The following is a 72,089-nucleotide window of genomic DNA, read 5'->3' on the forward strand; positions in this document are numbered from 1 at the left end:
GGTCAAAGTTATTTTGTGCTTCGCGGACGCGAGGCTTTGACCGCGTTCGCGAAGAAGGAATTACCTTGGCAGATATAAGATTTCAAAATCGAGGGTTTAGCCATTTTTATCAAAACTTAAGCTTGGGAGCTCAGATTTGAGCGATATTTTGAGGGATTTTCAGAGATATCAATTGGGTAACGATTTTTAACTCCTCTTTGCTTGTAACCCATTAATCTAAATATGAATTCATCCTTTAATTTCGAAATTTGTACGAAAATTGGAGGAAAGTTCTTAGACCAATAATTTGAGTTTTAATTGGATATTTGACATTGGATTGGGATAATTTTTATATGGTTAGACTCGTGAGGGTGTGAGAATTTTGGAAATATAAATTTTACTCGATTCCGAGATGTGGGCCCGAGGGGCATTTTGGTCATTTTACCTAATTTCGCGTATTAGCTTAGAATTTAATTGTTGAATCGGTTACTTGAAGTGTTATTTACATTATGAAATTTAATTGAAAAGATTTGGGCCATTTGGAGTCGAGTACTCGTGGCAAGAACGTAATCTCAGGTTGATTTTGAGCCGGTTCGATGTAAGTGACTTGTCTAACCTTGTGTGGGAGACCTTCCCCTTAGGATTGGTATATTTGGTAATTGAAATGCCTTGTACGTGAGGTGACAAGTGCGTACTTGTGCTAATTGTTGGAAACCCGATTTTCTTTAAGTAATTACTAGTATGTTTCCTTTCCTGTTTCGATTACTTGCACTATTAAGCCTGTTGTTAGCTTAGCTGAATTTGTGCAGCATGCTAGGCTAGAATCACTTGTTGCCTTGATATGAAATTTTGCTATTTCTGTATATTTTCCTATTGCTGCTGTGTATTCATTTTAGGACTACGGATGTGGGATTCCGGTAGCTCTCCCTTGTCTTTTATTTTGGGACTAAGGGTGTGGAATTCCGGTAGATCCCCCTGCACAGTTATATGGAACTACATAAATACACCTGGTAGATTCCCCCAGTATTGGGTATTTACATTTGGGACTACAGAACGGGATTCCGGTAGATCCCCGTGCACTATGAGTTGGACTACGGGACGGGATCCCGGGAGATCCATTGGATATGTACATATAGTACTACAGGACGGTATGCTGGGAGATCCCCGATTGTTATTATTGGTGTTGACCTGTATTCATTTCCATGTTTACCTTGCTTCTGCATAGTTGTTGTTGTCCTATACATCCTGTGTTATTTTACTACTATACTTATTTATACTATTCTGTTCTATACTGTTGATCTTTATATTTTATTTAATCTTAGTAGGGCCCTGACCTTCCTCGTCACTACCCAACCGAGATTAGGCTTGGCACTTACTAAGTACTGCTGTGGTATACTCATGCCCTTTTACGCATGTTTTTCATGTGCAGATCTAGGTACTGTGACTCAGTCTTATCACCTTTGAGGCGAGGTGACTGCTCCAGCATCTTCGAGGTATATCTGTCATATCCGTAGATCGAGGAGTCCCTTTCTATTCTAGCTTTTAAATATTTGCCCTTATGTATTTCTTTCCCTTGTTAGATATTCTGGAGTTAGAAGTATGTATTGGTTTGAGAGTTAAATATTGTGTATGCCGAGCGGCACTTTTAAACACTGTTTTAGCATTCTTCATTCTATTTTAATTTGTTTTTATTCCTTGGTTTATCTTCCGCAATTTAGGCTTACCTAGTCGTAGAGGACTAGGTGTCGTCACGATGGTTCACGCAGGGCGAACCTGGGTTGTGACAAGTTGGTATCAGAGCTCTAGGTTCATAGGATTCATAGATCACAAGCCGATTTATTAGAGTGTCACTGATCGGTACAAAGACGTCTGTACTTATCTACGAGAGACTATGTAACTGTTAGGAAAATTTCACTTCATTTGATTTCCTTGTCGGGCGATATTTTTGACATCACAATTCTAAAATTCTGTCTTCTATTCTCTCATAGATGGTGAGGATATGCCCTACACGAGATGATCAGGCACCTGTGCCCCTTACTGCAGCCGTCAGAGGCCGGGGCCGGGGTAGAGGCCGAGGACATGCACGTGGTGCAGCCAGAGTACCTACGCGAGCTGCCGTCGAGGTATCACCAGCAGTTCTAGCCGGAGTCCAGGCACCTGACACGCCTACTGCTACTACTACTCCAACTCTTTAGGATACTCTAGCTTAGTCATGAGCATGTACACCACTATGGCTCAGGAAGGGTTGCTTCCCCTTGCTGCAGCTACATCTCAGGTCGGGGGAGGAGTACAAACTCCCGCCGCCCGCAATCCTGAGCAGTGAGTGCATGTTGAGCAGGTCTTTGAGATTATTCCTGTACTGCTTGCAGTGCCAGTTCAGCCCGAGGAGAGGGCAACGGCTTCCGAGGAGGAGCAGCTGAGGCTTGAGATGTTCAAGAGGTACAAGCCTCCTGTATTCAGTGGTTTAGCATCGGAGGATGCTCTGGGATTTTTAGATGAGAGTCACCATATTCTATGTACCATGGGTATATCAGGATCGAGCATAGTTTCCTTCACTACCTTCCAGCTTCGAGAAGCCGCCTATGAGTGGTGGCGCACCTATGAGTTAGACAGTCTGGATTAGGCTGCTTCACTGACTTGGACTCAGTTTTCAGATCTGTTCCTGAGAGAGTATGTTCCTCAGAGCCTCAGGGACGCATGGTGCGCCAAGTTTGAGCATTTGCACCAGGGTGCTATGACTATCTTACAGTATGTTGTCTGTTACACCAGTTTGGCTAGGCATGCACCAGCCTTGGTTTCTACTGTTCGCGAGAGGATTCGCCGGTTTATTGAGGGCCTTATTCCCAGCATCAGGTCTAGCATGGCTCGTGAGTTGGAGATAGATATTTCTTATCTGCAGGTGATGGGCATTGCTAGGAGGATTGAGGTATGCATGCTAGGGAGAGAGAGGAGAGGGAGGCCAAGAGGTCTCGAGAGTCGGGCCATTTCTCTGGTGCCCGTGCCCCAGCAGCAGGTCGTCATGGCAGGGGTTGTATGAGTCGCCCTGTTCATTCAGCTTTTCCAGCAGCCAGTGGTATTCCAGCTCCTTCTAGACCTCAGGAGCCTTATTATGCACATCCGGTATCTAGCGCTCCTCCTGCGTGGGGTGCTTTCAGAGGTTAGTCCAGCAGACCTAGCTCCATCCAGTCACAGCCACCACGTCCTCCCAGAGCTTGTTTTGAGTGTGGTGACACCCGTCATATTTTGAGGGATTACCCCAGACTTGGGAGGGGTGAACCTCCACAGACTTCTCAGCCACAACGTTCCCCACAGAGTTCTCAGGCTATGGTTACAGCTCCAGTTGTTATCCCACCTAATCGGCCAGCTAGAGGTGGAGGTCGGGGAGGTAGAGGTCGCCCTAAAGGGGGAGGACAGACCCGATACGATGCCCTTCCTACCCGTACCAAAGGTGCTGCCTCTAATTCTGTCATCACAGGTATTATACTGGTTTGTCACAGAGATGCATCGGTTCTATTTGATCCAGGCTCCACTTATTCTTATGTGTCTTTTTATTTTGCTCCGCATTTGGGTGTATCTCGCGATTCTTTGAGTTCCCATGTTTATGTTTCTACTCCTGTAGGAGATTCTCTTATTGTGGGCCGCGTTTATCGGTCGTGTTTGGTTGCTCTTAGTGGTTTTCAGACCAAAGCCGATTTATTATTGCTCATCATGATAGATTTTGATATTATCTTTGGCATGGATTGGTTGTCTCCCCATTATGCTATTCTTGATTGTCACGCCAAAACTGTGACGCTAGCTATGCCAGGTGTACCGCATGTTGAGTGGAGGGGTACTTTAGATCCCACTCCCAGTAGAGTTATTTTTTTCCTTAAGGATCATCATATGGTTTAGAAGGGGTGTGATGCGTATTTAGCTTATGTGAGAGATGTCAGTATTGATGCCCCTTTAGTTGATTTAGTTCCAGTAGTACGGGATTTTCCTGATGTATTTCCGGCTAATCTTCCAGGCATGCCGCCTGATAGAGATATTGATTTTGGCATTGATCTGTTGCTGGGCACTCAACTCATTTCTATTCCTCCGTATCATATGGCTCCTCCTGAGTTGAAGGGGCTGAAGGATCAGTTACAGGAATTGCATGACGTCACGACCCCAGTTCGCCCTCAGTGAAACGTCGTGACGGCACCTAGTCCTCTACGACTAGGTAAGACTAAATTACGGAAGATAAACCAAGTGCGGAACAAAAACAAATTAAGACAGAATGAAGAATGCTAAAACAACGTTTAAAAGTGCCGCTCGGCATACACAATATTTAACTCTCAAACCAATACATACTTCCAAGACCCGAAAACCCATGAATCACAAGCTAAGGATCTCTACACAGTCTAACTCCAGAATATCTAACAAGGGAAAGAAATACAAAAGGGCAAATGTTTAAAAGTTAGAATAGAAAGGGACTCCTCGGTCTGCGAACGCGGCAGATATACCTCGAAGTCGCTGGAGCAGTCGCCTCGCCTCAAAGGTGATAGGACTGAGTCGCAGTACCTGGATTTGCTCATGAAAAACATGCGCAGAAAGGGCATGAGTACACCACAATGATACTCAGTAAGTGCCAAGCCTAACCTCGGTCGGGTAGTGACGAGGAAGGTCAGGGCCCTACTGCGATTAAATAAAATATAAAGATCAACAGAATAGAACAGAACAATATAAATAAGTACAGCAGTAAAATAACACAGGATGTACAAGACATCAACAACTATGCAGAAGCAAGGTAAACACGAAAAGGAGTACAGCTCAACACTAATAATAACAATCGGGGATCTCCCATGATACCGTCCTATAGTCCCATATGTACATATCCAATGGATCTCCTAGGATCCCGTCCCGTAGTCCAACTCATAGTGCGAGAAGATCTACCAAAATCCCGTTCTGTAGTCCTAAATGTAAATACCCAGTACTGGGGGAATCTACCAGGTGCATTCCCGTAGTTCCATATAACTGTGCAGGGAGATCTACCGGAATCCCACATCCGTAGTCCTAAATTAAACAGACAAGAGGTAGCTACCAGAATTCCACATCCGTAGTCCCAAAATGAATACACAACAGCAACAGGAAAATATACAAAAATAGCAAAATTTCATATCAATACAACAAGTGATTCTAGCCTAGCATACTGCACAGAATTCAGGTAAGGCAGTTTGAGCAAGTAAAGCAGTTAAGTCACTTAGACATGCTTTCCTAAGCTAACAACAGTCTTAATAGTGCTAGTAATAGAAACATCAAAGGAAACATACTAGTTATTACTTAAAAAAATCGGATTTCCAACAATTAGTACAAGTACGCGCTCGTCACCTCACGTACAAGGCATTTCAATCACGTTCTTGCCACGAGTACTCGACTCCAAATGGCCTAAATCTATTCAATTAAATTTCATAATATAAATAACACTTCAAGTAACTGATTCTACAATTAAATTCTAAGCTAATACGCGAAATTAGGTAAAATGACCGAAATGCCCTTCGGGCCCACGTCTCGAAATTAGGTAAAATTTACATTTCTAGAATTCTCACAGCCTCACGAGTCTAACCATATAAAAATTATCCTAATCCAATGTCAAATCCCAAATCAAAACTAAAATTCTTGATCTAAGAACTTTCTCCCAATTTTCATACAAACTCCGAAATTAAAGGATGAATTCATGTTTAGATTAATGGGTTACAAGCAAAGAGGAGTTAAGAATCGTTACCCAATCAATATCTCTGAAAATCCCTCAAAATTTCGCTCAAATATGAGCTCCCAAGCTTAAGTTTTGATAAAAATAGCTAAACCCTCGATTTTGAAATCTTATATCTGCCCAGGTAATTCCTTCTTCGCGAACGCGGTCGAAGCCTCGCGTTCGCGAAGCAGAAAATAACTTTGACCATTTTTCCTCTTACGCGATCGTGATCAACCCCTCACAAACGCGATTCTTTACTCAAACATGCCTTTTTGATCGCGTTCCACCTATCGCGAACGCGATGAATTAAATTCACTGAAGCTCAGCCGCTCATTTTCTTCTATGCGAACGAGACACCACCCACACGAACGCGATGCACAAATACTTACCCCTTCACGAACGTGGAGCCTTCCTCGCGAACACGAACACTTAAATTCCACCTTCCTCAACTGACTCTTCGCGAACGCGAGGGTCCACTCGCGAACGCGAAGAGTAAAATATCTGCAACAGCTAAAACAAAAATCTGCAATTTCTCTAAGTTCCAAAATGATCCGTTGAGCATTCGAAACACACCCGAGGCCCCCGGGACCTCAACCAACCCTTCCAAACAATCCTAAAACATCATTCAAACTTGTTACAACCTTCGCAATGCTCAAAACAACATCAAAACACTTATTTTTCATCAGATTCAAGCCTAAGAATTCCAAAAATTCTAAAAATACGCTTTCGATCGAAAAGTCTATCAAACCTCGTCCGAATGACCTGAAATTTTGCGCACACGTCACATGCAACACTACGGAGCTACTCCAACTTTCAAAATTTCATTCTGACCCTCGGATCAAAATCTCACTATCGGAACGGAAACTTCAAAAATTCAATTTTCGGTATTTCAAGCCTAAATTTGCTACGAACCTCCAAAACACAATCCGAACACGCCCCTAAGTCCAGAATCACGCAACGGAGCTAACGAAACCATCGGTTTTCCATTCTGAGGCCATCTTCATATTGTTCCAACTACGGTCAACTTTCCAACACTTAAGCTCTCATTTAGGGACTAAGTGTCCCAAAACTCACTGAAACTCAAAATCGAACATCCCGACAAATCAAAATAGCAAAAATAAACTTGGGGAAAGTAATTAATGGGGGATCGGGGCGTAAATTCTTAAAACGACCGGTCTGGTCGTCACATAAGTAAAACTCTAACTTTAAATGGAGAATATTTCAAGATCCTCCATCTACTTTGAAATTTAAAAGGTTAAATTACATCATGTGGATAGAATTCAGATGGATGGTGTTATTAAAGCTTTTGGACTAGAACACACTTTAGATGAACCCCTAATAGGTTGGTGGTGGTTGGAATGTGAGTAAGAGAAAAGGTAAAGCAGGGAACATCACTTTTGCTAGCTAAATTTTTGATGAGATTTCTTGTAAATGTGAAGGTCTTGTTTCCTTTCACATGTTATACTAGTTTAAAATAAGCATTGGATGGAGTATAGGAACTGCTTTGGCATCTTTAGCATGCATATATGTTTCACTACCTTATTGTACTTCTATTTGGCAGGAACGAAGCAGAATGTATAAACGAGAATTTTCAAAATATTCAATGCACAGTTTCAGCTACCGAAAAATATTTAGTGGGAATTGAATCTCGGGTTGGTGGAGTGGAGGAGTTGCTAAAAGTTGGATCAGGTGGTGTTAGTTTTGTTGGAATATGGGCATGGGAGGCGTGGGGAAGACAACTGTTGCAAGAAAAATATTTGACAGGATTTCTCATCAATTTCAAAGGTCTTGTTTTCTTGAAAAAGTTAGAGACGAGTCAAAGATGCGCGGGCTGAAGCACTTGCAGAAAGTGCTCCTTTCAAGAATCTTAAATGAAAAATCTATTGAAATAACATGTGTTTGTGAAGGAGCGAGCTTGATAAAAAAGAAACTTTGTCTCAGGAAAGTTCTGATTGTTTTTGATGATGAGAACCAATTGGAGAATTTAATTGGAATGCCTGACTTGTTTGGTGATGGCAGTAGAATCATTTTAACAACTAGAGACAGTGAATTATTTCGTAAGCACAACCAATTATATCCTGTCCCTGAATTGCCTAAGCGTGAGGCTCTTGAACTTTTTAGTTTGCATGCCTTTCAGAAGCCGATTCTGGATAAAGAGTTTCTCAAACTCTCCAAGTGTGTGGTAGATTATGCTAAAGGTTTACTCTTAGCTCTTAAGGTCTTGGGATCTTTTCTCTACAAACGAAGCATAAATGAGTGGAGAAGTACATTCGTTAGACTCAAAAGTACTGGAAATAAAGATGTTGTGGAGCAGCTCAGCTTGAATCTAGATGGATTAACCCTTGAAGACAAGAATATATTTCTTGATATTGCATGCTTCTTAGAGGAAAAGGGGAAGATTATGTGAAAGATATCTTAAAAAGTTTTGGTATGAATACAAAAATAGGAATAGATATCCTTTCCAAAAGATCACTTTTATATATTTCAGAAGGAATGGTGGAGATGCATGATTTGATAGAACAAATGGGTCAACAAGTGGCACGTGATGGTGAGCGGGACAAGCCTTGGAATCACACTAGACTATGGCTTGAAAAAGATATAAAAACTATTTTTTCTGCAAATCAGGTATGTGTTCCTCTAATGGTTGAAAATGTTGGAGATTTTCCATTTTCTCTTTGGATGGGTTTCATAAAAAAGTAGATATCCAATTATGGGATATTTTCTTACTTAATTCATTGCAATGTTCTGGCAACAAGTATTCCCCTGTAATTTTGCAGTACACTTATGGCAGCATGTATGTTTCGTATAGTCATCAAGGCGAACAAGTTAATCACATACTCAGTTTTCATAGATTACCAGGGGGCTTTAGGAAATATTTATGGGAATAGCTTGCTCAATATTCGTTTACTAGAGTTCTAGTTTTAAATATGACTACCTGTTAGATTCATATGCTCTTATTATTTTTTATATTGTTGGGAATAACCCCCCTACAAAGTAATATTCACGGTAATAAAAGCGGAATAATAAGGTAGCACCGAGATACGGTAATTAACAAGAATAAGAGAGTAACAACGACACCAAGATTTTACGTAGTAAACCCTTTTGAATAAGGGAAAATCACGGCCCTAAGAAGAGCAACTGATATCACTATAGCAAGAAATTTTACACTTTGTAGGTCCGAGTAAAATACTTAAAAGACACTCAAAAGAAATAACCCTCTTTTGATATTCTCACCTCACTACAATATCACTCACTCCCTATTTTTCTCACGGACTATTTTCTTATACTCTGTTTGTGAAACCTCACTCTTTCTTTCTAACTCTCAGATATATTTTTCCTCTGAGATTGGTGTGTCAAAAATGAGAGGCGAAGCTCTCCTTTTATAGGCAAAACCTCGCCTACTACGCTTGACATTTTTCTTCTGCATGCCTGCCATATTTGACAAATGCAGAAGGGAAACATGGGTTGTTAATCAAGGAAAAAAAATTTCTTCCTTGATTTATGGGATGGACCCCACAAACCTCCCCCTCCAGTCCCATTCACCTGAAGGAGGTAACACCGGAGGTTCAAGTTTGAGTGTATGCCGATAAGTTCTTTGCATAGCTCAAACTTGTCTCTTGGTACCACTTTGGTCAGCATATCTGAAGGATTCTCACTTGTATGGATCTTCTTTACCTGCATAGACCAATCCTCTATCATTTCTCGAATCCAATGATATCTCACGTCGATATGCTTCGTCTTTGCATGATACATGGAGTTCTTGCTCAAGTCTATTGCACTTTGACTGTCACAATAAATGACATACTCTTTTTGATGCAATTTCAGCTCTTGAAGAAACCACTTAAGCCATATCATCTCCTTGCCAGTTTCTCTAGGGGCAATATACTCTATTTCAGTTATTGAAAGTGCAACACACTTCTGTAACTTAGACTGCCATGATATATCTCCCCCTGAAAATGTAAACAAATATCCAGTAGTGAATTTTCTATTATCAATGTCACCTGCCATATCAGCATCTGTATAGCCCTTCAAGATTGGATCAGATCCTCCAAAGCACAAACAATCTCCCGTAGTACCTCTCAAGTACCTGAGTATCCACTTGACTGCTTCCCAATGTTCCTTTACAGGATTTTCAAGAAACCTGTTGATAACACCAACTGCGTGAGCATATCAGATCTAGTACATACCATTGCATACATCAAGCTTCCGATTGCTGAAGAATAAGGAACTCTAGCCATGTTCCCTTTCTCCTCCTCTTTTGTAGGACACATCTTTTTACTCAACTTTAGATGACTAGCAAGAGGTGTGCTGACTGACTTAGAATTTTTCATGTTGAAACGTTCTAGTACATGTTCAATGTACTTCTCCTGAGATAGCCACAACTTTCTACTTGTTCTCTTAGGAACTATCTTCATCCCTAGAGTTTGTTGTGCTGGGCCCAAGTCCTTCATATCAAATGACTTGGACAAATCTCTCTTTAACTTTGCGATCAGCCCCTTGTCTTTTCCTACAATTAACATGTCATCCACATACAACAACAATATAAAAAAGTTATTCTCAGAAAATCTCTTGAAGTATACACATGGATTAGAATAAGTCTTTAGGTATGTTTGACTTTTCATGAATGAGTCAAATTTCATGTACCACTGCCTTAGTGTCTGCTTCAATCCATAAAGACTTTTATTCAATTTGCACACCATGTGTTTCTTTCCAGCTACTTCAAATCCTTCTGGCTGCTCCATATAAATCTCCTCTTCAAAATCTCCATGAAGAAATGCAATTTTCACATCCAACTGCTCCACTTCAAGATCTAGGCTAGCTGCTAAGCTCAAAATTGTTCGAATAGAAGTCATTTTGACAACAGGTGAGAAAATTTCGTCAAAATCAATAACTTTCTTCTGTTCGAAGCCTTTAACCACCAATCGAGCTTTGTATCTGACCAGCTTGTCATTTCTATCTTTCTTGAGTTTAAAGACCCATTTACATTTGAGTGGTCTTTTACCCTTTGAAAGTTCAATCAACTTGTACGTGCCATTTTTCTGTAGAGATTCCATTTCTTCTTGCATGACTTTTATCCACTGGTTCTTTTCTGGATGGGACAACACCTCCTTAAGACTTTCTAGCTCCCCCTCACCACTAATGAGGACATACTCTGTGGAAGGGTACCTGCATGACTCTACCCTTGGCCTCTCTGATCTCCTCAGAGGTTGAGGTTGTTCTTCTTCCTGAGTGGGGTGCTCCACTTCCTCGACACTTTCATCAAGTTGCTCCCCCTGCTCAATAACCTCACCAGGTTTCTCCCCCTGCTCGACAACCTCGTTGGTCGTACTTTCTGCACTTGTAGGATTGTTAGAAGTAGAAGGAATAGTAACAAGGTTAGAAATTATACCATTTTTCGCCTTTTCTGACATATCAGCAGCAGTTCCAACTTCACTTTCTCGGAAGACTACATCTTTGCGTTTGATGACCTTCTTTTTTACAAGATCCCACAATCTGTACCCGAACTCTTCATCTCCATATTCGATAAATATGCAGGGAACAGATTTATCATCCAGCTTTGTTCTCTGCTTTTTTGGTACATGTGCAAAAGCTCTGCAACCGAACACCTTCAGATGCGTGTAGGACACCTCCTTGTTGGTCCAAACTCTCTCTGGGATGTCAAATGCCAACGGAACTAATAGACTCCTATTGATCAGGTAACAGGCTGTCTGAACTGCATTACCCCAGAATGACTTAGATAGTTTAGCCATTCTGAGCATGCTTCTCACTTTCTCCACAATGGTGCAGTTCATCCTCTTGGCTACGCCATTGTGTCGTGGGGTTCCAGGAACTGTCTTTTCATGTCTTATCCCATGACTGGAACAGTACTCTTCAAATTCCCTTGAAGTGTACTCACCTTAATTGTCACTTCGGAGACGCTTTAGCTTTCGACTCGTCTCCCTTTCTACTAGAGCATGAAACTTCTGGAAAACTTGAAACACCTGATCTTTGGTTTATAAAATATAAACCCATAATTTTCGTGAAGCATCATCAATAAAAGTAACAAAATATTTGTTACCGCCCATTGATTAAATTTCCATTGGGCCACAAATATCAGAATATACTAAATCAAGTATATTCAACTTTTTTTCAGACGATGTCTGAAATGAGACTCTATGCTGCTTACCAAATAAACAGTAGTCACAAGGTTTTACCGTTGTACCTTTGGCATAAAAAATGAGTGATTTCTTAGCAAGAATCTGCAATCCTTTCTCGCTTATATGACCTATTCTTTTGTGCTACAAATCTGCAGAAATCTCATCTTGTGCAGCGTTCAATTCACCTTGGCATATTTCTGCATTTGTCCCGTACAACGTGCCACGAGCAACTCCCTTTGCAATCACCAATGATCCCTTAGTGAGTCTCCACTTTTGATTTGCAAAATAGTTCTCGTATCTATCTCGGTCTAAAGCAATTCCCGAGATCAAGTTCATCCGCAAATCAGGTACATGACGCACATCCTTTAGAACCAATGTGCATCCGACACAAATATCACCAATCCCCGTAATCTTTGAGTAACTTGTGTTACCCATTCTCACTGTGCTAAAATCACCTGCTACATATATGTAAAAAAAATCTCTTACCGGTGTGGCATGGTAAGATGTCGCTGTGTCAACCACCCAATCTGACTCTGGACCTGACAGGTGCATGTATTCCTCTTCCTCATTTATAAAGAGGACAACATTATCATTGTTTTGCACCATGGCGGCTGTGTTGTCGTCATTCTTCTTGCCACTGGTTTCATCTTTGCCCTTCCTTGGATTTGGGAAATCTCTTTTGAAGTGACCTGGTTGATCACAGTTGCAGCAATTTTTGGCTCTTGATTGGATCGGTTCTTTGACTTCCCACGAGCTCCGGATCTACCATAGTTGCTCGAACTCTTTTGATAACTCCTGCCTCTACCTTCTGTGATGAGAGCATGTCCTTGATTTTCAGGCTTTTTTCTCATCTTCTCATTGAGTAGAAGAGCCGATGTGACATCTTTCAACTCAATAGTAGTCTTACCGTGTAGGATGGTTGTTGCCAAATTATCGTACGAAGATGGCAACGAGTTAAATAGCAAGATGGATTTATCTTCTTCCTCGATTTTCACTCTGAGGTTGGCAAGCTGTGGGATTAGTCCGTTAAACACATTTAAATGTGACAAAAAATTCGTACCTTCACCCATGTGTAGGGCGTATAACTGCTTCTTCAGGTACAATTTATTTGTTATCGTTTTGGACATGTATAGGCTTTCCAACCATGTCCAAATTCCACGTGCAGTGTCTTCATCAATGATGTTATTTACCACATCATCTGATAAGTGCAACCTAATTGCACTAGCAGCTCTTTCATCCAAGTCAGCCCAATCCTCAGCTTTCATGATATCAGGCTTTTTGGCATCAACATCTAGTACCATATGTAATCCTTGTTGGATGAGCAGATCCCACATCCTTCTTTGCCATGTTGAGAAACCGTTATCTCGGTTGAATTTTACTACCTCGTACTTTACTCCGAGCATTTTTATTTTTCACCGAGTATAGTACTATCGACAGTGAATAGTATTTCAGTGAACGAACAAAACCTGTGCTCTAATACCAGTTGTTGGGAATAAACCCCCTACAAAATAATATTCACGGTAATAAAAGCGGAATAATAACGTAGTGCCGAGATACGGTAATTAACAAGAATAAAAGAGTAACAACGACACCAAGATTTTTACGTGGAAAACCCTTTTGAATAAGAGAAAACCACGGCCCTGAGAAGAGCAACTGATATCACTATAGCAAGAAATTTTACACTTTGTAGGTCCGAGTAAAATACTTAAAAGACACTCAAAAGAAATAACCCTCTTTTGATATTCCCACCTCACTACAATATCACTCACTCTCTATTTTTCTCACAAACTATTTTCTTATACTCTGTTTGTGAAACCTCACTCTTTCTTTCTAACTTTCAGATATATTTTTCCTCTGAGATTGGTGTGTCAAAAATGAGAGCCGAAGCTCTCCTTTTATAGGGAGAACCTCGCCTACTACGACATTTTTCTTCTGCACGCCTGCCATATCGACAAATACAGAAGGAAGAAAAATTGCTTTCTTGATTTATGGGATGGACCCCACATATATTGCTTATTTTTATACTAAAAAATTATTTTATTTTATGTTAACTTTCTAAATAACTTGTTTACTTTAATTTTGTTGTTATTTCTTGTTTCCTTTTGAAAATAATTTGACTGGTGGCGCTTGGTACTATTTGAGAAGGACATTTATCTAGTTAAAGAATTTCTAGCAAAGTTTTCTCCTTACAGAAGAATTTTATGGGAAAATACGAGTTTGAACATGATATCTGAATTCTAGAGTTAGAAAGTATTTTATTTTAATAATTATGATGCCATTATGGAAACCTATTGTTTGGCAAGTAACAATCTTAGTTTTGCTTTCACTGTAGTTTAAGTAAAGACATCATAAAACAGTTCCTAAATGCTACACTCTATGGAAAGAACTTTTTGTATGGGAATATAATGCCACTTTTATTAATTCATAATAAGAAAATTTGATTAAACTCCTAATTGGAAGGCAAATATAAATCTTATACTGGTAATATAGTTATGTTTCTAACCCCACTATGCTCTACTAAGTCTAATATCCCCCCCCCCCCCCTCCCCCAAAAAAAAAAAATTAAAAAAGAACAAAAAAGAAGTAAGATATAGATTAAGATTTGTATGTTAAAGGAGAATAGGATCTACGCTCGGATGTGAATTTTGGTTTAGTCAAGTTACTTTGTTTTCCTTCAGAGGGCAGAGTCAATTAAAGGCATATTGGTACCAACTGGCTCAGACCGACATATATATAAGTGGAGCAAAGGTTTCAGAAACATGCCTTGTCTTAGGTTACTCATGGTAAAAGGGGAGGAGGTCCGACATCATGACCCTGTTCCTGATTCTATTTAGTATCTCCCCAGTAGCTTGAAATGGCTTGATTGAGATACTACACTTGTAAATCTCTTCCATCAAATTTTGAACCAGGAAACCTTGTTGCGCTCAAAATGACTTTTAGTTCTCTTGTTGAAATTTTCGAGGAGCCAAAGGTATTTATTAATCTGTTTTATGAAAGAGTTTAAAGTATTGAATAAAAAATTATTTTTTAAATAAAAGTCAGTTAATGCTAACGGTCCTTTTCTTTCGCTTTTCATAAACAGGAATTTGACAAGTTGGGAATCCTTAATTTAAGTTTTTCTGAGAGTTTGCTCAGAACACCCAATTTCTCGGACACCCCACATCTGCAGAGAATTGTCCTTAAAGGTTGTGTAAGTTTGATAGAGGTTCATCCATCCATAGGGAATCTCAAAAAGCTTAGTATTTTTCTGGACATGGAAAACTGCAAAAATCTTGAGTCGTTACCAAGCAGTATTCAGATGGAATCACTTGAAAGCTTTAACCTCTCTGGTTGTGAGAAATTAGGAAGATTTCCAGAAATTAAGGGGAAAATGAACTTGCTGTCAGAGCTCTTTTTGGGCCATACCGCAATATGGAAACTGCCCTCATCAATAGGACGGCTAACGCCTAACTGGGATCAGTTTGCTTGATTTGCGTTCGTGCAAGAACCTTGTAACACTCCCAACAAGCGTTTCTGAGATGAGAAAGCTGAGAATTTTGAATCTTAAAGGCTGCTCGAAGCTTGAAATCTTTCCAGAAAACCTAGGTGATCTACAACAGTTGGAGGAATTCTATACTGGCAACACTGCCATTCGGCAATTACCAGATTCTGTTTGGAACTTCAGCAAACTTAAAGTCCTGTCATTAAGAAGGGGACATAAGTGCCAATTCACCGGGAGTTTGATACTCCCATCTTCATTTGGTGATTTGCAGAAATTGAAAAGCTTAGATCTCAGCGGGTGCCATTTAGCTGATGACGAAGTTAGTGCTCTTATACCCTTGCCCTCTTTTTACTGGAATTAAACCTGAGTAGAAACCCGTTTACTTCTTTACCTAACGGCATCAGTCAGCGTCGTCGACTTCAATATCTCAACATAACACGCTGTCAGAAGCTTAAGGAACTTCCTAAACTTCCTTCAAGTATAAAGGAATTATATGCAGATGATTTTCTGGCCAGACAAAGTACTTTAAAGCTACTGATGTATCTAAGATTGAATTTGGTATCATTCACCAGTTACAGATTTGATCAGCCATCTTGTACAGAGAAGAGAGGTGGCTGCTCAGTTTTGGATGAGATCTGTTTGTTTCTCTCGAACAATATGGATGATGTGGTCATCCCTTCTCTAATTAACTCTAATCACCGAGTAAGTTACTCTATTGTCTTTCCTGGTCTTGCAATTTCTGTCGGGAATAAATCCCGTAAAAATAATATTCACGGTATTAGTAATAAATGCAGACCACTAAGTTATGGTTAAATCAACAAGAATAAAAATGCAACAAAAATGACACCAAGATTTTACGTGGAACTCCTTCTAAATAAGAGAAAAACCACGGCCAAGAAGAGCAACTGATATCACTATAGCGAGGATTTTACACTGTGTAGTAACGAGTACAAATACTCCTAAAACCTCTACACCCTCAAAAGAAAAAAAAAATACTCTTTTGCTTTTTCCACCCTACTACAATATCTCTCACACTCTATTTTTTTCTTCATGGACTATTTTCCTATAGTCTATGGAATACCTTGCTCTCTCTCTTTTCTCTCTTTATTGGTGTGTGGAAATGAGAGTTAAAGCTCTTCATTTATAGCCAAAACCTCACTCTCTAAAGCCTACAATATTTGACAAATTGCACACCCCTTTTCACAATTTCAATAAGTTTGGCTACCAAACCAAACCAAGTCAATAAAATTTGATACCAAATCATTTGAATGAGATGGACACCATATCAATCTTCCCATCCAGTCTTATTCATCTAGAGGAGGTAGCACTATCTTCTAGTCTGAGTGTATGCCGACAAGTTCTTTGCATAGCTCGAACTTGTCTCTTGGTACCACCTTGGTCAACATATCAGAAGGATTTTCACTTGTGTGAATCTTTTTGACCTGAAGTGATTCGATCTCCACTTGCTCACGAATCCAATAATATCTGACATCGATGTGTTTTGTTCTCGCATGGTACATGGAGTTTTTGCTTAGGTCTATTGCACTCTGACTGTTGCAATAGACAACATACTCCATCTGTCGCAATCCGAGTTCTTGAAAAAATCTCTTGAGCCATATCATCTCTTTGCCTGCTTTAGTAGCCGCAATATACTCCGTTTCAGTTGTAGACAGTGCGACACACTTCTGCAACTTCGATTGCTATGATGTAGCTCCCCCTGAAAAAGTAAACAAATATCCTGTAGTGGATTTTCTATTATCAAGGTCACCTGCGATATCAGAATCTATATAGCCCTTTAAAATTGGATTTGATCCTCCAAAACATAAGCATTCATGTGAGCTTCCTCTTAGATACTTGAGTATCCACGTTACAGCTTCCCAATGCTCTTTTCCTGGATTTTCGAGAAATCTGCTAACAACACCGGCTGCATGAGCAATATCTGGTCGAGTGTATACCATTACATACATCAAACTTTCGACGACAGAGGAATAAGGAATCTTGGTCATTCTCTCTTTTTCCTCCGTTGTTGTAGGACACATCTTCTTACTCAACTTCAGATGACCAGGAAGGGGTGTGTGAACTAACTTAGCATTTTTCATATTGAAGCGCTCCGGTACACGTTCTATGTACTTCTCCTGTGACAAGTAAATCTTCCTTTCATTTCTCCAACGAGTAATTCTCATGCCCAAAATCTGCTTAGCATGACCGAAGTCTTTCATTGCAAAAGATTTATTCAACTGTTTTTTCAACTCGTCAATCTTGGAAGCATTTCTGCCCACAATCAACATATCATCCACATATAGCAAGAGGATGATAAAGTCATCATCAGAAAATCTTTGTACAAACACACAGTGATCTAAAGAAGTTTTCTTGTAGCCTTGCTCCTTCATAACAAACTCAAACTTCTTATACCACTGTCTGGGAGCTTGCTTCAATCTGTATAGACTCTTCTTAAGTTTGCATACAAGATTTTCATTACCTTTTACCTTGAAGCCCTCAGGTTGTTCCATATAGATCTCCTCTTCTAAGTCACCGTGAAGAAAAGCAGTCTTCACATCCATCTGCTTAATCTCCAAATCAAGACTAGCAGTCAAACCAAGAATTGTCCGAATGGAGGACATTTTCACGACAGGAGAAAATATTTCGTCAAAGTCAATACCTTTCCTTTGACCAAATCCCTTGACAACTAATCTAGCTTTGTATCTAGGTTTCAAACTATGTTCTTCAGCTTTAACTTTGAACACCCACTTGTTCTTCAAAGCTCTCATGCCCTTAGGCAATTTCACCAACTCATAAGTATAGTTCTCATGCAGAGATTTCATCTCATCTTGCATGGCTTCAATTCATTGATCCTTGTACTCATCTTCTATGGTCTCCGCATAACATTCAGGTTCTCCCCCATCAGTGAGTAATACATACTCATTGGATGAATAATGGAAGGAAGGGGTACGAGGTCTAGAAGACCTCCTGAGTGGAATATCTAACTCGCCCACAGCTTTGTGAGTATAAGCATCTACCTCATCAACATTAGCATTGTTATCACCATCACCATCAATATGTTGATCTGGAATATGGTTCTGGGCATCACCATCATCATTGAGCCCACCAACGTCATCCACATTTGTATGAGGAACTTGATCAAGATTAACTAAACCTTCAAAACTTGGAGATTTTAGCTTCTCCGCTTTGTTAATATCTTCAATGGTTTGATCCTCCACGAAGATAACATCACGGCTTCTCACGACCTTCTTCTCAATTGGATCATATAGCCTGTAACCAAACTCATCAAGGCCATAACCAATGAAGATGCACTGCCTTGTCTTAGCAGTTAATTTTGACCTCTCATTTTTAGGCACATGTACAAAAGCTTTGCAACCAAACACTTTCAAGTGGTCATAGGAGACATCCTTTCCATACAAAACTTTGTTTGGAACATCACTTTTCAAAGCAACCGCAGGGGATAGATTAATAATATGTGCGACGATCAACAAAGCCTCACCCCAAAAGGAATTCAGTAACTTTGCTTCAGAAAGCAAACATCTGACTCTTTCCATCAAGGTACTATTCATCCTTTCTGCTAAACCATTAAGCTGAGGAGTCTTAGGAGGAGTCTTCTGGTGTCTGATACCCTGTTGTTTGCAGTATTCATCAAACGGTCCACAATATTCACCACCGTTATCAGTACGAATACACTTCAGCTTCTTTCCAATTTCTCTTTCAACTGAAGCCTGAAACTGCTTAAAGACACCCAACACTTGGTTTTTAGTCTTCAAGATGTAGACCCAAAGTTTCCTTGAACAATCATCAATAAAGGTAGCAAAATAAAGTGCACCACCCAAAGTCCTTGTCTTCATTGGAACACATAAATCTGAATGCACTAACTCAAGCAACTCTGACATTCTTGAAGGAGGATGAGACTGGAAAGAAACTCTTTTTTGTTTTTCAGCCAAGCAATGCTCACATTTTTCTAATTTTTCACTTTCAAAATTTGACAACAATTTCTTCTTAGCCAGAACATTTAGTCCTTTCTCGCTAATGTGGCTAATCCTCTTATGCCATAACGTTGAAGAGCTATTGCTCTCAACGGCATTCACCATATCAATACAGGTAGAGTCCGTATTCCAGTATAGACCACGATGCTTTTCCCCACGAGCCATAATCATGGGACCCTTAATGAGCTTCCACTTTCAGCACCGTTAGTACTAACATATCACTCATCATCCAAAACACGAACAGAGGTAAAATGCAAACAAACATCAGGTGCATGCTTTACATTGCTTAAAACTAGTTTAGTTCTAATACTAGTTTCCAAACAAATTGTTCCAACACCAGCCACCCTAGATACAGTCTCATTACCCATACTCAAAGTTCCATAGTCACCCTGAGTATAGGATGAGAAAAATTCCTTCCTTGATGTCACATGAGATGAGGCACCACTGTCCATAACCCAGCTTGACTCATCACAAACAATATTTATCAGATCCGCATCAAGGACAGTAACAAGATCTTCTGTAGTGATGGTGGCCACACGATTTCCATCTTCTTTCTATTCTTCCTTGTCTCTATTCTCCTTTTTCAAAATCCGGCAGAACTTCTTTGTGTACCCTTTCTTCCTGCAATGATAGCAGTCAATATCTTTAAGTCTGCTTCTGGATTTGCTTCTATTATGTTCTCTATTTTGAGAATCCCGATTCTTGCTTCTCCCCCTAGAGTAAGTCACCAAGACATCTGATAGCATCCTAGGAAGCTCAACTTTATTCTAGGACAAGGATGAAGCTTTCGAATCTCAAAGATGGCTTTAACAAAATGTCATGCTAAAGAATTACAAAACAAGGTCATTAGACTACAAGTGCAAATAAAGAAGTTATTAATTGAGAGGAAGAGCTCAAGGATAAAAGATGTGAATTGGCTAGGTGATAGCATCAAGGACAAGGATAGAGTCTTGGAAGCTCCAAGGCCATATCCAAGATCTCAAGCTAAAGAGTTGCAAATTAAGGTTGGTAGACTTCAATGGCAAATAAAGAAGTTTTTAATTGTAGAGAAAGAGCTCAAGACCAAAGGAGATAAATTGTCCAAATTTTATAATTATATGGTGGTCCAAATTGAAGTCCAAGAGGAGGAAGATTGGGTCACCAAATCAGCCTTTGAAGTCCACCAAAAAGGGCTCAAAATAAGTTTAAAAGAGGTCCAAAAGGGGGTGTTTCAAAAGGAGCCCAATTGAAGGCCAAACCAATGACCCAAACTAGTTGTTTTAAGGCCCAAATCTGCCCCAAAGGGTCTTGGCCGCCCCTCACCTAATTTTGATGGCTTTTGTTACCCCTTAGGAGCCCCCTACCTAAGTTTGATGGCTATTGTGACCCCTTAGCAGCCCCTACCTAATTTATATGACTTTTTAGCAACCCCCTACATTATTTTAAGGGTTTTTTACTCCTATAAATAAGGAGTTCTTCTCATTCATAAGGACTACAATATTGATTAAGTATATCATACTTTGAGAGTTCTTTTGAACTTTTGTTACTTATGCTTTAAGATTTATCTTTCAACCTTTACTAGTTCATAGTTCAAGGTAGTAAGATTACTTCTCTTTTGTGATATCTTTGATTCCTTTGTGATATTCTTAGAAGGCGATTAATACTAGTTATTAATTGTTGTCTCAGGTTACTCATAAAGCGATCAAGATCCGAATCTATTGTTTTGATTTGCTTTTAAGTAAAGGCGTTTGATTTCTTCCATAAATCAAGACGTTGTTACTTTGATCTTGTCAAGGCTATAGAACTTGCGTTCTTGGAAATTCTTTCCTTGAATTTTTCCATATCCTTTATTTCTTCTCTTTAATTCTAGTTGTTCAATTCCTTGTTGTTATTGCTTCCGCATTTAATTCTCAAATTTTTTCTCTAGTTTGAATTCCCAACCTAGTTGTTATCAACATCTGATGAGGAGGAACCCTGAAATTTTCTTCTCATCTCTTCATTTAAAAGGCTGCTCTTGGCAAGATCCATAGAGATCACACCATCCGGAGCAAAATTGGATAATAAAGTTCTAAGAATTTCCCAAGAATCTGGTAGGGAACCAAGTAGAAACAAGCCTTGAATTTCTTCATCAAATTTAATGTCCATAGCAGATAACTGGTTCATGATCCCCTAAAAATTATTCAGATGATCTGTCATCGCGGAACCATCATGGTATTTTAAACCCAACATCTGCTTTATCAGAAACATCTTGTTGTTTCCAGTTTTTCGAGCATACAAACTTTTAAGGTGCTCTCATAGGGTCCGAGCATGTGTCTCCCCAGAAATATGGTTCAAAACATTATCGTTAACCCACTATCTAATAAAGCCGCAAACCTGCCTGTGTAACAAACTCCACTCTTCATCTGATTTATTATGAGACTTTATAGTGGTGAAGGCAGGTTGATGAAAATTCTTGACATAGAGCAAATCTTCCATTTTGCCCTTCCAAATGACATAATTTGTGTCATTCAAAGTAACCATTCTACTAGTATTGGCTTTCATCGTTTATCACAAATACAAATACTATTTATTAGGAGACCAAAGTAATTCTTTTCTGATATGGAAGTTCAGATTGTGCAGCAACCACAAAGCATACTCAGACAGAACCTTGGCTCTAATATCACTTGTTGGGAATAAACGCCGTAAAAATAATATTCACGGTATTAGTGATAAACGCGGACCACCAAGTTATGGTTAAATCAGTAAGAACAAAAATGCAGCAAATATGACACCAAGATTTTACGTGGAAACCCTTCTGAATAAGGGAAAAACCACGGCCAAGAAGAGCAACTGATATCACTATAGCGAGGATTTTACACTGTGTAGTAACGAGTACAAATACTCCTAAGACCACTATACCCTCAAAAGAAAAAAATACTCTTTTGCTTTTTCCACCTTACTATAATATCTCTTACACTCTATTTTTCTTCACAGACTATTTTCTTATGGTCTATGGAATACCTTGCTCTCTCTCTTTCCTCTCTTTGTTGGGGTGTGGAAATGAGAGTTAAAGCTGTCCATTTATAGCCAAAAGCTCATTCTCTAAAGCCTACAATATTTGACAATTTGCACACCCTTTTCACAATTTCAACAAGGTTGGCTACCAAACCAAACCAAGTCAATAAAATTGACTACCAAATCATTTAAATGAGATGGACACCGTATCAATTCCCACGTGGTTTAAGCATCAAAATTCTAAGCAAACGATCTCATTTGAACTGCCCAATGATTGGTACAATGATAAGTTTGAGGGCTTTGCTATATGCTGTGTGACTCTCATGGGAGCAGGCATTTGTGATCCTGATTCGGGGTTATCTGGAAAGTATGATTATACATCATTCATCAAAGCCAAATTGATATGCAATAAAACAGTGCTAGAGAAAGAATGTAAACTTATGGCTGGTGTGTTTGCTTTACCTGCATACCATTTTATTCTTCGCTGAAGGCATTTGGTACGGATGTTAAGGACCTTAACCAGTATGGCCTATTTGAGGCATCTATCCATGGGCGCATTGTGAGACAATGGGGAGTTCAATTGATCTATAAGGGTAATAGACAGTTTTATAGAAGCAGTCTACAGAAGTGGAATGGAATTCAATCAAACTTTGCTGCAGTATGAAGCCAGGCCGTAATAAACCGGGCTTAAGGCAGGCTGAATTAGCTCCTGTGTTGGGATCTTTAGGGAAACTACCAAGAATTCGAGAGTAAGTCAGGTAACTTATTGATACCTGTTATTTGAAATTAAAAACTAATAATTTGGATATTATGAGATGAACAATTTATTTTCAATGTATTTAGATTTAGGTTAAATTCATGTAGAGAATATATTTAACGAGTTACTTAAGGATTGTTTTAATTGTTAAGTTAAATTAGAAAAAAGTTTATGACAATTAATGCAAGTATATATGCATTTAATATTTTAAGCAAAATTCAAATTGAATCAAATTATGCCAACATAGTAATTTATGAATTTAATATTCCATTCCAATTTGTTTCATGTTTGGCACTTTTTATACTTATTTATTCCATAGGAATCAACTAAGGGTCTGTTTGGAAAGCCACCGGATAATTGAAATTGTTATAGTTACTAGGGTAGTAATTACACAATATAGTTGATCACGCCCAACTATGCCTTATAAAAAGGACAATGCAGATGTTGCAAATATAACCTGAGTATTCTGCCCAGAGTCGAATCCACAGAGAATTAAGCTATCAATCACTATCTTTAGAACAACTAAACTCTTGAGAGCCAATTTCCCCAAACGTTTGAATCATAGTTGATGGTGTCTTCAATAACTAAAATTGCACGTAAATAAACAGCTGTAAACTAGGGATGCTAAGGTTGTAAACAATGGTGAGAAAAAGCTAAGGTAAAGATTTCCCCTATTGATGGAATCCCTTCTGTTTATGCGTCATACAAATTTACCAACACACCTCTATCAATCATGAACATTTTTCTTACCGTAAATCTCTCCCGAGTAATCACAGTAATATACTATTGCACTCTCCCGAGATACACTAGCTAGCTTTAATTAACACAGTTCACTTAAGATTGCACCCAAGGCTTCGTTATCCCTAATCCCGCCTTTAAACCCGCAGTTATAGATCCCTCTTATACTTTGGGAGTGGTGTTGCTCAACAATAACCTAAATATGCACTCTCTCCCGAGTTATGCACACTAAATAGGCACAGCTAATTGAGGATCCTGTCAATTAACTACAACAAGAACATAGTTGAATAAATAAAGATTGAAACTAGCAATTTGTATTCACATAAACAAGAAGTTCATCCCCCAATAGGTTCCATCAAAACCTTAGACAAGGGATTTAGCTATTCATAACTATGGGTAAACAAGATAAGATAATATTCATCATAAAAAACTAGCAATAAAAATCAAAGAAAAGAAGAAAGATGTTTTGGGTGATCTCTCACAATTATTTTTCTTGCCAAGATACTCTAAAATTCAATACATGCCTCTCTTGGGCGAAGTCTAGTGTTTAAAATAGGGTTTTGGGCTGAAAATCCCGTGTTTTACACTTTAGTCCCTGAACTTCCCGCCTCCTGCCGCGGTTCTGCCGCGGTAGCACCGCGGCCAAACATGGCCTCTGATCTTCCTTCTATCCGCGAACATCCTTCACCGCGGTTCTACCGCGGTCGCGGTGGAACCGCGGTAGACTCAGTTTTCTGATTCTTCAGCCTGTTTTGCGTGGTTCACTTGGGATATTTCATGGTTGGCCTTTCTTTCTTCATTTTTTTCACTCCAAAAGTGCTCCCTAGCCTTCCGTAGTCATATATAACCTGCAAATCATTAAAAGCACTAATAAGAGTATTTTGTTATCACTTTTATTATCAAAACTATGCAAGAAGGCAGTTATTTAGGGTCTGAATAAAGTTAAATTCACCTATTATCAACACCCCACACTTAAACCTTTGCTCATCCTCGAGCAAGCTAAACCACACTTCTAGGCCTAACCATTTGACGCATTACCCCATGTATGTCACACCTTCCATTTTGACAGAACAGCCTAAGAAATGTGCCGGTCACACCCCAGTTGCAGACTCTACTGCCATGACACACTTGCGCTCCTTCTAGTTACTCTAACAGAGGTGAAGACTTACTTTTTCTTCCTGAGTCACATTCCCTCACATTAATAAATCTGAGAGCAGTTCCAAACGCATAAAATTTAAACACAAGGAATCGAAGATATCAAGAATTCACTCACTCTCAGAAATAACATTCATATTCCACAAAAGATGCACCATAAGCTTGCCCGTAGTGTACTACTCTACTAATGGAGCTCATTCAATCTAGGATCAATTAGGACTTTATTTGGTTGTAATGTAGGCTGAGGGACGGGTAGGATACATTTAGATATAAGAGTGACTACAACTCCCTTATCACTTTAATACTTATACTTTAACATTCAAACCACATACTTATGTCAAGCCAAACTCCACCTTCACATCAATATACATCAACTCCTAAATTATTTAAGCACAATTATATCAAAAGTCACCACTATCAAAGAATATTGTTTTTTTTTCAATTCAAGTGGCTCTTGCTTTTCAAATCAATGCACCCTTTCTCCTTATTTCATTAGTTCCACTCAAAAGCCAAACCAACCACCCCACACTTTAACTTTTAGAAAGTTCATAAATAATTCAAGTGCTCATGAGAGGTTATAATGGTTCAAATAGATGGTTAATTCAAACAAATAGGTAAGGCTTGTAATGTGGTTGCCAAAGAAATGAGATTATAGGCTCAAAGGGGTTACTACGATACATAACAATTAGGTGGGTAAAATATACATATCTGGCTCAACAAAGAAATGCCTATATCACTTCTAAGACTGAACAAACTACTATTTCGCTTTACAAACACACCGGGCAAGTTCTAGGCACCAAATGCAATGCACAGAATACCACAAACCTCACACACACACATCATGTAACTCATTCTGAATCAGTTTATCAACACACTCATACAAGCGTTCGAGCAAGGCAAGATGTGCAATATTAAGGCATAGATTTATAAGTCCACAACTGAGCCCAGACTTCACACTCTCAAGTTCGTTTTAGTTGTTTGCAGGTGTGTACATCACAGGTAGAATTCTAGCCTTTATCTATCTCAGTTCTAACTACAAACGGAAAATCTACCTAACCCGGTTCAAGCAAAACCCTTGGAAAAGAACCGTGGCAAAAAGAAAAACCAAGGGAGACTTGCTACACTACCTAAAAAGAAAAAGAAAAAGAAATAAATAACAAAATTTTTATGGACTACTTCCCTCAAGAGTACTGTCCAAGTGGTCCGTCCTCAGGAAGAGTCCCTTTTTTTTTATATATACGACTTGGACCCTCAAGAGACCCGTCGACAAATGTACGTCGTTGGGTCAAACCAGACTCCTCATATAAGAAGAGTTACTTATATACAACAACATCAATTTCATGCTACAATACACACAATGCCTATGTACAGTACACATATAACTAGAGCAAGTCTCCCACCTCACACTTAAAAATAATGGCATGTCCTCATGTCATATCAAGAAAGTAAAAAGCAGAAGGGTAAGAAGACTTCCTTGAGACTCAATCAGAGTCGGAGACGGTGTTGGGGTCCATATGGCAAGCTCTCCCCAAAGCACGGAACCAGGCCATGAACTTGTTCTCAGACCGGGCCTGCCTCTGAGACATTGCATCCATTCGTGTGTGTAGGCCATCCACTGAGGCGCGGAGATCCGCGACCTCTTCCTCCATGGAACGCAACATAGGCATGGTAGACTGAGATCTAGCGAAGCCTGCCCCAGTATGGGGGCGCCGAGAGGGTCCCGCACTGTCAGTCGATCTCCTGGACGGTGCACTCGAAAATGGGTCAGCATCCTCATCATCTATCACAATTGTTGCACGTGTACCCCTGCCCACTCTGATGCGTGAAGCTCGGAATGGTGCCTCAGGTGCCAACTCTCCATCGGCAGGACCTGTGGGGACCCCCCTCCGCAAGCATAGTGCAGTCACCAAGGAAGGGAAGTAAAACCCCTTTGACAGCAGCGGTCCCCGCAGGACCATTTCGTCACTAATTACCCGGGATGCATCAAAGTCCTTCTTCGTCACGAAGCACCATGTCAATAATGCTCTGTTGAGTTCACATCAGTGGTGTTGCTGGAGGGCATGAACCGGCTGCAGATGATAGTCAACCAACACTTAGCCAAATGCATGAAAGAATTAGAATTCAGGGTGCTTTGGTCTTTGATCCAGGTGGGGTGCCCCCAGCACAAAGTACATCCGTCATAGCCTCCCACGTGACACCTGGTCTGTCATGGTAGAAATCAATGTCGCCCGTGAACTGGGGCAGCTGCAATACCTATTGGACAGTCACAATAGAGGCATCCAGCACTATGCCTCGCACAATCACCTCCCGCAGCATATGTGCAGGGCAGTTCGCGTAAAACTCCCTAACAATCATCCGGTTCACCGGGCCGGGCGGATCAAAGAGGAATTCCATTTCCCTCCTCCGAATTTCTTCATACATGTCCTCCTGTTCCACGCGGAGGGCTGCCCGATCAATTTGAATCTCGTGAATGAAGTTCTTTCCAGCCTTCGCATTAAAATCGTCCTCAACTCGTTCCGATTCAAACCGGGACTCGTCAAATGTCGGCTGGAGGGATGTGCCCGCCCCTCTCCTTTGCCTTTTACGTTCCATAGTACCTGCAGTGAGTCAGGAAAAAAAAATCAACTTCATCCTAATTAGTGCCAGTCAGATGGGTACGCAGACATCGCCACCGTATGGCACCAAAACAATGCCCCCATATAATTCTTCATGACAACTAGCCGCACAAGCGGGGTGGTGAAGGTCATAACCTCCATAGGCCTCACAACAGAACTACTTACCACATTCTGCCAACACCACCCCACACTTACTCCTGTGCATATCTTTCCAAACATAAACAACACCCCCTATCATCGAGTACAACACTCCACAATTAGGGGTGTGTAGAACCCGCCCCGCAATATCACAACAACTCCAAAATTGTGGCCCACATGGTGCCTAACAACAACTATTCCCAAAAGATTAGATTTTTAGACCAAAACATCACAAATACCATGAAGGCCCAAGCACCTTAACACCAACCAAGTTCACAACATTATCATACAACAACGAAAATCAAGAACAAAGCGAAAATTGACAAAAATTATACGAAGCCTACCTAGGTTGAAACTAAGTAAAAGTATTCTAGATTACACAAAAATAGAAGATTAACTAGAGAGAGAAAAATAAATACTTACTAGTGTGGTTGAGTAGAAGTGGGTGATGAAGGTGGATGGCAAGGGAGTGTGATAATGGGGTTTTGGGAGGAGAAGAGTGGAAAAGAGAAGATAGAGAGAAGATAGAGAAGAAGAGAATGAGAAAAGAAAGGGGGGTTGTGTTTTATTGTGATGGGCAGATGGGGGGATTAGTGGTAGGTGGGGGTGGGGTATTTTGGGTAAAAGGGAAAGAAAAAAAAAACTTTTAAAAAAAAAATCAGACCTGGACCCGATCTGTGTCTGTCGCGGTTCTACCGCGATCGCGGTGGAAATGCGGTAGACCAAGTTCAGAGGGTCGTACTTGCCGCGGTTCTACCGCGACCGCAGTGGAAACGCGATGACCTGGGTTCAGAGAGGGGTCAGTACCGCGGTTTGACCATGTTCGCGGTGGAACCGCGGTCTGACCGCGTCTCTGATTCTGACATCTTTTTTTTTATGTTATACTTACAACAATTTCGTGAGTTGCCTCCCACGGAGCGCCTGATTTAACGTCGCGGCACGACGCAGGATGAGCGCATTTAAGGCTCGCTCGACCTCTGTGGTTCAGTCAGGTGTAGTTCAGACCCTTCCTTAAGCTCGCTCATACCCACATACAACTTCAATCTCTGACCATTGACTCTAAATGTACGAGAGTCATTCTCAGTGGCAACTTCAACCGCTCCTGACGGGAAAACTTCAACTACTCGAAATGGTCCCGACCATCGTGACTTTAGCTTGCTCGGGAACAACCTTAGTCTTGAGTTGTATAGCAATACCATGTCCCCAGGTTTGAAATTTTGCTCAACAATGTTTTGATCGTGTAGTTTCTTCATTCTCTCTTTGTACAGCCTTGTATTCTCAAAAGCAAGATACCTGAATTCCTCGAGCTCAAGCAATTCTATGACTCTTGATGTGCCCGCAGCTTCCATATCTAAGTTTAGTTGCTTCAGTGCCCACCACGCTTTATGCTCAAGTTCTACAGGTAGGTGACAGGCCTTCCCAAACACTAACTTGTATGGTGACATACCAATTGGTGTCTTGAAAGCTGTTATGTAAGCCCAGAGTGCATCATCTAGCTTCCTTGCCCAATTAGTTCTTGTGGCGTTTACAGTTTTCGTTAACACACTCTTGATTTCCCTGTTGGATACCTCAACCTGTCCACTAGTCTGCGGGTGGTAAGGAGTAGCTACCTTGTGGCGCACATCGTATTTCATAAGCAACTTCTCGAAGGCTCTATTGCAGAAGTGAGTGCCTCCGTCGCTAATAATCGCCCGTGGTGTCCCAAAGCGGGTGAATATGTTCTTCTTTAGAAATCTCACCACCACTTTCGCATCATTTGTGGGTAATGCTACAGCTTCCACCCACTTGGACACATAGTCCACAGCAACAAGGATGTATTTATTGCCATAGGAGCTGACGAAGGGACCCATGAAATCAATCCCCCAGACGTCGAACACTTCTATCTGCTGAATTGGGTTCATGGGCATTTTGTGGCGCCGGGAAATGTTCCCGGTGCGTTGACATTCATTACAATCCTTCACCCATGAGTGCGCATCTTTAAACACAGTCGGCCAGAAAAATCCGGCCTCTAGCACCTTCGCTGCTGTCCTGATCCCTCCAAAGTGTCCACCATAAGCCGATGCATGACAAGCCTGCAAAATAGAAGATTGTTCTATCTCGGAGACACATCTTTGGATCATGTTATCCAGGCATATTCTAAAGAGATAGTGCTCACCCCAATAGTACAAGCGTCTTTCACGAAAAAATCATTTCCTCTGGACCGATGAAAGGTCGTGATGGACTATACCACTGGCTAGGTAATTGGCCAAGTCCGCATACCATGGCGCTTCCTGATGAGTGGTGGCGAGCAGTTGCTCGTCTAGAAAAGTTTCCAGAATTTCCTCAACTTCAATTGCATTTTCAGATCCTCAAGTCGTGATAGGTGATCAGCGACTTGATTCTCAGTGCCCTTGCGGTTACGTATTTCAAGATCAAACTCTTGCAGAAGCAGCACCCAACGAATCAGGCGTGGCTTAGAGTCTTTCTTTTCTATTAAGTATCTGAGAGCAGCATGGTCAGTGTATACAATTACCTTTGATCCTATCAGGTAGGACCGGAACTTGTCGAATGCGAACACCATAGCTAGCATCTCCTTTTTAGTCACCGTATAGTTCAACTGGGCTCCACTCAGCGTTTTACTAGCATAGTAGATTGGGTGCATCAATTTATCTTTTCGCTGGCCCAGCACTTCCCCCACTGCGTAGTCACTAGCGTCACACATTAGTTCGAACGGTTGCTCCCAGTTGGGGGCAACAATGATGGGTGCTGTGACCAGCCTCTACTTCATCTCCTCAAACGATACCCTGCAATCATCAGAAAATACAAACGGGTGATCTTTCTCTAATAACTTACAGAGAGGATTGGCGATTTTGGAGAAGTCTTTTATGAACCGCCGGTAGAAACCAGCATGTCCAAGGAAACTCCTGATTGCATTGACCGAAGTTGGTGGAGGCAACTTTGCTATTACATCAACCTTTGCTCGATCTACCTCTATTCCCTTGCTTGACACCCGACGCCCCAAGACTATGCCTTCTTGTACCATGAAATGGCACTTTTCCCAATTCAGCACCAGATTAGTCTCGATGCACCTTTTCAGCACACGCGTCAGATTCACCAGGCACTAATCAAATGAATTCCCCACCACTGAGAAGTCATCCATGAACACCTCCATTATATCCTCAACCATGTCAGTGAATATGGCCATCATGCACCGTTGGAATGTGGCGGGTGCATTGCATAGGCCAAAGGGCATCCTCCTAAAGGCATAGATGCCATAAGGGCATGTGAAGGAGGTTTTCTCTCGATCCTCAGGTGCAATGGAAATTTGATTGTACCCTGAGTACCCGTCCAGAAAACAAAAGTGTGACCTCCCTGCTAATCTATCCAGCATTTGATCAATGAAGGGAAGTGGGAAGTGGTCTTTCCGGGTGGCTAGATTCAACTTTCGATAGTCCATGCAAATTCTCCAGCCTGTGACGGTTCTCGTTGAGATTAGTTCATTGTTTTCATTCTTCACAACCGTCATGCCACCCTTCTTAGGCACACATTGAACTGGGCTAACCTAGCTGCTGTCAGAGATTGGGAAAATAATTCCCGCATCTAGCCACTTTATCACTTCCTTCTTCACCACCTCCTTCATATTCGGGTTCAGCCTCCTCTGATGTTCCCTGGAAGGTTTGTGCCCCTCTTCCAGCAGAATCTTATGCATGCAGTACGCGGGGCTGATCCCCTTGATGTCTGTCATGGTCCACCCAATGGCAGTTTTGCACTCCTTCAATACCTGTAGAAGCTATTGGACCTGCACATCTAACAAACCAGATGAGATAATAACAGGTAGAGTGGAGTTAGGTCCAAGAAATTCATACCTGAGGTGGCCTGGCAGTGGCTTTAGTTCCAGCTTCGGTAGTTCTTCAATGGATGGCTTACCTGGAGGAGTCTCCCTCTTTTCTAAGTGTAGGGGCTCAAACTCTAGATTTCTTTCCCAAAACCCTCTACCTTCTAATGTCAACACCCATTCTGCCAAGTCCTCACCGTTCACTTCCTCCAAATTCGTCAAACATGCAGCGAGGGGATCCTCAATCGTCAACACTTCATCATCAGACTGAACGATTACATCCACGGCATCAATAAGAGAGCAACTTGCAAACTCACTTGGGCGCCTCATAGATTTCTGCACATTGAATATAATCTCTTCGTCATTGAGCCTCATCTTAAGCTCTCCGGTATCACAATCAATAAGAGCTCTCCCTGTGGCTAAGAATGGTCTTCCTAAGATGATAGGAATTTCTTCATCTACTTTGCAATCCAATATCACAAAGTCAGCAGGGAACACGAACTTCCCCACCTGAATAAGTACATCATCAAGGATCCCAAATGGACGCTTCACAGTCCTGTTAGCCAGCTGCAATAGCATAGAGGTGGGTCTAGCTCTCCCAATGCCCAACCTCTTGTAAATGACCAGGGGCATAAGATTAATGCTGGCCCCTAAATCACAGAGTGATTTCGCAAAAGCAAAGTTTCCAATAGTACATGGAATAGTAAAACTCCCGGGATCTGAGAGCTTTTCAGCAACAGGTCTAGTTACCACTGCACTGCACGTCTGAGTAAGTGTCACCGTAGCCAAGTCTTGGAAGTCAAATTTTCGGGACATTAAGTCTTTCATCATTTTTGTGTATCCAGGCATCTCCTTTAAAGCTTCGATCAATGGAATATTTACCTGAATTTGCTTGAGCATCTCAAAGAACTTTTTGTATTGCTCCTCTTTTTGGTGTTTAGCCAACCTCTATGGAAATGGTGCAAGAGGTCTTTTCTTCCCAATCACTTGGGACTTTTCTTTCTCAGCTACTATCTCTACTACTGGCTCTTCAACTGCTTCAGCAACTTTCTCGGTCTCCTGCTGAGTATTCTTTTCTTCCTGAGCAGGCTGGACTGTCACATCTATCAGCCTTATGGATTCATCCAGCTCAATGGGTACTTGAATAAGTGTCTCAGCCTGTATATTGTCACGAACTCTCTCCTGCTCTTCATCGAGATCCCTGCCATTATGGAGACTCACCGCCATCAGCTGCTTCGGGCCCTAATCTTTAGGATTGATTTGGGTATCTGCAGGTAGCGTTCCTTGAGGACGATTATTCAGAGACATTGAAATTTGGCCCATCTGCACTTCAATATTTTTGATAGATGCGTCATGTGCATCTACTCTCTCATTTATCTTCGCAGTGGACCCAATAACCTGCTGCATCATTGCTTCCAGTCTAGCAAACCCATCGTCCTGTCTTCCACTATGCTGCTGCTGAGGCGGGTGGTACCCCTGCTGCTGATTGTTATACCCCTGGGATCTAGGATACGGAGCCATGTTGTTGGGGGGTCTCATACCTCCCATGTTTCCAGCGTTATATTGTGGCGGAGGTGGTCTGTACTGTTTTTGAGTTTGCTGACCCCAGTTATGATTTCCCTGTCTCTGACCCCCATAGTTAGCTACATAGTTCATATCTTCAGGGTGCTGATGATGATGATCAAGCTCTGTATTCCAAGGATTACCAACTGGTTGACTAATGCAAGATGTGCACAAGCCCCCATTGGTAGTGTCTACTATGTGTACCTGCTGCTTCTGTCCTGATTTCTCCACCTTTTTGGTGGGGATGCTCATTTGTGTCAGGAGGGTCGCCATATTTTCAGCCATAGTGTTTGAAGGATCAAGGGGCACTGAGTGTACTACTGGAGTGATGGGTGCATTCCTGGATGTCCATCCCGAATTCTGTGCCATTTTATCAAGTAAACTCTGACCTTCTCTCCATGTCTTGCTCAAGAATGCCCCACCAGCTGAAGCATCCACAATATTCTTCAACCCATCTGACAGTCCCATATAAAATCGTTGTCCCAACATCTGTTCTGGAATACCATGATGTGGACACATAACCAACATTCCTTTGAACATGCTCCATGTTTCATGCAGTGTCTCCATTGGTTTCTGCTTGAAGCTCACGATCTCATCAATTTGTTGGGTAGTTTTGTTGGGTGGATGAAACTTGTTATGAAACTTCTTGACTAACTCATCCCACGTTGCTATAGAATTTATGGGGAGTGAGTTTAGCCAAACCTGTGCAGCTCCTGTCATCGATAATGGGAACAATAATAACCTGATAGCCTCTGGAGTGACATTGGGCTGCCTTTGGGTCTTGCAGATCGACAGGAAGTTCTTCAAGTGTTGCTGAGGATCTTCAAGTTGTGTCCCAGAAAAGAGTCCCTTGTTTTGCAATAAGTGCAGCATATTATTTGTGATCTGGAACGACTCAGCTTGTATTGCAGGCACAACTATGGCAGTAGCTAATTTGTCAGCTGTGGGCTGTGCCCAGTCATACAGTGCACCAGAGGTGCTGCGTCTCTTGACATTCAAGTTGACTTGCTCATACCTGCCGTTTCCGTTAGGGTTGATTGCGTCTCCCATGTCAGTTTCGAATTTGTCTGTTTGTTGAGGTGGTTGAAGTCTTCTGTTGGCACGGTTAAATGCCCTGAATATTTTCTTAGGGTCTGCGAGTCCTTCAAGTAATTCTCCAGTCCTCGTAGAGTTTCTAGGCATACACCTGTGCAACCAAGTCAACAACCGTAAAAAATTTCAATCAAAAATTGGGTGTAGAGAAACTGCCTACGCGAAGAATTTTTGTATTTCTAGCAATGGTAATTGATAATTCCGTTAATTCCCCGGCAACGGCGCCAAAATTTGATCACGCTCAACTATGCCTTATAAAAAGGACAATGCGGACGTTGCAAATATAACCTGAGTATTCTGCCCAGAGTCGAATCCACAGAGAATTAACCTATCAATCACTATCTTTAGAACTACTAAACTCTTGAGAGCCAATTTCCCCAAACGTTTGAATCACAGTTGATGGTGTCTTCAATAACTAAAATTGCACGTAAATAAACAGCTGTAAACTAGGGATGCTAAGGTTGTAAACAATGGTGAGAAAAAGCTAAGGTAAAGATTTCCCCTATTGATGGAATCCCTTCTGTTTATGCGTCATACAAATTTACCAACACACCTCTATCAATAATGAACACTTTTCTTACCGTAAATCTCTCTCGAGTAATCACAGTAATATACTATTGCACTCTCCCGAGATACACTAGCTAGCTTTAATTAACACAATTCACTTAAGATTGCACCCAAGGCTTCGTTATCCCTAATCCCGCCTTTAAACCCGCAGTTATAGATCCCTCTTATACTTTGGGAGTGGTGTTGCTCAACAATAACCTAAATATGCACTCTCTCCCGAGTTATGCACACTAAATAGGCACAGCTAATTGAGGATCCTGTCAATTAACTACAACAAGAACATAGTTGAATAAATAAAGATTGAAACTAGCAATTTGTATTTACATAAACAAGAAGTTCATCCCCCAATAGGTTCCATCAAAACCTTAGACAAGGGATTTAGCTATTCATAACTATGGGTAAACAAGATAAGATAATATTCATCATAAAAAACTAGCAATAAAAATCAAAGAAAAGAAGAAAGATGTTTTGGGTGATCTCTCACAATTATTTTTCTTGCCAAGATACTCTAAAATTCAATACATGCCTCTCTTGGGCGAAGTCTAGTGTTTAAAATAGGGTTTTGGGCTGAAAATCCCGTGTTTTACACTTTAGTCCCTGAACTTCCCGCCTCCTGCCGCGGTTCTGCCGCGGTAGCACCGCGGCCAAACATGGCCTCTGATCTTCCTTCTATCCGCGAACATCCTTCACCGCGGTTCTACCGCGGTCGCGGTGGAACCGCGGTAGACTCAGTTTTCTGATTCTTCAGCCTGTTTTGCGTGGTTCACTTGGGATATTTCATGGTTGGCCTTTCTTTCTTCATTTTTTTCACTCCAAAAGTGCTCCCTAGCCTTCCGTAGTCATATATAACCTGCAAATCATTAAAAGCACTAATAAGTGTATTTTGTTATCACTTTTATTATCAAAACTATGCAAGAAGGCAGTTATTTAGGGTCTGAATAAAGTTAAATTCACCTATTATCAACACCCCACACTTAAACCTTTGCTCATCCTCGAGCAAGCTAAACCACACTTCTAGGCCTAACCATTTGACGCATTACCCCATGTATGTCACACCTTCCATTTTGACAGAACAGCCTAAGAAATGTGCCGGTCACACCCCAGTTGCAGACTCTACTGCCATGACACACTTGCGCTCCTTCTAGTTACTCTAACAGAGGTGAAGACTTACTTTTTCTTCCTGAGTCACATTCCCTCACATTAAAAAATCTGAGAGCAGTTCCAAACGCATAAAATTTAAACACAAGGAATCGAAGATATCAAGAATTCACTCACTCTCAGAAATAACATTCATATTCCACAAAAGATGCACCATAAGCTTGCCCGTAGTGTACTACTCTACTAATGGAGCTCATTCAATCTAGGATCAATTAGGACTTTATTTGGTTGTAATGTAGGCTGAGGGACGGGTAGGATACATTTAGATATAAGAGTGACTACAACTCCCTTATCACTTTAATACTTATACTTTAACATTCAAACCACATACTTATGTCAAGCCAAACTCCACCTTCACATCAATATACATCAACTCCTAAATTATTTAAGCACAATTATATCAAAAGTCACCACTATCAAAGAATATTGTTTTTTTTTCAATTCAAGTGGCTCTTGCTTTTCAAATCAATGCACCCTTTCTCCTTATTTCATTAGTTCCACTCAAAAGCCAAACCAACCACCCCACACTTTAACTTTTAGAAAGTTCATAAATAATTCAAGTGCTCATGAGAGGTTATAATGGTTCAAATAGATGGTTAATTCAAACAAATAGGTAAGGCTTGTAATGTGGTTGCCAAAGAAATGAGATTATAGGCTCAAAGGGGTTACTACGATACATAACAATTAGGTGGGTAAAATATACATATCTGGCTCAACAAAGAAATGCCTATATCACTTCTAAGACTGAACAAACTACTATTTCGCTTTACAAACACACCGGGCAAGTTCTAGGCACCAAATGCAATGCACAGAATACCACAAACCTCACACACACACATCATGTAACTCATTCTGAATCAGTTTATCAACACACTCATACAAGCGTTCGAGCAAGGCAAGATGTGCAATATTAAGGCATAGATTTATAAGTCCACAACTGAGCCCAGACTTCACACTCTCAAGTTCGTTTTAGTTGTTTGCAGGTGTGTACATCACAGGTAGAATTCTAGCCTTTATCTATCTCAGTTCTAACTACAAACGGAAAATCTACCTAACCCGGTTCAAGCAAAACCCTTGGAAAAGAACCGTGGCCAAAAGAAAAACCAAGGGAGACTTGCTACACTACCTAAAAAGAAAAAGAAAAAGAAATAAATAACAAAATTTTTATGGACTACTTCCCTCAAGAGTACTGTCCAAGTGGTCCGTCCTCAGGAAGAGTCCCTTTTTTTTTATATATACGACTTGGACCCTCAAGAGACCCGTCGACAAATGTACGTCGTTGGGTCAAATCAGAATCCTCATATAAGAAGAGTTACTTATATACAACAACATCAATTTCATGCTACAATACACACAATGCCTATGTACAGTACACATATAACTAGAGCAAGTCTCCCACCCCACACTTAAAAATAATGGCATGTCCTCATGTCATATCAAGAAAGTAAAAAGCAGAAGGGTAAGAAGACTTCCCTGAGACTCAATCAGAGTTGGAGACGGTGTTGGGGTCCATATGGCAAGCTCTCCCCAAAGCACGGAACCAGGCCATGAACTTGTTCTCAGACCGGGCCTGCTTCTGAGACATTGCATCCATTCGTGTGTGTAGGCCATCCACTGAGGCGCGGAGATCCGCGACCTCTTCCTCCATGGAACGCAACATAGGCATGGTAGACTGAGATCTAGCGAAGCCTGCCCCAGTATGGGGGCGCCGAGAGGGTCCCGCACTGTCAGTCGATCTCCTGTACGGTGCACTCGAAAATGGGTCAGCATCCTCATCATCTATCACAATTGTTGCACGTGTACCCCTGCCCACTCTGATGCGTGAAGCTCGGAATGGTGCCTCAGGTGCCAACTCTCCATCGGCAGGACCTGTGGGGACCCCCCTCCGCAAGCATAGTGCAGTCACCAAGGAAGGGAAGTAAAACCCCTTTGACAGCAGCGGTCCCCGCAGGACCATTTCGTCACTAATTACCCGGGCTGCATCAAAGTCCTTCTTCGTCACGAAGCACCATGTCAATAATGCTCTGTTGAGTTCACATCAGTGGTGTTGCTGGAGGGCATGAACCGGCTGCAGATGATAGTCAACCAACACTTAGCCAAATGCATGAAAGAATTAGAATTCAGGGTGCTTTGGTCTTTGATCCAGGTGGGGTGCCCCCAGCACAAAGTACATCCGTCATAGCCTCCCACGTGACACCTGGTCTGTCATGGTAGAAATCAATGTCGCCCGTGAACTGGGGCAGCTGCAATACCTATTGGACAGTCACAATAGAGGCATCCAGCACTATGCCTCGCACAATCACCTCCCGCAGCATATGTGCAGGGCAGTTCGCGTAAAACTCCCTAACAATCATCCGGTTCACCGGGCCGGGCGGATCAAAGAGGAATTCCATTTCCCTCCTCCGAATTTCTTCATACATGTCCTCCTGTTCCACGCGGAGGGCTGCCCGATCAATTTGAATCTCGTGAATGAAGTTCTTTCCAGCCTTCGCATTAAAATCGTCCTCAGCTCGTTCCGATTCAAACCGGGACTCGTCAAATGTCGGCTGGAGGGATGTGCCCGCCCCTCTCCTTTGCCTTTTACGTTCCATAGTACCTGCAGGGAGTCAGGAAAAAAAAATCAACTTCATCCTAATTAGTGCCAGTCAGATGGGTACGCAGACATCGCCACTGTATGGCACAAAAACAATGCCCCCATATAATTCTTCATGACAACTAGCCGCACAAGCGGGGTGGTGAAGGTCATAACCTCCATAGGCCTCACAACAGAACTACTTACCACATTCTGCCAACACCACCCCACACTTACTCCTGTGCATATCTTTCCAAACATAAACAACACCCCCTATCATCGAGTACAACACTCCACAATTAGGGGTGTGTAGAACCCGCCCCGCAATATCACAACAACTCCAAAATTGTGGCCCACATGGTGCCTAACAACAACTATTCCCAAAAGATTAGATTTTTAGACCAAAACATCACAAATACCATGAACGCCCAAGCACCTTAACACCAACCAAGTTCACAACATTATCATACAACAACGAAAATCAAGAACAAAGCGAAAATTGACAAAAATTATACGAAGCCTACCTAGGTTGAAACTAAGTAAAAGTATTCTAGATTACACAAAAATAGAAGATTAACTAGAGAGAGAAAAATAAATACTTACTAGTGTGGTTGAGTAGAAGTGGGTGATGAAGGTGGATGGCAAGGGAGTGTGATAATGGGGTTTTGGGAGGAGAAGAGTGGAAAAGAGAAGATAGAGAGAAGATAGAGAAGAAGAGAATGAGAAAAGAAAGGGGGGTTGTGTTTTATTGTGATGGGCATATGGGGGGATTAGTGGTAGGTGGGGGTGGGGTATTTTGGGTAAAAGGGAAAGAAAAAAAAAATCAGACCTGGACCCGATCTGTGTCTGTCGCGGTTCTACCGCGATCACGGTGGAAATACGGTAGACCAAGTTCAGAGGGTCGTACTTGCCGCGGTTCTACCGCGACCGCAGTGGAAACGCGATGACCTGGGTTCAGAGAGGGGTCAGTACCGCGGTTTGACCATGTTCGCGGTGGAACTGCGGTCTGACCGCGTCTCTGATTCTGACGTCTTTTTTTTATGTTATACTTACAACAATTTCGTGAGTTGCCTCCCACGGAGCGCCTGATTTAACGTCGCGGCACGACGCAGGATGAGCGCATTTAAGGCTCGCTCGACCTCTGTGGTTCAGTCAGGTGTAGTTCAGACCCTTCCTTAAGCTCGCTCATACCCACATACAACTTCAATCTCTGACCATTGGCTCTAAATGTACGAGAGTCATTCTCAGTGGCAACTTCAACCGCTCCTGACGGGAAAACTTCAACTACTCGAAATGGTCCCGACCATCGTGACTTTAGCTTGCTCGGGAACAACCTTAGTCTTGAGTTGTATAGCAATACCATGTCCCCAGGTTTGAAATTTTGCTCAACAATGTTTTGATCGTGTAGTTTCTTCATTCTCTCTTTGTACAGCCTTGTATTCTCAAAAGCAAGATACCTGAATTCCTCGAGCTCAAGCAATTCTATGACTCTTGATGTGCCCGCAGCTTCCATATCTAAGTTTAGTTGCTTCAGTGCCCACCACGCTTTATGCTCAAGTTCTACAGGTAGGTGACAGGCCTTCCCAAACACTAACTTGTATGGTGACATACCAATTGGTGTCTTGAAAGCTGTTATGTAAGCCCAGAGTGCATCATCTAGCTTCCTTGCCCAATTAGTTCTTGTGGCGTTTACAGTTTTCGTTAACACACTCTTGATTTCCCTGTTGGATACCTCAACCTGTCCACTAGTCTGCGGGTGGTAAGGAGTAGCTACCTTGTGGCGCACATCGTATTTCATAAGCAACTTCTCGAAGGCTCTATTGCAGAAGTGAGTGCCTCCGTCGCTAATAATCGCCCGTGGTGTCCCAAAGCGGGTGAATATGTTCTTCTTTAGAAATCTCACCACCACTTTCGCATCATTTGTGGGTAATGCTACAGCTTCCACCCACTTGGACACATAGTCCACAGCAACAAGGATGTATTTATTGCCATAGGAGCTGACGAAGGGACCCATGAAATCAATCCCCCAGACGTCGAACACTTCTATCTGCTGAATTGGGTTCATGGGCATTTTGTGGCGCCGGGAAATGTTCCCGGTGCGTTGACATTCATTACAATCCTTCACCCATGAGTGCGCATCTTTAAACACAGTCGGCCAGAAAAATCCGGCCTCTAGCACCTTCGCTGCTGTCCTGATCCCTCCAAAGTGTCCACCATAAGCCGATGCATGACAAGCCTGCAAAATAGAAGATTGTTCTATCTCGGAGACACATCTTTGGATCATGTTATCCAGGCATATTCTAAAGAGATAGGGCTCACCCCAATAGTACAAGCGTCTTTCACGAAAAAATCATTTCCTCTGGACCGATGAAAGGTCGTGAGGGACTATACCACTGGCTAGGTAATTGGCCAAGTCCGCATACCATGGCACTTCCTGATGAGTGGTGGCGAGCAGTTGCTCGTCTAGAAAAGTTTCCAGAATTTCCTCAACTTCAATTGCATTTTCAGATCCTCAAGTCGTGATAGGTGATCAGCGACTTGATTCTTAGTGCCCTTGCGGTTACGTATTTCAAGATCAAACTCTTGCAGAAGCAGCACCCAACGAATCAGGCGTGGCTTAGAGTCTTTCTTTTCTATTAAGTATCTGAGAGCAGCATGGTCAGTGTATACAATTACCTTTGATCCTATCAGGTAGGACCGGAACTTGTCGAATGCGAACACCATAGCTAGCATCTCCTTTTTAGTCACCGTATAGTTCAACTGGGCTCCACTTAGCGTTTTACTAGCATAGTAGATTGGGTGCATCAATTTATCTTTTCGCTGGCCCAGCACTTCCCCCACTGCGTAGTCACTAGCGTCACACATTAGTTCGAACGGTTGCTCCCAGTTGGGGGCAACAATGATGGGTGCTGTGACCAGCCTCTACTTCATCTCCTCAAACGATACCCTGCAATCATCAGAAAATACAAACGGGTGATCTTTCTCTAATAACTTACAGAGAGGATTGGCGATTTTGGAGAAGTCTTTTATGAACCGCCGGTAGAAACCAGCATGTCCAAGGAAACTCCTGATTGCTTTGACCGAAGTTGGTGGAGGCAACTTTGCTATTACATCAACCTTTGCTCGATCTACCTCTATTCCCTTGCTTGACACCCGACGCCCCAAGACTATGCCTTCTTGTACCATGAAATGGCACTTTTCCCAATTCAGCACCAGATTAGTCTCGATGCACCTTTTCAGCACACGCGTCAGATTCACCAGGCACTAATCAAATGAATTCCCCACCACAGAGAAGTCATCCATGAACACCTCCATTATATCCTCAACCATGTCAGTGAATATGGCCATCATGCACCGTTGGAATGTGGCGGGTGCATTGCATAGGCCAAAGGGCATCCTCCTAAAGGCATAGATGCCATAAGGGCATGTGAAGGAGGTTTTCTCTCGATCCTCAGGTGCAATGGAAATTTGATTGTACCCTGAGTACCCGTCCAGAAAACAAAAGTGTGACCTCTCTGCTAATCTATCCAGCATTTGATCAATGAAGGGAAGTGGGAAGTGGTCTTTCCGGGTGGCTAGATTCAACTTTCGATAATCCATGCAAATTCTCCAGCCTGTGACGGTTCTCGTTGAGATTAGTTCACTGTTTTCATTCTTCACAACCGTCATGCCACCCTTCTTAGGCACACATTGAACTGGGCTAACCTAGCTGCTGTCAGAGATTGGGAAAATAATTCCCGCATCTAGCCACTTTATCACTTCCTTCTTCACCACCTCCTTCATATTCGGGTTCAGCCTCCTCTGATGTTCCCTGGAAGGTTTGTGCCCCTCTTCCAGCAGAATCTTATGCATGCAGTACGCGGGGCTGATCCCCTTGATGTCTGTCATGGTCCACCCAATGGCAGTTTTGCACTCCTTCAATACCTGTAGAAGCTGTTGGACCTGCACATCTAACAAACCAGATGAGATAATAACAGGTAGAGTGGAGTTAGGTCCAAGAAATTCATACCTGAGGTGGCCTGGCAGTGGCTTTAGTTCCAGCTTCGGTAGTTCTTCAATGGATGGCTTAGCTGGAGGAGTCTCCCTCTTTTCTAAGTGTAGGGGCTCAAACTCTAGATTTCTTTCCCAAAACCCTCTACCTTCTAATGTCAACACCCATTCTGCCAAGTCCTCACCGTTCACTTCCTCCAAATTCGTCAAACATGCAGCGAGGGGATCCTCAATCGTCAACACTTCATCATCAGACTGAACGATTACATCCACGGCATCAATAAGAGAGCAACTTGCAAACTCACTTGGGCGCCTCATAGATTTCTGCACATTGAATATAATCTCTTCGTCATTGAGCCTCATCTTAAGCTCTCCGGTATCACAATCAATAAGAGCTCTCCCTGTGGCTAAGAATGGTCTTCCTAAGATGATAGGAATTTCTTCATCTACTTTGCAATCCAATATCACAAAGTCAGCAGGGAACACGAACTTCCCCACCTGAATAAGTACATCATCAAGGATCCCAAATGGACGCTTCACAGTCCTGTTAGCCAGCTGCAATAGCATAGAGGTGGGTCTAGCTCTCCCAATGCCCAACCTCTTGTAAATGACCAGGGGCATAAGATTAATGCTGGCCCCTAAATCACAGAGTGATTTCGCAAAAGCAAAGTTTCCAATAGTACATGGAATAGTAAAACTCCCGGGATCTGAGAGCTTTTCAGCAACAGGTCTAGTTACCACTGCACTGCACGTCTGAGTAAGTGTCACCGTAGCCAAGTCTTGGAAGTCAAATTTCCGGGACATTAAGTCTTTCATCATTTTTGTGTATCCAGGCATCTCCTTTAAAGCTTCGATCAATGGAATATTTACCTGAATTTGCTTGAGCATCTCAAAGAACTTTTTGTATTGCTCCTCCTTTTGGTGTTTAGCCAACCTCTGTGGAAATGGTGCAAGAGGTCTTTTCTTCCCAATCACTTGGGACTTTTCTTTCTCAGCTACTATCTCTACTACTGGCTCTTCAACTGCTTCAGCAACTTTCTCGGTCTCCTGCTGAGTATTCTTTTCTTCCTGAGCAGGCTGGACTATCACATCTGTCAGCCTTATGGATTCATCCAGCTCAATGGGTACTTGAATAAGTGTCTCAGCCTGTATATTGTCACGAACTCTCTCCTGCTCTTCATCGAGATCCCTGCCATTATGGAGACTCACCGCCATCAGCTGCTTCGGGCCCTAATCTTTAGGATTGATTTGGGTATCTGCAGGTAGCGTTCCTTGAGGACGATTATTCAGAGACATTGAAATTTGGCCCACCTGCACTTCAATATTTTTGATAGATGCGTCATGTGCATCTACTCTCTCATTTATCTTCGCAGTGGACCCAATAACCTGCTGCATCATTGCTTCCAGTCTAGCAAACCCATCGTCCTGTCTTCCACTATGCTGCTGCTGAGGCGGGTGGTACCCCTGCTGCTGATTGTTATACCCCTGGGATCTAGGATACGGAGCCATGTTGTTGGGGGGTCTCATACCTCCCATGTTTCCAGCGTTATATTGTGGCGGAGGTGGTCTGTACTGTTTTTGAGTTTGCTGACCCCAGTTATGATTTCCCTGTCTCTGACCCCCATAGTTAGCTACATAGTTCATATCTTCAGGGTGCTGATGATGATGATCAAGCTCTGTATTCCAAGGATTACCAACTGGTTGACTAATGCAAGATGTGCACAAGCCCCCATTGGTAGTGTCTACTATGTGTACCTGCTGCTTCTGTCCTGATTTCTCCACCTTTTTGGTGGGGATGCTCATTTGTGTCAGGAGGGTCGCCATATTTTCAGCCATAGTGTTTGAAGGATCAAGGGGCACTGAGTGTACTACTGGAGTGATGGGTGCATTCCTGGATGTCCATCCCGAATTCTGTGCCATTTTATCAAGTAAACTCTGACCTTCTCTCCATGTCTTGCTCAAGAATGCCCCACCAGCTGAAGCATCCACAATATTCTTCAACCCATCTGACAGTCCCATATAAAATCGTTGTCCCAACATCTGTTCTGGAATACCATGATGTGGACACATAACCAACATTCCTTTGAACCTGCTCCATGTTTCATGCAGTGTCTCCATTGGTTTCTGCTTGAAGCTCACGATCTCATCAATTTGTTGGGCAGTTTTGTTGGGTGGATGAAACTTGTTATGAAACTGCTTGACTAACTCATCCCACGTTGCTATAGAATTTATGGGGAGTGAGTTTAGCCAAACCTGTGCAGCTCCTGTCATCGATAATGGGAACAATAATAACCTGATAGCCTCTGGAGTGACATTGGGCTGCCTTTGGGTCTTGCAGATCGACAGGAAGTTCTTCAAGTGTTGCTGAGGATCTTCAAGTTGTGTCCCAGAAAAGAGTCCCTTGTTTTGCAATAAGTGCAGCATATTATTTGTGATCTGGAACGACTCAGCTTGTATTGCAGGCACAACTATGGCAGTAGCTAATTTGTCAGCTGTGGGCTGTGCCCAGTCATACAGTGCACCAGAGGTGCTGCGTCTCTTGACATTCAAGTTGACTTGCTCATACCTGCCGTTTCCGTTAGGGTTGATTGCGTCTCCCATGTCAGTTTCGAATTTGTCTGTTTGTTGAGGTGGTTGAAGTCTTCTGTTGGCACGGTTAAATGCCCTGAATATTTTCTCAGGGTCTGCGAGTCCTTCAAGTAATTCTCCAGTCCTCGTAGAGTTTCTAGGCATACACCTGTGCAACCAAGTCAACAACCGTAAAAAATTTCAATCAAAAATTGGGTGTAGAGAAACTGCCTACGCGAAGAATTTTTGTATTTCTAGCAATGGTAATTGATAATTCCGTTAATTCCCCGGCAACGGCGCCAAAATTTGATCACGCTCAACTATGCCTTATAAAAAGGACAATGCGGACGTTGCAAATATAACCTGAGTATTCTGCCCAGAGTCGAATCCACAGAGAATTAACCTATCAATCACTATCTTTAGAACTACTAAACTCTTGAGAGCCAATTTCCCCAAACGTTTGAATCACAGTTGATGGTGTCTTCAATAACTAAAATTGCACGTAAATAAACAGCTGTAAACTAGGGATGCTAAGGTTGTAAACAATGGTGAGAAAAAGCTAAGGTAAAGATTTCCCCTATTGATGGAATCCCTTCTGTTTATGCGTCATACAAATTTACCAACACACCTCTATCAATAATGAACACTTTTCTTACCGTAAATCTCTCTCGAGTAATCACAGTAATATACTATTGCACTCTCCCGAGATACACTAGCTAGCTTTAATTAACACAGTTCACTTAAGATTGCACCCAAGGCTTCGTTATCCCTAATCCCGCCTTTAAACCCGCAGTTATAGATTCCTCTTATACTTTAGGAGTGGTGTTATTCAACAATAACCTAAATATGCACTCTCTCCCGAGTTATGCACACTAAATAGGCACAGCTAATTGAGGATCCTGTCAATTAACTACAACAAGAACATAGTTGAATAAATAAAGATTGAAACTAGCAATTTGTATTCACATAAACCAGAAGTTCATCCCCCAATAGGTTCCATCAAAACCTTAGACAAGGGATTTAGCTACTCATAACTATGGGTAAACAAGATAAGATAATATTCATCATCAAAAACTAGCAATAAAAATCAAAGAAAAGAAGAAAGATGTTTTGGGTGATCTCTCACAATTGTTTTTCTTGCCAAGATACTCTAAAATTCAATACATGCCTCTCTTGGGCAAAGTCTAGTGTTTAAAATAGGGTTTTGGGCTGAAAATCCCGTATTTTGCACTTTAGTCCCTGAACTTCCCGCCTCCTGCCGCGGTTCTGCCGCGGTCGCGGTAGAACCGCGGCCAAACATGGCCTCTGATCTTCCTTCTATCCGCGAACATCCTTCACCGCGGTTCTACCGCGGTAGACTCAGTTTTCTGATTCTTCAGCCTGTTTTGCGTGGTTCACTTGGGATATTTCATGGTTGGCCTTTTTTTCTTCATTTTTTTCACTCCAAAAGTGCTCCCTATCCTTCCTTAGTCATATATAACCTGCAAATCATTAAAAGCACTAATAAGAGCATTTTGTTATCACTTTTATTATCAAAACTATGCAAGAAGGCGGTTATTTAGGGTCTGAATAAAGTTAAATTCACCTATTATCAATAGTAATTATGAAGACCTGTTTGTTTGTCATAATGTAATTACAGTGTAATTGCAAGCGTACTATTTGATTGCATAAGTGTAATTGCACAGTTAAATTAAATTTTAAATGAAGTAACTATCAAAACTTAAAAATTAATATAATAAATATATGCCTATAAATGATTTTTTATAAGTATAAATGATATTGGATTTAGTATTTAAGATGCATATTTTTTCTTGAATATACATTAATTAGCAATCATATATTTCTAACTAATACTGTAAAAATAATTGATATATATTTTTCAAATTAATAATATTTAATTTAATTAATTATAAAAACAAAAAATATATGTTTTATAAGAATATCATGGAATACATGTTTGATAAAATAAATTAATATTTATAAATATAATTTCATAATATTATTCAAATATTTGACGAAACTAATCTATCAATTCTAACTAAAAAATGAGCACATGCAATGTGAAATAACAAGCCAATACTACTAAAACAAGTAAATTGGAACCATAAATATAACACAATTTCAAAATCCCAAAAAAAAACTGTTTAACATATGTCAAATTCCAAGTTAATAACATAAGTTCCAATATAACTTAAGATTATGAAACATAAAAGTTGATAATCTCATTCAACAACAAAATTCTACTTTAATGACATCGCCCACTATATGCCAAGTTTGTTAATGACTCATTATTTCTAATATTAGGTGTAGTTTCAAAAACTAGAATAATAATACAGCTACGCTAAATAAAGAAAATTAAATAAATAAGAAATAAATTATACGAGCAATAACATGGATTCACGAGAAATAAAGCTAGAGAAATAAAAGATAAATAATGTACAAAGAAAAATATATTTTAAAATTAAAAAAAAAGAAATTTAAAAGTAAAAAAAAAGAAATTTAAAAGTAAAAATAAAATAATGAAAATAAAAAGTTATAAAGAAAATAAAAACAAAAGGAAAGAAATTAAAAAGTAACATTGTAATTACACAGTGTAATTACCACCAATTCCTCCCTCTTCCCCTCCCCCGACAATTGGAGAGTATAATTACGTCTCTCCAATTATACCCAATTCCATGCTGACCAAGTAAACAAACACGCCAAACTGTGTGATTATACCCAATTACACCCAAATCGTATACCTAGGTGACTTTCCAAACAAGCTCTAAAGATTCCCCAAAGATTAGAGTTTTATCCTCGACCAGGAAAAAAGACATGTCGTTCTTAACCGGTCCAAGTGTTATTGTGTTGCATTTCTTTTTGTCATATTCCGGACTGAAATTTTAGACTCTCAACTTTCTTAAGAGTTTCTTAGTGTATTCTCCTAGAATGTCAGAAAAGCAAATCTTTAAGCAACATTGTCAGCAATGGAGACGGTGCACCCAGTGCTTTTGACTCGCACATTCAATTAATACTTAGTATATTGAATTCCTAGCCATTATCACAGAGTAGTAATCCGATTTTGATTTAAACTCCTGAATTTGACTCAGAAAATAGCACAACAGAGTACACAATGTATCTAGTGACGAGAGGTTTGGAAGATAATTTTAGGACAAGACAGAGAGACTTTCATCTATATATCTTATGGGGAGTTAGATACATGTGCAAATTTATGTACTCTAAGATTGTCATCGAGTCTTTTTTGGGTTGGTCATGGCTAACGATGAATAGTTCAAAATGAGGAGCTTACAATTATATTAATTTTAGTGTTCTTGTCGACTTTGCAAGTTAGTGACCATAATACATAGTATATAGTTTAGATAAATCTTTTGTCAAATTACAGAAATCATTTTCAAGATTTATATATTCTGGGTATACACAGCAAAGATGTAGTGTTTTACACTGCAATCAAAATATCAACACTAAATCTCCTATCCTTGACATGAGTGTCAAGTCTTTGGTATCTTGGAAGCAATACAAACACCAAGGAAAATATCCACATAAAGACTCATTGTATTAATCTGCGCGCACCTATAAATAACTAGCCTAGAACTCATGTCATCTCCTCATCCCAACACCTTCGAAAACTCAATTGAAATTTTCATCAACATGAAAGACATTTCAATGGTTTCGCTTGTACTATGTTGCTTTTTAAAGAGGAAAAGGAAGAGCAAGACAACAATGGTTGAAGAAAAAGAAGTTAAACACATAGATGAGCATCTGAGAGTTAAGGAAGCCATTGTTGAAGGTCCACATGGACGACCGGAGACTGTGGTGCTATCAATGGAGGAAGATTTGCATGTAGATGATGACATTATTAGGAAAAAGAAAGAGTTAGAAGCTCAAAATCTGCATGCTAAATCTTCAGAAACAATCCCTTCTGCGCTTGAAGTTGGACAGTCTTCTTCTTCTTCCGGTTATGGTCACAGCTAGACATGTTATAACATCAATTCATGAATTTAATACTTCTAAAATAAAGAGAACTCGTGATAATAATTATCATGTCAAATTATTGTTTTTATTTATTTTATTGTCAATTTGTTACTTGTGTAGGAATTTAAGATCTGTATTAATGATGATTTACAAATACGTAGAAGTATGGGTGTACAAACCGAACCGGAAAACCGCACCAAACCGAAAAGTCAAACCAAACCGATTAAAAAATCCGACTAGATTTGGTTTGGTATTGAGTAAAAAAATCCAAACCAAACCGACATATAAATATATAATTTTAAGACTTTATATAGAATTTTATTTAAAAATGTCTAGAAATATTTGAGATCATCTCATGTGATATAATATTTAATACAACTGTAAAGTGCATCATTTTTATTTACTTTAAATAATAGATTGTATCACTTTCTTATTATGTGTTATTGAAATGCGTCAATCATCTCTATGTTCTTTCATATTCATATGTCAAGATTTATTATTTTTTTTTGGGTAAATTTTTTTTTATTGATCTCCACCTGGCAAAGATATTTACACCATACTATAAACTATAAGCTATTCTACTTTAGCTTACCTGTAATTGTATTTTCCTTTTATGCATCCCTACTAGGTAGGTCTACTCTATAGTATACTATCTGTACAAAAGATTTATCCATTCATTTTCTTTCCTATTCTTCCTATTGTCTACTATCAACTGTATTCTATGTTTACTATCCTCTTTAATACTCTTCCACATCTTTGCTGGAATTGGCACTGCTTGATTCCATATAGCTTCATTTCTTGCTTTCCATATTCCATACATGATTGCTGCAATGATTGAAGTCACAAATCCTCTGCATATTCTTCCTTTTATACATCTTCTTATCTTTCTTCATATGTTTTGCTGATCTGGTTGGTTGATCTTTATTCTCAGCCAGCTGCCAAGTTCTTCAATACTTCTTCTTGAAAATTGGCACTCAAAGTATAAATGTTGAACGGTTTCATCATGCATACCACATAGAAGACATGTCTTCTCCTGGCTTACTCCTATCATGTACAGTCGATCTCTTGTAAGCAGTCTTTGTCTCATAATCAGCCAACCTATGAAGCAATGGATTGGCACATTTAATCTGTTCTAGATCCATCTAGCATATGGTCATTTAGGTGCTTCTCCTCTTCTCCATTTATATCCATCATTAACTGTGTATTGTTTATTCTTTCCCTTCCATCCTTGTTTCTCAAAACCAGTTTCAAAGCTAGTTTTAATGTCACAAATCTTCTTCCAGTACCATGCATAATCCTGTGGTGGTTCATATTGTCACTAGTCTTTCCTCTTTATATAAATGTGATTCACCCATCTGACCCATAAAGTGTTACTTTTTTGTTCAATATTCATACATACTTTGCTACTCCTGCTTCATTCCATGCCGCACATTCTTGTACCCCTAATCGACCCTCTTCTTTTGGTCTGCAAAATGTATCCCATGATACCAAAAGAGGTTTGCTAGTAATCACTTTTCCATCCCATAAGTAATTCCTGCATATAGCTACTATTGTTTTCATCACTTTCTTTGGCATTATGAAAATAGATGCCCAATATATGTGCAAATGCAATAGTACAGTATTTACCAGCTGAGTTCTCCCTGCATATGATAGGTTTCTGGACCCCCAACCTTTAATTCTTATTAGGATCTTGTCTATTAAACTTTCACAATCTACTGCATTCAACTTCTTTGGGGATATAGGTATTCATAGGTATTTGAGTGGTAGTTTACGTCTTTTGTAGTCAGTCATCTCACTTATATCTTCAATATCCCTTAAATTCATGTTTGCACATAAAATATTGACTTATCAGCATTTAGTGTCATCCCTGATGCATTTGAGAAGGACATGAGACCCCTTAACATAAGCATTACAGAAGCATACTCCCATTTACTAAATAATATCATGCCATCTGCAAAACATAAATGTGTCAGTTTTAATCCTTTACGCTTACTATGAAATCTGAATTCTTTTTGTTGAGCTACATGCCCCATCACTCTTGTAAATACTCCATACAAATCACAAACACTAGGGGTGAAATTGGGTCCCCTTGCCTAAGTCCTCTCTTCCCTTTTATACTTCCATAGCATCCTCCATTCAAGTTGATGCTATAATTGATTGTAGTTATGCATTCCATAATCCATCTTATAAACCTTCCAGGAAAATTCAGTGCATGTAACATCTCCTTTACAAACTTTCATTCTATAGAATCATAAGCTTTCTTCAAATCCACCTTTATCAAGCAGCGTTTTGTAGTATTCTTTCTGTTGTAGAGTCTTACTAGGTCTTGACATATTAAGATATTCTGTACTATTGTCCTTCCTGCCACAAATGAACTCTGATTTTGTGAAATGATATCTGGTAGAGTGATCGGTGCCAACTCGACGCTACACTAAGGTAGGAAGAGCGGGTCGCAATAGCTTTTACCCGATATGAAGGTCGGGATCAATTTCCTCAGGGAGCTAGTAGTGGAGTTGGGTTGTCTGTCTAGCCTAGAGATGTGTTTGTACTCCTAATGTTACTTCAAACATTTTTGGGTTTTCGAATTATAACTATTTTATAAAACTATTGATTAACAATAAATTATGCTACGAGAACATTGCTAAGTTGTATCTAATGGGAAGAATGGCACTAGGGTCGTGACACTACCTAGGTGGTTAATTAACGGGTAGATGTTACTAAGGTTCGATTGATATAATTGGGGCTTATGCTATAACCGTTGCATAATTTTACCCACTCTTACTCCTCTCGATAGAGAAAGTGACTTTGCCCAATTGACTCTCTCGAGACCAAATGGGTAGGCAAATTAGACCAAGCAACTAGAGTTCAAGTAGGGTAATTACTCTCTCGAGGTTTAACCCGTTAGTTGGGACTATCATTTCTCATGAGTCCATTCCAATTCCTTGTTGGGTCAATTTTTGGGGTCATAGGCTCTCTTTCTCAAGAAGAGTTAAACCCACAAAGCTTGAATCAGTGTTTGCAACCACCAATTCTAGATTAAAACATAAAATCAACCCAAATAGCAAACACCCATAGTCAATTTAACACTAGATGGCAACACCCATCAATTACCCACACTAGGATTGAGCCACAACCCTAGCTAATGAGTTTAGCTACTCATGCTAGATAAAGAAATTGAAAAAATAGATGAAGAACTAAGCATATTAACTAATTGCTAAAATTAAATTACAAGAATCTATCGTATATGTAAAGCAGAAGTGCCAAAAATGGCTACAAAATACGTTCTCACGAGCGTAGCTCTCCACTGATGTATCTGATAACCTAAAAAATGGTAAAATGTTCTATTTATACTAGGCTGAAAAAACTGGACAAAAATACATCTGCGGGGTCAGTGAGGGCCGCATTAAATGAACCGCGGCCGCACTGGGCTCACTTCTGCTTCTCTGAACTTGGATCCGCGGACCGCGTAGAACGGACCGCAGCCGCGGAGGGAGCTGGCACGGTCTGCGCAACCACGACTGCGGACCGCATGGCACTGGCTTTGCAAACTTCATCTCTCTGAACCTCATGATCGCACAAAAGAGTAGTGCAACCGCAGAGCCTTCACCGCGGACCGCAAGATGTGTACCGCAGCCGCACTTCTTCTAGCCTGATTCACCAACTCTCTGAACCACCTAGTGCGGTCTTTTCTTAAATTTCTTGGTCTTTGATACTTGAGCAAGTTTCACTCCTTTTTGAGCCGATCTTTGACATTTCGTCACTTTGTCGATCAAACCTGCGATCAAGCACAACTTGTGAGCCTTTTAGGACTATTTTGTAACAATATATGATCAAAGCATAGGCAAGTAGGGGCATAAAACATGTTAAAATACGAACTTATCAACTCCCCCAAACTTAAACCTTTGTTTGTCCTCAAGCAAACAAAATAAGACCCACCCCTTAAAGGAAAATCCAAGTAATTCCAGCTGTCCTAAAGTAACCTCAACAAGCATCAATTTGGACTAACAATTGCCCTCAATACGAATGGATCATTAACAAAATTTGAACTTTGAAAAACTATGGATCAAGTGTGACACAAGAGCATCAAGAATTGACTCATTACATCAAAGAACTCTCTCAATTACTTTGGTCGCTGTGGAACTCAAACTCACACATCATCAACTCTCCCTAAGCAAACCTCACCTTTTATAGTAGAAGCATGCAAACCAAGGTTAATGGGGATTCACTCGTCTCTCTCAAGAAAAGGTCACAAGTCCGGCTCTAAATACCATATGCTTGACCCTCATGTAAGTATCCACTAATGCGAGCGTCATCCAACTCAAGATCATATAGGGCTTTTGTGGAGTCAATGTGAAGGCTTTTGGATCAGGGTAGAAAAAGTTGTTAGTCTATATGAGTTACATCTTCCCTTAAGCACTTCTTTTGATTCAATCTGGCACAATTCTCTTTGACTCTTTGAGTATTTCACTTCTTTTCAAGGGGTTAGAGAGACACATTGTCACTCTTTCTTATACAATTCAAAGCATTTCTTCTTTTTATACTTTTTTCCACACCTTTTTTCATTTTTTTTTCTTAAATCCCGTTTTATTCTTTGCACATTGGGCTTTCTTTTTGTCTTTTCCTTTTCTTTCTTTTTCATCGCCTTCCTTTCCTTTTGCTTTTGTTCCTTTTATCACTTTGTTTCCTTTCTTGTCTCTCCCCCCCAATCTTAGACTTTTGCCATTACTTAAGGGACGATTTGGGTGCCAAGAGTGGGTATAATTTAGAACGGGCATAGGCTTGTAGCATTGGTTCTTAAAAGAAAAAAAAAGGTTTAAGGCTCAAAAAGGTTAGCTAGGGATTATATCATTGGTAGGCTATGGAATTGTTCGACTATTGTTTGGATCAAGGAGAGCCTATAATAACTTCTCAAGTCGAATTTCACTCAAAATTTTGCCTCAACAAACATTCAGGGCAAGTTCTAGACCATTGGCTCGGGACATGGACTCACAATTCGATTTCTCACCACACACACTCAAGGATTGCTTAAGACATAGAGTCGGGGGCCCACAACAACCTTAGACACGATTGTGCACACAATAGTTGAGAAAGACCACATGATGTTTGTTTGGTCAAAACTAGAGTCTCAAGGTCACTACTTTTACCATCCTAAACACAACCACTTGTCTTTGACCATGGGATCAAAGGCAAATATGTTAGGCCCAAGTGAAGCTTTGCTTGAGGTACCTTTAACTATAAACTACTAAAAACGAGAGAAAAATCAAAAACGGACTCAAACCCTTAAGAAGGTTGTCATGCCATCCATCATCGGGAAGAGCCACCCGGTTCGCACAGTACTCCACACTTGGAAAGAACCGTGGTATTAAGAAAACCAAGGGTTTATTGAAAGCGCCAAAACTGAAACAAAAAGGCTGCGAGCCTATCTACTAAGCTAAGAATGAAAAATTTGTACAAAAATAGAAAATAGAATGAATATTTACAATAGGAGATTAGAATATACAATGGGGGATGAATATATATACAAAAATGTAACTTTATATACAAACCAAAGAGAAGATAAAAAGTGCGATAAAAGTAACTAAATGTAAAATTATATACAGACCAAATAAAAAAAATCAACAGAAACATAAACTAAGTCAACTAAACAAATAAAAAGTATATACAATCGTCCAGATAAAAAGTAGGGCGCACCCCCACAAATAAAAGCTGGCATTTTCCCCAATGCCAACTAAACAAATAAGCATCAAGAAATCAAAAGGAAAGGATATAGGAGCTCCCTAAGCCTCGTATGTCTGCATGGGAACATGAGTAGTCCCCTGGTCCTCTGTATGTACGGGAACCTCAGACTGGTTTCCGGTCTCTTGCTGCTCAGCTGCTGGGACTGGGGCCTGGACTTGTATGGGCTGAATATCTGGAACATCCCGTGGTTGACTGGGGGAAACCTCCGGTGGGTCGGCCAACTGGATGATCGCCTCATCTGCACTAGGGAGCTGCCTCTTCTTCTTTGGAAGCCTCTATGTCTACTCAGGCTGTGGCTCTGCTACTGGTGGTGCTGCTGGGGCTGGATCCTCAAATAGCAAGTCTAAAGGCAGCTGGTCTGCCTTCAGTTTGTCAACATCCTCCCTTAGCGCCTTCACAGACTCCTTGGAAGCCCGTGTTTTGCGCAGCTTCTTGTGCTCCCTGGCAAGCTCTTTCAGGGCCTTGCCATGTGAATCCACTGCCTTAGCCAAGGCAACCAGAGAATCAAGGATCTTTTGCTGGTTGGCAAGAATCTCCTTAAGTGAATCCTCGATAGACTGGGGCACCTGCACTGGCTGTGGTGCCGACTGAGCCGCAATGTTAGAAGTCAAGGTGGACAACTTGGATGAAGCAACCGCCATCCAGTTGTTCAAGCTATGAAGTGTCTGGCTCAGCTGGTGGACGGTGATAGGATGGGCCCGGGAAGATGGAATACTCGGGCCAGCTGAAGTCGAGGGACCAGCAGAAGTGGAAGGTCCGGGAGGCATGTCAGTAACTGTGGAAGTAGGCTCAGTGGAGGGCTCTAGCGCAACCGGCTCTTCAGACTGGCCGGTTGGGGCAGAAGCAGGCGGCTTGTAATTTTTGTCCTTGGGGTTGTCTGACCCCTTCAAACTGTAATATGAAAACACAGCCACAGGTTTGACCTTTACGTCAAAAGGTCTCTTCTCCACCTCCAGGTCCCGGAAATACATAGTGAGGGTGCTGGGAAAAGGGTAGTTCCAGTTATACTCAACTCCCACTGCAGAAATGACGTGGGACATCACATTGCCCACGTTGATAGGATCTCCCGCCATAATAGAAGTAATAAGAACAGCCCGGGTAAGTGGAATAGTTTGATCATGGGTAGTGGGGTCGAGACAACTGCACACAAAAGTTAACCACCCTCTAGCCTCAAAGTTAAAGGTTCTCCAAAGTATTTTGGTCCCTGCTTGTAACCACTCTGGAACCGTACCCTGGATTGCTAGGTATGAAGCTAACCACAGACGAACCTCCTCGCCCATTGCCAACTTTTCATTGTAAAGGGACTCATCTTCATCATTGAACCCCAGGTATTCATTTATTGCCTTCCCGGTAAATACCATATTTTTGTTTCTCACTTTGGTCACCTTAGTGCCCTTCAAGATGTGGGCCACATTGCTATATAACTCCTTGACCATATGCTCATTTGCCTTCACACAACTATATTTAAAGAACTCCCAACCCACTCAAGCCTGAAACTATCTATGTACATTGGGGTGTAGGGGTAGAAGGTCTTTGTCAATGATACTCCTTTCGAGAATCAACTTTCCTGCCGGCCACTATTCCCTAAACTTGTGAAACGCCACCTGGCTGAAAAATATATCCTCCCAAATAGCGGGATTCCTAGTACGATCAACACCCCCAACCTGCGGCACACCACCCTCCGGTAACTCCCTATCTCCCTCATTACCCCTAACACCCTTTCCTGATGAAGACACTGTGGGAGAGGTAGAGTATTCATCCCCACTACCTGCCGCTGAGCCCTCAGACGACCCAGAAGAAATGTTGATTGAAGCTCGAGCATCGGGGGAAAATGGAGGAGTGTCTCTATGTATGGCGTTCTCCAGATACAGGATGTAAAGAGGGACTGAATCTGAAGAGATCTCCTGGGAGGGCTCGTACTCACTCCCCGAGGTGTCAAGGGCTCTATCAGCTGCTTTGATTGCTTTCCTCATGTCCTTTATATTTTGTCTAGCCTGGGGAGTTAGTTTTACCATCCGTTGCTTCCCTCCACGGGAGGAATTACCTCGGCCGAGTTGTTTGGCACCTTTACCTCGTTGTTTGACCATTATCTGCAAGCAAACACATCTAATATGGTTAGTATCAGCACAGGCAGTGAAACAAGTCTTGAAATTCAAGATAGCAGGTTAAATGTTGCAGAAACAGTTGCAGAACATGGAACCGCGGCCCGTACAAACAAGAGTGCGGCCGCACTGGGGGCACCGCGGACAACGCAAAGGCGACCGCGGTCCGCATTGGGACAAGGACCTGGAAAACATCTCTCTGAATCTCCCTACCGCGGTCCGCACAAAAAGTATTATGGCCGCATTGGGGGCATCTGGACCGCATAAAAGCAACCGCGGTCTGCACTAAGGTGAGGTCTGTAACACTACATCTCTGAATCCAACCACCGCAGCCCGCACAAAGAAGCACTGCGGTCGCGGTGGGCCAACGCGGACCGCATAAAGTGCAATGCGGCCGCTCTAGGCATAGGTTCAATTTCAGTAACTTGGGCACCGCGGTCTGTGCAAAATGGTAATGCGGACTGCGTCAGGGCACCGCGGACCGCGGAGAATAATTTGCACAGGCACTAAGTTAGGGTTTCATTTTTTTTGCACAATTGTTCAAATTTGTTCACCTACTTTGTCCCTACTCACTTGCCCAACCATTATGCATATTTAGCACACAAATCCAGCATTTAAAACTACCCTAAGCTAACAACTAAAATAAAGAAGAAGAAACTAACGAGAAGAAAAAGAAGTTATGAGCTAATGATAATAAAATAAAACAAAATTAATCAAGTAAATGTACAAGGACTGAGTGAAACATTACCAGATGAGAAAATAAAATGTAATTAGTCAATCTTAAGCAAGAATCACGGTCAAAAGAGGTTATGAATAGTACTTTTATTTCTCTAAGGTAAAAAGTTCGAAAAAGGTAAATAGTGACCCATGAGTTCTATTTATAGAAAATAGTGGGACCCAACATTACCTACCAGCGCGGCCGCACAAAACCGACCGCGGACTGCGCTGGGTTTGTTCAAAATGAAGCTTGAGTAGGCAACCTCCGCGGTCCGCACAAAGCAGACCGCGGCCGCGGAGGTCTACCGCGGACTGCACTAAATGGAATGCGGCCATGGTGGCAAACTTCAGAGAGCACTACTTTTGACCATCACCATTGCGGACCGTACAAAAGCAACCACGGTCGCACTTACAAACTTCAGAGACTGTTCAACTCTTTTTTCAAACTATTTTGCACTGCATCAACTCAATCCCTGCAACATCTCACAATCAGTTAGCTCAAAAATCAAACCTACACTACCAAGAAAACAACAAAAAGGGAAAAAGATATGGGTTGCCTCCCAAGCAGCGCCTAATTTAATATCGCGGCATGATGCATGTAACCAGCACATCACTTTAGATGGAGAAGTGACCCCATGTAGCTATCATTAACTTTCCCAAGATAATGCTTGACCCGATGTCCATTGACTCTGAATACTTCACCATTATTATTCCTTAGATCAAGAGCACCAAATGGGGTCACAAACACAACTTCAAACGGCCCACTCCACTTTGACTTGAGCTTACCCAGAAACAGACGTAACCGAGAATTGAACAAGAGAACCATATCTCCAACCTTGAACTCTTTTCCCCGAGAATATTTGTCGTGAAGGTACTTCATTTTGTACTTGTACAAGAACAAGCTGGAGTAGGCATGGAATCTAAACTCATCAAGCTCATTAAGTTGTTCAACCCACAGATTTGCCGCAACATCCCATTCTAAGTTCAACTTCATTAAAGCCCACATGGCCTTGTGCTCTAATTCCACCGGAAGATGACAAGCTTTCCTAAACACTAACCGGTACGGTGACATACCAATCGGAGTTTTGTAGGTCGTCCGATAAGCCCAAAGAGCATCATCCAACTTTTTCGACCAATCAGTCCTATTAGCATTGACAGTTTTAGACAAGATACTCTTAATTTCTCTGTTGGAGACTTCCACTTGGCCACTAGCTTGAGGATGATAGGGGGTCGAAACCTTATGATTGACACCGTACTTAGAAAGCAACATGTTGAAAGCCTTGTTGCAAAAGTGAGACCCCCATCACTAATGATAGCACGAGGAGTGCCAAACCTTGTGAAGATACTCTTTTTCAAAAATGCCACAACACTCCGGGCTTTATTGTTGGGCAAAGCCACGACTTCAACCCATTTTGAGACATAGTCCACCGCCGCGAGAATGTAAGTGTTACCACAAGAGCTCACAAAAGGATCCATGAAATCGATGCCCCAAACATCAAAAATATCCACTTCGAGAATTGTATTGAGGGGCATCTCATCCCTTTTAGAAATTCTGCCAGCTCTTTGGCACTCATCACATCTCTTCACCAAATCTCCCGCATCTTTAAACAGGGTAGGCCAGTAAAATCCACAACTAAGCACTTTAGAAGCCGTTCTCGCCCCGCCATGATGGCCACCATAGGGAGAGGAATGACAAGCCTCCAAAATACCTAATTGTTCCTCCTCCAGGACACATCGTCGAATCACACCATCCGTGCAAATCTTGAACAAGTATGGCTCATCCAAATAGAAATCCAAACTATCCCGCTTGAGCTTCTTCCTTTGGTTAGAAGAGAGATCACACGGGATTATTCCATTCACAAGGTAATTGGCAACATCGGCAAACCATGGCATATCCTTCATTGACACCGCAAGGAGTTGTTCATCGGAAAATGAATCATTGATCTCAAGGCCATCACAAGGCCTCCCTCCTCTTCCAAACGGGACAAGTGGTCCGCCACTTGATTCTCACTGCCCTTCCAGTCAACAATTTCTAGATCAAACTCTTGAAGAATTAGCACTCATCTCATCAATCTTGCCTTGGAGTCCTTCTTGGTCATCAAATACCTAAGGGCGGCGTGATTGGTGTGCACTATAACTTTGGCCCCCATAAGGTAAGGTCGAAAATTTTCCATAGCAAACACAATAGCCAACAATTCTTTCTCGGTGACTGTATAGTTTCTTTGAGCCTCATTCATGGTCTTGCTTGCGTAGTACACCGGATGAAACATCTAGTTGACTTTTTTGCCCAAAATAGCCCCAACCGCAACGTCACTAGCATCACACATGAGCTCAAAAGGCAAGATCCAATTTGGTGCGGTAATGATGGGGGTAGAAGTCAACTTGAGCTTAAGAAGCTCGAATGCTTGCATACAACTCTCATCGAACAAGAACTTTGCATCTTTCTCTAGCAACTTGCACAACGGATGTACCACTTTAGAAAAATCCTTTATGAACGTCCGGTAGAAACCCGCGTGCCCAAGGAAACTCCTCACCCCTTTGACAGAAGTAGGGGGAGGGAGCCCCGAAATAACCTCAATCTTGGCCTTATCAACTTCAATTCCTCGCTTTGAGATTTTGTGACCCAACACTATACCTTCTTCTACCATAAAATGGCACTTTTCCCAATTGAGAACAAGGTTGGTGTCTTCACATCAGGCCAACACTCTATCCAAGTATACCAAGCACTCCTCAAAAGAATCCCCAACCACGCTGAAATCATCCATGAAGACCTCCAAGATATCCTCCACCATGTTGGTAAAAATAGCCATCATGCAACGATGGAAGGTCGCCGGAGCATTACACAATCCAAATGGCATTCTAGAGAAAGCGAATGTGCCATAAGGACATGTAAAAGTGGTTTTCTCTTGGTCCTCCGGGGCAATTAGAATTTGATTGCACCTCGAGTAACCATCCAGAAAATAATAGAAAGCCCGGCCCGCAAGACGATCAAGCATTTGGTTAAGGAATGGCAATAGGAAATGATCTTTTCTAGTCACCTTGTTCAGCTTCCGGTAATCCATACAAAATCTCTACCCAGTGACCGTTCTAGTGAGAATGAGCTCATTGTTTTCATTGATCACCATGGTTATACCACCCTTTTTCGGCACACATTGCATCGAAGAAGACCACAAACTGTCAGAAATAGGATAAACCACCCCAGCATCTAACCACTTGTTAACTTTTTTTGTTTACCACCTCTTGCATCGCCTCATTTAGTCTTCTTTGATGCTCCAAGGAAGGCTTTGCATCCTCCTCCAAGATGATTTTGTGCATGCAAAATGAGGGGCTTATTCCCTGAATATCAGCTAGAGTCCATCCGATTGCCCTTTTCCTCTTTTGAAAAACCACCAAGGTGGCCTCAACTTGCATGTTAGTAAGGCATGAAGAAAGAATAACAGGTAAAGTAGAATTTAAACCCAAGAATTCATCCCTGAGGTGTGGAGGAAATGGCTTCAACTCCAACACTGGTGGCTCCTCAATAGATGGCTTTGTTGGTGGAGTTTTGCGGTTTTCAAGATCCAAAGATAGCCTCCTAGGCTCATATGAATATGAATCCATACCATGCAATGCATTCACACACTCCACTCTACTAGCATCATCATTGACATCCATATTAAGAAGCATGGCCTCAAGGGGATCTTCAACATGGATCATGAAACTTGTGTCATCCACTATCATAGCTGTGACAATGTCTACAAATGAACACACCTCCGTGCTATTAGGTTGTCTCATTGATTTGCAAACATGGAATACCACATTCTCATCCCCCACTCGGAAAGTCAACTCACCCACTTCAACATCAACCAATGCCTTCCCCGTAGCTAGGAAAGGCCTACCATGAATAATCGACACTTCAAAGTCCACCTCACAATCCAATATGACAAAGTCGGCTGGTAGTATAAACTTATCCACCCGGACAAGTACATCATCGATTATACCCAAAGGTCGCCTCACCGATCGAGCCACCATTTGAAGTCTCATTGAGGTGGGTCAAGGTTGTCCAATTCCCAAAGTCTTGAAGACTGAGTACGACATCAAATTTATGCTAGCCTCCAAGTTACAAAGGGCCTTGGCAAAATCCGCACTTCCGATAGTACAAGGTATAGTAAAAGCTCCGGGATCCTCAAGCTTGAGTACCATTGAATGCACTATGGCACTCACTTGATGAGTCATTTTAATTGTTTCACACTCCATCGACCTCTTCTTTGTTACCAAATCTTTCATGAACTTAGCGTGCCTTGGCATTTGCTCAAGTGCCTCCACCAAAGGCACATTGATTGTGAGGCTCTTCATCATGTCAATGAACTTTTTGAATTGATTGTCACTCTTTTGCTTTGCTAACCGTTGAGGATAAGGTATAGGTGGCCTAGGCAAAGATGCCTTGGCCTTTGGTACAACCGGCTTGGGCATGTCAATCACGTGTTCCCTAGAGGGGTTCATGGCATCTTGAGTCTCTACCTCAGCTTCATCATCAATATCAATCCGCACATCATTGTTCACATTTTGATTAACCCTATCATAAACAATCAAAGGTACATCATTATCTCGCAACTCAACATCTTCATCCATAACTTGCTTTTGCTTTGAGGCATTCACATCACCGCCTCTCCCACTTCTTGTTGTAACCGCCATCACATGATTATTATTCCCACCCTTTGGGTTCACTACCGTATCACTTGGTAGCACACCCTTGGGAAGAGTATTCAACGCTTGAGAGATTTGGCCTAATTGCACCTCTAAGTTCTGGATAGATGTATTATGAGAAGCTAATTGGGCATCAGAATCTTGGTTCTTTTTCATCATTTACTCGAACATGCTTTCAATTCGCCCCATATCACTCCCGGAAGAACTAGGACCTTGAGAAGGAAATGAGGGTGGATTGTTCGGTTGTTGGTATACGGGGGGGCCTTTGAAAGCCTTGCCCCCGGTTGCCTTGGTTCCCGCTATTGTTCCACCCTCTTTGATTGTTGTTGTTTCCCCAATTATTGTTATTACCATTCCAATTCCCTTGGTTGCTTTGATTACTCCAATTGTTGTTTTGGTTGTTATTATTCCAATTTCCGCCACCTTGTTGTTGATTGTTGTTATTCCAATTACCTCTGCCCTTGTTAATTGCCCCAATTTCCTTGATGATGCCATTATTGATTCAAAGAGTTGCCTCTATTCCCTTGGTAGTTATTGACATATTGGACCTCTTCACTTTGATCATCATAGCACTCATTTGAATAACTACCACCATTATTGTTGTTGTCATATTGTTCACAATTACCTTGAGGATGTTGCCCTCTTTGCCTCCTTTTCATCATAGAAACACCTTCCATTGCATTGACTTGGCATGGGTTTTGGACTTGCTGCAATTGCGCCTTTGTCAATTGATTCATAGTTGTTGTAAGCTCGGCAATAGCTTGGCCATGATCATGAAATTCCTTGTGTAAATGGATGACCGTAGGGTCACCTTGGGGCACATTTGCTCGGCTTTTCCATGCCGAAGAGGTGTCGGCCATTTCATCAAGTACATCACATGCCTCTTGGTAAGAAAGTTTCATAAAGTTCCCTCCGACCAATTGGTTCACAATGCATTGATTCGTGGTGTTGATGTCCCGATAAAAGGTTTGTTGAATCATAGCCTTGGTCATGTCGTTATTAGGGCACTCTTTCACCATTGTTCTATATCTTTCCCATATCTCGTGCAAAGGTTCCGTTGGCTCTTGCTTGAAGGCTAGAATTTCATCCCGAAGATCCGCCATATGACTTGGAGAAAAGAACTTAGCAATAAATTTGTCTGCCAATTCATCCCATGTTGTAATAGAATGATTGGGGAGCCTTTCTAACCAATCCAATGCTTTACCCCGAAGAGAGAACGGGAAAAGCCTCAATCTCAACGCATCCTCGGACACGTTTGTCTGCGTGCTACCCCAGCATGTATCCACGAACCCCTTCAAGTGCTTGCATTTTGATCGGAGGCGTCCGTGAAATACCCTCTTTGCTCGAGCAAGGTCAACATAACATTTGTGATTTGAAAGTTCCCCGCCTGGATTCGGGGAGGCACAATAGCACTGGTGTATCCTTGATTTGGTAAAACTTTGGGAGCCACTCTCGGCAGTTGCGGAGGAAGGTCTGGAATATTATTGTTCTCATTTGCATTTATATTAGCATTTCGGCCCCTCCGTGGAACTTGAGGTAAGACCTCCTCCCCCGCTATCACATTGCCGAAAGGGTCATTTGCATTAAGAGCCATTTGTACCTGATTGATCGACAAAAACAGAATTAGTAAACAAGAAGGAAAGAGAAGCAAAACACAAAACTAACTAAACAGATAGTCAACACCGTAAGCTCCCCGGCAAGGGCGCCAAAAAGTGATCGCTGCCAACTCGACGCTACACTAAGGTAGGAAGAGCAGGTCGCAATAGCTTTTACCCGATATGAAGGTCGGGATCGATTTTCTCAGGGAGCTAGTAGTGGATTTGGGTTGTCTGTCTAGCCTAGAGATGTGTTTGTACTCCTAATGTCACTTCAAACATTTTTGGGTTTTCGAATTATAACTATTTTTATAAAACTATTGATTAACACTAAATTATGCTACGAGAATATTGCTAAGTTGTATCTAGCGGGAAGAAGGGCACTAGGGTCGTGACATTACCTAGGTGGCTAATTGACGGGTAGATATTTCTAAGGTTCGATTGACATAATTGGGGCTTATGCTATAACCGTTGCACAATTTTACCCACTCTCACACCTCTCGGTAGAGAAAGTGACTTTGCCCAATTGACTCTCTTGAGACCAAATCGGCAGGCAAATTAGACCAAGCAACTAGGGTTCGAGTAGGGTAATTACTCTCTCGAGGATTAACCCGTTATTTGGGACTATCATTTCTCATGAGTCCATCCCAATTCCTTGTTGGGTCAATTTTGGTGGTCATAGACTCTCTTTCTCAAGAAGAGTTAAACCCGCAAAGCTTGAATCAGTGTTTGCAACCACCAATTCTAGATTAAAACATAAAATCAACCCAAATAGCAAACACCCATAGTCAATCTAACACTAGATGACAACACCGATCAATTACCCACACTAGGGTTGAGCCACAACCCTAGATAATGGGTTTAGATACTCATGCTAGATAAAGAAATTGAAGAAATAGATGAAGAACTAAGCATATTAATTAATTGCTAAAATTAAATTACAAGAATCTATCATAAATGTAAAGCAAAAGTGCCAAAAATGGCTACAAAATACGTTCTCACGAGAGCAGCTCTCCACTGATGTATCTGATAACGTAAAAAATGGCAAAATGTTCTATTTATACTAGGCTGGAAAAATTGGACAAAAATACCCCTGCGGGGTCAGTGCGGGCCGCATTAAATGGATCGCGGCCGCACTGGTCTCACTTCTGCTTCTCCGAAATTCGACTCCACGGACCGTGTAGAACAGATAGTGGCTACGAAGAGAGCTGGTGCGGTCCGCGCAACCACGACCGCAAACCGCATGGCACTGGCTTTGCAAACTTCATCTCTCAGATCCTCATGACTGCGGATAGCACAAAAGAGTAGTGTGGCCGCGGAGCCTTCACCGTGGACCGCGAGATGTGTACCACGGCCGCGCTTCTTCTAGCCTGATTCACCAACTCTCTAAACCACCTAGTGCAGCCGTATTCCACTTTGCGCGGTCCGCACTAGGCCTTCTTTTCTTAAATTTCTTGGTCTTTGATACTTGAGCAAGTTTCACTCCTTTTTGAGCCGATCTTTGACATTTCGTCACTTTGTCGATCAAACTTGCAATCAAGCACAACTTGTGAGCCTTTTAGGACTATTTTGTAACAATATATGATCAAAGCATAGGCAAGTAGGGGCATAAAACATGTTAAAATCTTAACTTATGATAGAACCAGTTTCAATCTATTACACAACATCTTAGAAATGATCTTGTATATCACATTGCAGCATGCTATAGGCCTGTAGTCCCCCACTGTTGCAACATGAGAAGACTTAGGTATGAGTGTTATTACTGTGCTATTCATAGCACTAAGCATTCTTCCAGATTAGAAAAATTCCAATATTGCATCAGTGATATCCTCTACAATAATAGTCCAGCTATCTTTAAAAAATTGGCTTCCATACCCATCTGGTCCTGGTGCTTTTGTCCCATCTATGTCCCACAGTGCCTCTTTGACATCCTTCTATGTAAAGCCTTTGGTCAGTTGTGCTCTTTGTTCTTCTAAGACAATTGGTCCTTCTTGCACTATTCTGCTTACTACATGGTCTCTGTTCTTCTTATCTGTGCCCAGTAAATTCATATAGAACTCCTTAAAAGCATCAACTACTTCCTTTGTTATTTGAACTGTTTCCCCATGGATGTTTTGAATGGTGAATACTCTAGTTGCTGCTCTCTTTGCCTTGATCGCCGAGTGGAAATACCTAGTATTCATGTCTCTATACTTAAGTCATTGCACCTTACTTCTTTGTTGTAGATATTTTCCTTTTGCCTCTTTCCAATATATATACTTCTTGGTCAGTTCCATCTCTTTTTTGCTTAGTCTTTCATTTCTTGAGTCTATTCAGTTTTCCAACCACCTGATATATTTTTGATCCTTGTCTTTGTTGTCTCCAGCTTCCTTCCACCCTGCTCATAAAAGATCTATCCATACTTCACATGTTATAATACCTGAATATCTTCCTTTTAGGACCACCTATCCCTTCCCATTGAATGATTGCAAGACTATGATTGTCACGACCCGGATTTTTCACCCTCGGAAATCGTGATGGTGCCTACTCGTGTAAGCTAGGCAAGCCAACAGTTACAATTTTACTACCATTATTATTACTTCAAACAAGAATAGATATTAATTAAAACAAGATAATTAAGAAATGTGGAAATGATATAACAGTGCAACTTAAGTACATAACTACCCCACAGATCTGGTGTCACAATCCATGAATGACCAAGTTACTACAAATATAAGGCTGAAAGATGTACAACGGTTCTCAAAATAGAAAAGACAACAGAAAATTAAAGTGGGGCAAGGGGGACTTCAGGCTCTGCGAACGCCAGCAGATCTACCTTGGTCTCCTGGACTGAAGGCAGCTTCCTCAAGCTACTCACAGGATCCGTCACCGAAATCTGCACAGAAAGTGCAGAGTGCAGTATCAGTACAACCGACCCCATGTACTGGTAAGTGTCGTGCCTAACCTCGACGAAGTAGTGACGAGGCTAGGAGACGACAACCATATAAACCTGTGTAGTTAAATCATATACGAGCAGAACAATAATAACAGGAAATAACAGATAAAGTTGGGAAGGGGAACATGCTGCGGGGAATACCAAATTCTAACAGTAATTCAATAAAGAAGCATAATGAACACCATATTTGTATCAACAAGAATAACGAAACAATAACACGTGCACGACATCACCCTTTGTGCTTTTACTCTCTTTCTCACCATAAGAAATAACAGAAACGACACAGCATCACCCTTCGTGCATTAACTCTCATAATCATGGCATGGCATCACCCTTCGTGCATTAACTCTCACAATATCGGCACGACATCATCCTTCGTGCATTAACTCTCACAATATCGGTACGACATCACCATTCGTGCATAGCACTCACAATATCGTGCACGACAACACCCTTCATGTTTTACACTCTTCCTTACCCAAACAATAGAAATAATACATCCCGGCAAGGGAATCAACAATAGAAACAAATACATCTCGGCAAGGGAATCAGCTATAACCAATCTCATTCCGACGGTTACTTCACAAAATAAATCTCAACTTGAGCCAACACTCAACAATGGTCAATTACCAAGAAATCATCATAAGTCTTGTTCAACAGTGATAATTATCAATTTAAACATGGACAGTACATAATAAGAGTCACAACAATCATGTATAAGACTCACGAGCATGCTTGACACCAATGTATAGATACTCGTCACCACACCTATACATCGTACTCAATACTAACACGTAGCAAATAAGACCACAACATATATTCACTCAAGCTAAGGTTAGACCAATACTTACCTCAATTCCACAGACAAAACCAAGCCTTAATTACCGCTTTACCTCTCGGTTCTACTTCCAATCTGCTTGTATCTAGTCATAATTTACTTAATAACATCAATATGTGCTAAATAAACCAATTTTAATGCATGAATATAGATTTCCCAATGTTTTTCCCAAAAAATCAAAAATCGACCCCGGGCCCGCTTGGTCCAAACCCGAAATTCGGACCAAAATCCGATTACCTATTCACCCCCGAGCCCGGATATAAAATTGGTTTTGGAATCCGACCTTAATTTGAGGTTTAAATCCCCAAATTTCAATGTTCCTAAGTTCTACCCAAAATTTTCAATTCCACCATGAAAACCGTAGTTTCTAGGATGAAATCTTGTAAAAACAAAAGTTAAAGAGTGAAAGAAATGAATTTAAATTACTTACTTATGATTTAGGGAAGAAAGAGTATTTGAAAAATCGTCTCTTATGCTTTAGGGTTTTGAAAAACATGACAATCGATGAAAAGTCTCGTTTATATAGCCCTCACAGATCCTCAAAACGTTGATTGCGGAAAAAGGGCCGCGCCCGCGAGACTCACTGCTGATAGCGAAATAACGGGCGCGACCGCGGAAGCTTTGGCCTTGCCCACCGCTGACCGCGAAATCCCACCATGGCAGCAGAATCCCCCGCGCGGCCGCGAAATTCCACCGCAGACCGCGAAACCTCAGGTTTAGAGACCTGCAATTTTCTTGAACTATGCAGCACAGGTCTTTTCCTAAGTCTATACACCCCGAAACCTATCTGTAACTCACCCGAGCGCTCGGGGCTCCAAACCAAAGATGCACGCAGGTTTAAAAACATCATACGAACTTGCTCGTGTGATCAAATCGCCAAAACAACATCAACAACTACGAATTTAACCTCAAACTCATGATTTTCCTCAAGAACATTTCAAATTTACTATTTTCACCACCGGACGTCCGAATCACGTCAAATCAACTCCGATTCTTACCAAATTTCACAAATACGACTTAAATATTATATTAAACATGTACCGAGTTCCAAAACCAAAATACGGGCCCAATACCATCAAGATCACACATCATTTTATTTCCAAAAGTCCTTATATTTTCCAATAAATAATTTTCTATAAAAATTCTTTTCTCGGGCTAGGGCCCTCGGAATTCGATTCCGGGTATACGCCCAAGTCCCATATTTTACTACGGACCCTCTGGGACCGTCAAATCACGAGTCTGGGTCCGTTTACCCAAAACATTGACCAAAGTCAACTTTAATTAATTTTAAAGAACAAATTCAATATTTTTTTTAAATTTCACATAAAAACTTTTCGGAAACGTGCCCGGACTGCGCACACAATTCGAGGTGAAGGAAAATGAGGTTTTCAAGGCCTCGAAACCCGGATTCGGATTCTAAAACACAAGATGACCCTTTGGGTCATCATATTCTCCACCTCTAGAATAACCGTTTATCCTCGAACGGACATAGAAAAGTACCTGAATCGGTGAAAAGATGGGGATATCGGCTCCACATATCAGAATCGGACTCCTAGGTCACTGCTTCAGCAGGTTGACCTCTCCACTGCACACGAAATGATGGGAAATTCTTCAATCTCAATTGACGAACCTTCCGGTATAGGATAACTACCGGCTCCTCCTCGTATGTCAAATCCTTGTCCAACTGGATAGTGCTGAAGTCTAATACGTGGGATGGATCGTCGTGATACTTCTGAAGCATGAACACATGAAACACTGGATGCACTACTGATAAACCTGGTGGCAACGCTAGCTCGTAAGCCACCTCACCCACTCTCCAAAAGATCTCAAAAGGCTCAGTGAACCTAGGGCTTAACTTGCTCTTCTTCCCAAATCTTATCACGCCCTTCATGGGCGACACCCGAAGCAACACTCGCTCCCCGACCATGAATGCCACATCACGAACCTTACGGTCGGCATAACTTTTTTGCCTGGACAGAGCTGTATGAAGTCTATCCTGAATGATCTTAACCTTATCCAAGGCATCCTATACTAAATCTGTACCCAACAACCGAGCCTCTCCCGGCTCAAACCATCCAACTGGCGACCGACACCGTTTACTATATAATGCCTCATATGGAGCCATCTGGATGCTTGACTGATAACTGTTGTTGTACGCAAACTCTGCTAATAGCAAGAACTGATCCCAAGAACCTCCAAAGTCAATAACACATGCGCGGAGCATATTCCCCAAAATCTGAATAGTATGCTCGGACTGTCTGTCTGTCTGAGGATGAAATGTTGTGCTCAACTCGACCCATGTACCCAACTCACGTTGTACTGCCCTCCAAAAATGCGAGGTAAACTGTGCACCTCGGTCAAAAATGATAGACACGGGAACACCATGAAGACGAACGATCTCACGGATGTAAATCTCTGCCAACCGCTCAGAAGAATAAGAAACTGTCACAAAAATGAAATGCGCTGACTTGGTCAGCTTATCCACAATAACCCATACTGCGTCGAACTTCCTCTCAGTTCGTGGGAGTCCAATAACAAAATCCATAGTGATACGCTCCCACTTCTACTCGGGAATCTCAATCTTCTGAAGCAAACCACTAGGTCTTTAATGCTCATAGTTTACCTGCTGACAATTCAAACACCGAGCTACATATGCAACAATATCCCTCTTCATCCTCCTCCACTAATAATGCTGCTGCAAGTCCTGATACATCTTAGCGGCACTCGGATGAATAGAGTACCGGGAACTATGGGCCTCCTCTAGAATCAACTCACGAAGTCCATCCACATTAGGCACACATATATGACCCTGCATCCGCAACACTCCATCGTCTCCCAATGTAACCTTCTTGGCACCTGCATGCTGCACCGTGTCTCTAAGGACAAGCAAATAAGGATCATCATACTGCCGATCTTTGATACGCTCAAATAGTGAAGGATGAGCGACTGAGCAGGCTAGAACATGACTGGGCTGAGAAACATCCAACCTCACGAACTGATTGGCTAAAGCCTGAACATCCAAAACAAGCGGCCTCTCACCGATTGGAATATATGTAAGGCTGCCCATGCATGCTGACTTCCTACTCAAAGCATTTGCCACTACATTGGACTTCCCAGGAAGATACAAGATGGTGATATCATAGTCTTTCAATAGCTCCAACCACCTCCTTTGCCTCAAATTTAGCTCCTTTTGCTTGAACAAGTATTGCAAATTCTTGTGATCCATGAACACCTCACACGACACGCCGTATAAATAATGTCTCCAGATCTTCAACGCGTGAACAATGGCTGCTAGCTCCAAATCATGAACTGGATAATTCTTCTCATGGATCTTCAACTGACGCGAAGCATATGCAATAACCTTACCATTCTGCATCAACACCGCACCAAGTCCTATACGAGATGCATCACAATATATTGTATATGGCCATGAACCCGTGGGTAATACCAACACTGGCACCGTAGTCAAAGCTGACTTGAGCTTTTGAAAGCTCGCCTCTCACTCGTCCGACCACCTAAACTGGGCACCCTTCTGGGTCAACCTAGTCATCGGGCTGCTATAGATGAAACCCCTCCACAAACCGACGGTAATAACCCGCCAAACCCAAGAAACTCCAAATCTCTGTAGCTGATATGGGTCTAGGCCAATCCTTGACTGCCTCTATCTTCTTCGGATCCATTTGGATACCCTCTTCTGATACAATATGACCCAAGAATGTAACTGAACTCAACCAAAACTTATATTTCGAAAACTTAGCATATAACTGGTTGTCCCTCAGACTCTGGAGAACGACTCGAAGATGCTGCTCATGCTCCTCTCGGCTGCGAGAGTAGATTAAGATATCATCAATGAAAACAATCACGAAGGAATCCAAGTAGGTCTTGAACACTCGGTTCATCAAATCCATAAATGTTGTTGGGGCATTTTTCAACCGAAATGACATTACTAAGAACTTGTAATGCCCATATCAAGCCCGAAAGTTGTCTTAGGGACATCAGATGCCCTAATCCTCAACTGATGGTAGCCAGATCTCAAATCAATCTTCGAAAACACTTTGGCACCTTGAAGCTGATCAAATAAATTATCAATCCTCGGCAATGGATATTTGTTCTTGATGGTGACTTTGTTCAACTGTCGATAATCTATACACATCCTCATCGATCCATCCTTCTTCTTAACAAACAATATTGGCGCACCCTAACGCGAGACACTAGGTCTAATAAAGCCCTTATCAAGCAAATCCTGCAACTGCTCCTTCAATTCCTTCAATTCTGGGGGGGAGGGGGGGTATGCGATACGATGTGATAGAAATAGGCTGAGTGCCCAGAGCCAAATCAATACAAAACTCAATATCCCTATCGGGAGGCATCCCCGGCAGGTCTGCAGGGAAATACCTCTAGAAACTCCCGAACAACTGGCACAAAATCCATAGAAGGAACCTCAACACTAGAATCATGAACATAAGCCAAATAAGCCAAACACCCCTTCTCGACCATATGTCG

The 72,089-nt window shown here is 41.5% G+C and overlaps 4 protein-coding genes and 1 pseudogene across 4 annotated transcripts; 1 reads left to right on the forward strand and 4 right to left on the reverse strand.

Annotated features, from left to right (window-relative positions):
• The first annotated feature begins 15,347 nt into the window (after positions 1–15,347).
• LOC138871458 (disease resistance protein Roq1-like) lies at positions 15,348–16,123 on the forward strand. Its single transcript, XM_070149340.1, has 2 exons — positions 15,348–15,629; positions 15,719–16,123. Exons 1-2 carry the CDS (start codon positions 15,348–15,350, stop codon positions 16,121–16,123), a joined length of 687 nt encoding a protein of 228 aa, XP_070005441.1.
• Positions 16,124–31,447: 15,324 nt separating this feature from the next.
• On the reverse strand, positions 31,448–32,392 carry LOC138871459 (uncharacterized). The gene has a single exon (XM_070149341.1). It carries the CDS (start codon positions 32,390–32,392, stop codon positions 31,448–31,450), a length of 945 nt encoding a protein of 314 aa, XP_070005442.1.
• A 342-nt stretch (positions 32,393–32,734) lies between these two features.
• LOC138871460 (uncharacterized) lies at positions 32,735–34,237 on the reverse strand. The gene has a single exon (XM_070149342.1). It carries the CDS (start codon positions 34,235–34,237, stop codon positions 32,735–32,737), a length of 1,503 nt encoding a protein of 500 aa, XP_070005443.1.
• A 7,129-nt stretch (positions 34,238–41,366) lies between these two features.
• LOC138871461 (uncharacterized) lies at positions 41,367–43,649 on the reverse strand (annotated as a pseudogene).
• A 15-nt stretch (positions 43,650–43,664) lies between these two features.
• On the reverse strand, positions 43,665–45,167 carry LOC138871462 (uncharacterized). Its single transcript, XM_070149343.1, has one exon. It carries the CDS (start codon positions 45,165–45,167, stop codon positions 43,665–43,667), a length of 1,503 nt encoding a protein of 500 aa, XP_070005444.1.
• Positions 45,168–72,089: the final 26,922 nt, after the last annotated feature.

This window comes from Nicotiana sylvestris, chromosome 6, assembly GCF_000393655.2.
Source record: "Nicotiana sylvestris chromosome 6, ASM39365v2, whole genome shotgun sequence".
NCBI classification, from domain to species: Eukaryota; Viridiplantae; Streptophyta; class Magnoliopsida; order Solanales; family Solanaceae; genus Nicotiana; species Nicotiana sylvestris.

Excerpts from the sequence above, each read along its gene's own strand:
- LOC138871459 (XM_070149341.1), bottom strand. The coding sequence starts at position 32,392 with ATGCTCAAGCAAATTCAGGTAAATATTCCATTGATCGAAGCTTTAAAG.
- LOC138871458 (XM_070149340.1), top strand. The coding sequence starts at position 15,348 with ATGAGAAAGCTGAGAATTTTGAATCTTAAAGGCTGCTCGAAGCTTGAA. Across the intron at positions 15,630-15,718 it reads GCCATTTAGCTGATGACGAA|CGTCGTCGACTTCAATATCT; the intron begins GTTAGTGCTCTT and ends GGCATCAGTCAG.
- LOC138871462 (XM_070149343.1), bottom strand. The coding sequence starts at position 45,167 with ATGCCTAGAAACTCTACGAGGACTGGAGAATTACTTGAAGGACTCGCA.
- LOC138871460 (XM_070149342.1), bottom strand. The coding sequence starts at position 34,237 with ATGCCTAGAAACTCTACGAGGACTGGAGAATTACTTGAAGGACTCGCA.